The following is a 72089-nucleotide window of genomic DNA, read 5'->3' on the forward strand; positions in this document are numbered from 1 at the left end:
AAGCGTTTCCTGAGGAGTTCGTCGAAGTTGTCGGTTTGTTTCCTGAGGAGTTCATTGAACATCTTCCTTGGAGTTGACAGTTTGCTGACTGCTTTACAGAATTTGGACTCGTGCATACCCACAGTTGTGTGAGTCACTTTTATAAATTTTATAGTCATAGACACCTCTCATTGATTCTGTTTCCCTAGAGAACCCTAACTAATACAGGGGTATAGGGCTTTTCTTTTTGGAACAATGAAAATGTTCTAAAGTTGATTGTGGTGATGAAAGCACAACTCTCTGATTATACTGAGAGCCATTGATTGTACACATTGGATGGATTGTATGGTGTGTGAATAAAACTGTATTTTTAATAATTAAAAAAGAACTAACATTAAAAATCTAACTACGCACCTGGAGAAACTAGAAAAAGAATAGCAAGCTAATCCCAAAGCAAGCAGAAGGAAAGAAATAACAAAGGTTAGAACAGACACAAATGAAATTGAGAATAAAAAAAAATAGAGAGAATCAATAAAACCAAAACTCAGTTCTTTGAAAATATCAGTAAAGTCAACAAACCTTTAGCTAGACTGATAAAGAAAAAAAAGAGACAGGATGAAAATAACTAAAATCAAGAATGAAAGGGGGACATTACCACCAACACCACAGAAATTTTTTAAAAAGTTTTAGGAGGATACTATGCCAACAAATTAGATAACCTAGATGAAATGGGCAAATTCTTAGAAACACGCAAACTACCTACACTGACTCAGGAAGGAATAAAAGATCTCAATAGAACAACAAGTAGAGAGCTCGAATCACTAATCAAAAATCTCCCAACAAAGAGAAGCATAGGACCAGATGGCTTCACAGGGGAATTTTACCCCAAACATTCCAAGAAGAATTAACACCAATCCTGCTCAAATGCTACCAAAAAATTAAACAGGAGGGAACATTCCCTAGCTAATTCTATGAGACCAACATCATCTTCTACAAAAATTAACTCAAAATGGATCAAAGACCTAAATATAAACCACAACTGTAAAGGTCCTAGAAGAAAACGTAGGGAAGCATCTTTAGGACCTTGTGTTAGGCAATAGTTCCTTAAACTTTAGACCAAAAGCACAACCCACAAAGGAAAAAATAGATAAATGGGACTTCAGCAGAATTTAAAACTTTTGTGCCTCAAAGGACTTCATCATGAAAGTCAAAAACCAACTTATAGAATGGGAGAAAATATTTTGAAACCACATATATGATAATGATTGAATATGCAGAACATTTAAAGAAATCCTACAACTCAGCAAAAAGACAAACAACCCAATTTTAAAAATGGGAAAAAGACTTGAATAGACATTTGTTGACCGTAGATATACAAGCGGCCAGAAAGCACATGAAAAGATGATCAACATTATTAGTCATGGGGAAATGCAAATCCAAACCACAAATGAGATACTATTTCACACCCACCAGAATGCTTACTATTAAAAAAACAAACAAAAAATTTCAAGTGTTGGGGAGGATGTAGAGAAATAGGAACACTCATTCTCTGCGGTGGGAATGTAAAATGGTTTGGTAGTTCCTCCGAAAGTCATGTGTATGACTCAGCAATCCCAGTTCTAGGTGTATACCCAAAAGAATTGAAAGCAAAAACTGGAACAGATATTTGCACACGAACATTCATAGTGGCATTATTCACAATTTCCAAAAGATGGAAGCAACCCAAGTGTCTATCAGCGAATGAATGGATAAACAAATGTGGCATGCACATACAATGGAATATTATTCAGCTGTAAAATGGAATGAAGTTCTGATACATGCAACAGCATGGAATAACTTTGAAGACATCATGCTAAGTGAAAAAAGCTGGACACAAAAGGACAAATATAGATTGATTTCACTGATATGAAATAATTGGAATAAACAAATTCGGAGTCAGAAACTAGAATACAGGTTACCAGGGGCTGGGGTGGGGGTAGGGAATGGGGAGCTAATGGTACAGAATTTCTGTTTGGGATGATGGAAAAGATTTGTTAATGGATGTTGGTGATGGTATCACAACTTTGTGAATGTAATTAACACCATTGTAATATATATGGGAATGTTATTAAAAGGGAAAATTTTAAGTTGTATATGCATTACTAGATTAAAAAATAAAAAAAAATAGCAGGACTGTAAAAGCACAAACATAATGTAAACTACAGACTAGAATTAATAGTTTTATCAATTGTCATAAAGCTACCACCCTAATGCAAAGTGTTAATAATAAAGTAAACAGTGGGTGTTGAGGAGGTGTGATATGGGAACTCAGTACTTCTTTCATGATTTTTCTTTAATCCTACAATTTCTCTCATTAAAAAAAAATGTCCAAAAAAATGTCAAGTTCAGAAAAAGACAAAGACAGAGCGAGAAAGTGTTTGATTAAAGCTGACAAACAAAATCACATCAAAATGCATTTCATGATACTGGATGGATACTGGACTATGGGGAAAAAAGGCTTTAAAGGACATTACTGAGACAATTGAAGAAACTTGAATACTGATTGTGAATTAGATAACAGATTGCATCAATGTTAAATTTCCTGGCTTTTGATCATTGTGCTCTGGTTTTATAAGAGAATGCCCTTGTTCATAGGAATTAAACTGAAGTATTTAAGGTTTAAGTAGAACAATGTCTTCTTATTACTTTCAAGTGGTTCAGAGCATGATTGGGAAAGAAAAAAAATCACATAATAATACATGCTCAAGTCAAACAACAGAGAGTATTAAAAAAAGGGGGGGCATAAAAACTTTGGGGTATACATCTAGGAGTGGAATTGCTGCCCAGTAGAGTTTTTATTTCTAGTCCTCGTAACTATTTCTAGTCCTCATAACTTTAGGTTTTACAGTTTTATTTCTTGTTCTGTTGACGTTCCATAGTACCTGACACCCAGTTTTGTAAGATAAGGTTTATTTGTTATTTGTTATTCTTTCTTTCACCTCCTTCCCCCGTCTTTCTACTTCTGTTGTCTGCGATTTTACGTTTACATTGTCAAGCTTGATAATCCTTGCATTTTGTTCTGTATCCATAATTGTCTTTCTTGCTGAGCATAGGTGGATTCCAAAATTGAAAAACCAATAAATATTGCTTATATGATTAGGACCATGTAAATATCATTCCTTGCACAGTATACTGCGATCACATTTCCTTTCTCCGGCAGCCTTTAATTTTCATTGCATTCAACTTAACATCCTTAACTTAATAGTATGTCAGGGTCTGCCCACTTTTTCAAATGATCATTTGGTGATCCTCGCATGTGGACTTTGTAACTTGTAAATTAGAGGGATCTTTGAAAAAATGTAAATCTGGTCATGTCACTCCGCTGCTCAGAGTTTGCAGGGGTTTTTGTCCGTCTGACTCAAATCAAAAAATCACCATCGTTATTCTGGCCTACGAGGCTGTACATGGTCTGGTTCCCTGATTTCCATACATGGTCTGGTTTCTCTGATTTCACCTCATTCTAGGCACATTGGCCACACCATGCTTTCCTCAAACATGCCAAGCACCTTCCCACCCCGGGACATTTGCACTTGATGTTCCTTCTGCCTGGCGCATTCTTACGTATCTATTTAACTTTCTCCCTTATGTCATTCAGGCCCTGATTATGTGTCACCTTCTCAGTGAGGTAGTTCCTAATCACCCTCATCTTTGTCCCCTTATCCTGTTTTGGTTTATTCTTAGTACTTAGTACATCCTGATATATTAATCATTTGTTCATTTTGTCACCCCAGGAGAAGGTAAACTCTAGGAGGGCAAAGGCCTTGACTTCTCTCTAATTGTATCAGTGCCCTTGAGTTTTATCTGAACATATGGACGCTCAAAATGAAGGCCTAAGTGCTTTCAAATGATGAACGACTTCTAGGTGGTGCCCAATATGAGGGTATGCCACTCTTCATTTCTTCTCCTTTCCTGCTGGCTGCAATTGGATGAGGTAGTAACCCGTTGCAGACTACTTAGATGATGGCGACTCTGTAGAGATGACAAAATGTGCCATTCTGCCAGGGCTGCTATGACAAATACTGCACAGTGGGTTGGCTTAAGCAACAAGAATTTGTTGTTTCATGGTTTTAGAGGCTAGAAGTCCAACAGCAAGCTACTGGAAGGGTTAGCTTTCTCATAAGTCTGCAGCCTTCCAGCAATCTCTTGCTCCCTGTGTCTGCTCTTCTGGTTTCTGCTGACTTCTGTCTTCTTCTTACTGATTGTGTCCAAATTTCCTCTCTTTATAAGGCTTCCAGTCGCACTAAGGGCCACACTGATTCAATTTAGCTTCATCTAAATAAGATCTTTGATGATTCTGTTCACTAATGAGTTCACTCCTTACTTAATAATAACATCTTCACAAATGGATTCACACCCACAGAAATGCAAATTAAGACATTGGCCTATGGGGGCCATGATTCAATCCCCAACACAAAGCAACAAGAGAGAAGGAGTTTGGGTGTCTGATGATTTCTTGAAATAGAATTTTCAGGCCAGCTGGGACTTTGATGTGTGAGACAGATAAACTTTCATTTTGATAAAGCCCTGTTATTTTGCATTTCTGTCGGAACAACTGTATCTATTTCCTAACTGAGCTTTCTCACCAGTGTGCCTCAGCCAACAAGGAGTGCATGGGTGGTGGGGATGAATGTCCACCAACAGAGCCTGCAAGAATGACCAAAGATTTCTCCTTGTATTAACCTTAGTGTATTCCTGGTCCCAGAAAGGGGGATGGCAAGAGACAAACATTGTTCTTGCTACTGCATGTATGTATAAACTCTCAACTGTTAAAAAAGGAAAAACAAAATCCATGCGTTGGGAAAGGACTAGAAGTAAATATTTCAAATGTTAAGAGTTGAGGATTCTGTTGTGAGAGAAAGAAGCCTAATTTGCAGTGAAAGAGAAAATAAAATAAAAGCTGAAAATGGCCAGAAGCTTTCTAGATTGGGATATTAAAAGGACAATGATGCTGTCATCATGAAAATCATTACTGCTGTTTTTCTTATGACACAGTACACGAAGAAACCCACCTTGATTTCAGATAAAACCTTTCTTTGCAAAATTAAAGACAGAGCTTAGGACTCACTGTGTGTTTTCTGAAACGTGGCCGGAAACGCTACTCCTAAGATATGACCTTTGCAAAAGAGTTCTGGGAATGCATACTGTATTTCTCTCTTGGAGATTCCCATCAAACATTGGAGTTTTAAAGGCGCTGAGGAATCCTGCAGTAAGGAAACTTGGTTCCTGTTGCTTAATGAAGCTTTACTGTGACAGTCATCCCTGCTCACACATCGACTCTCCCCTTCATGCTTCTAAGATGACCCTGATTTTTCCCGGGCAGCAATGTGCCCAGCTGAAGAACTACATTTCCCAGCATCCCTTGCAGCTAGAGGTGGCCAGGTGTGTTTCTAGGCAAGGAGGTTTAAGTGGATGCTGTGAGATGGGACTTCCTGAAAAGCTCGTTAAAAAGAGGGCTGGCCGAGCTGGCGTGTGTGCAGTCTGCCCTTTTCCCTTCTCCTTCTTCCTGTCTGAAACATGGATGTGACAGAGGAGGGGAGCACTCATCTTGTGACCCTGAGGTGACAAGCATGAGGATGAAAGGCCAAGGATGGCTGAGCGATGGTATAAAAGTAGCTTTGGCTCCTGATGTCCTCATGAAGCCACGGTACAGTCCTCTGGACTTCTTGTTCCCTGGGAAAAGCGACATCTATGTTTGGCTAAACCAGTAGGGATTGAGTTTCTTATGAAAAGGTAGTGGGGGTCTGGTTCATTGATGGCACTATGGGGCCAAACTTCTTTTATGAAAGAGAAAATATAAAGCCCTAATTTCTTTGATACTTTTATTACAGACAAATAACAAGATCTACTATACAGGGGTTTCAAATCAGGAAGAAGAAGAGAAAGGTCTTGCTTTGAAAATGTTGAGTCTGAGGTGCCTGTGGGACAACCAAATGCAGAGGACCAGGAGGGAGCAGGATGTCCAGGTCTGGAGCTTAAGAAAGGGATCCAGGCCAGAAAAGAACAGACCATAAGGGTTCATGATGGACACTTTAAAAGCCTTTCAATTCCTATCTTGGTCTGGGTGCAGACATACTCTATACATCCCTAAGGAACAGAACAAAGGAATGTGATTTGGAATTCAAATGAGGAAGGACCCTCCCATACCCAGCATTGTCCAATAATGTCCCAGGCCTTCTGTGAGGTAGTGAGTGTTCTGTTCCTTTAGTGATGCAAGCTTAGAGGAGACTCAGTGGGTGGGGAAGATGTCTGGAATACTGGGAAGTTGCATTTGATGATTGTTAAAGATGTTTAAGGTATGGCAGTTACTCAAAAAGTTAAATATAGAATTACCATATGACCCTGCATTCCTCTCCTAGGTTATAGAACCAAAGAACAAGGTCTCAAACAGATACTTAAGCACCAGCATTCATGGCTGCACTATTCACAGTAGCCAAAAGGTAGAAACAACTCATGTCCATTAACTGATGAATGGACAAACAAAATGTGGTGGATCTGTACAATGAAATATTATTCCGCTATAAAAAGGAATGACATTCTGAGAAATGCTGCCACATGGATGAACCTTGAAAACATCATGCTGAGTGAAATAAGCAAGCCACATAAGGGCAAATATTGTATGACATCACATATACAATATCTAGAAATAGCAAACACACAGATACAAAAAGTGGATTAGAGGTTACCAGGGGATAGGGAGACGGGAGAAGGGGGAGTTTGTAAATAAAAATTAATAAAAAAAAACACCCTACTTTCTATAATCCTATTAGATAATTCTTCACATTGCAATCTGTATGCAATGGGTACTTTATTTTAAATATTAAAGTACGACGAATAAGCCTCAGAAACAGCTCTAAACCAGGTGCTGTGAGCTGAAACAGTTCCAGTTGCTATTGGCAAGTAGGTATCTCTGCAGAAAGCCTGCAGACTATTTCTGCCTGCAGTGGAGGCCTCACCATTTTCCCAGTGGAGTCAGGAAGCCTCAGGCCCTGCAACTAGTGGGCCTGACATTCCCCTAACTTCTCCTTGTAGGCTTCCTGTGTTAACTGTCACCTGGTGGCCTCCTTACCATTGGCCAGAGAAGCTTTCTTGTTTCTGAGTACAATGTTACTTCCTTGACTCTGAGGTCAAAATATTACAGAATTAGAGACCATTTATTGATTGCCTACTGTGTGCCCTGCACAAAGTGCATTATAATATTTTGTATTCTCACTGTAACCCTAGGAAAGGGTTTTTGTGATTCTCCCCTAACTCCTGAGGAGACTGAAACTCAGAAAGGCTAAAGAACAAGGATACACAGTAAGGAACTAAAGTCTTATATCTCGTTATACCAGGTGACCTCCAAGATGATACAAATAATAAGATTCCTACAGAAACTGGCATATTTTTAAAGCCCCCTTAAGGTTTCAGAGGCAAAAAATGTACCATATGCAACAACTCAGGATTGCCCCCAAACCATAATAGCTAGTATTTTTTAAAATACATTTTTTTATTGTGAAATTTAACATATGTACAGAACAGTGGTAAGTTTCAAAGTATGGTATAACAAGATGTTAGGGAGCAAATTTCAAAGAATGTTATGGATTACAGTTCCACATTTTCAATTATTTTTTTATTGTGATATGTAACATATATGCAGAAAGGTGATAACTTTCAAAGTACAATTTAAGAAGTAGTTATATAGGAAATTTAAAGAAATGTTATGGGTTACAGTTCCACAGTTTCAGTTATTTCTTTATTGTGAAATATAAGACATATACTGAAAGATGACAACTTTCAAAGTACAATTTAATGAGTAGAATAGCTAATAATTATTGAGCATTCAATAGTGATTAGGAATTTGGCTAAACTCTAATTACATTACCATATTTTATAGGTCCAACAACTCAAAATGGAATGTGTAATTATGCCCATGTAAAAGTGTACATATGTCCAGTCCCTGGCACACTAGCAAAGACTCAGTAATGGTCAGCCATTTCAGGATGCGGCACTGACATTTTTTTCACATTGAAATATACAATTCCCAAGAAATGTGCCAATTCTGAAACTGCTACTACTTTATTTATAAGCATTAGAAACACCTCTCTGGATGATTCTAGATTCTAAGGCGGAATTTGGCTCTTTCTAACTTAATGTTGCCACTGTTTTCCAGGTTACTAACACTAAAACATAAGATATACCAGCAAAAAAGCTGCCACTGAGAATATGTGTGCTTGTAGTAAAAAAGATCTTTATTGATATATTCATTCATTGAACAAAAAGGTGTTGAGTGCCTTCTTTTTGCTAGGTCAAGCCCTTTTTCCTTCCAAAACAAAGTACATCTAGCTTTCAAGAGGGCTCAGGTTTTCACGTGGATTTGGGTCCTTTGCAGCAAATACTATATACAGTGTTGACCTTGAAATCTGTATTCTCGCAAATTGAGTATTATGAATCTTTATCAAATGTTCTGGTTCCAGCTGAAAAAGCCCACATTTTTCTATGTGCTATTCTCCTGTTATGATATGATAACCTCACAGAAGAATTTTGTCCTTAAGTCACTGATTTAAATATTAACAAAATTTAATTTTTAAAATAGATAATACCTGTCTATGTGATACTGATCAAAACAGTGGGTTCTCTGTTTAACATGCTCAAAGGACCAATTACTGAGACACTGGGTTTCAAAGACAGGAAGAGTTTATTGCTTAGTGCGAAGCAGAAAATCATCAGCCTAAAAAATGTCTCCCGGAACTGCAGTAACTCTGATCAGAGGTTTCAGGTATTTCCCTCTGGCTATTTTAATATACTAGAAAGTAAAACTACTTGGTTACATACGGAACAAAATTCAGAAGACACAAAAAGTCTTAATACAAAAATTGAGTTTTCTTCCCATTCCTGCTCCAATACAAAAATTGAGTTCTCCTCCCATTCCTGTTCCCCAACTCTTCATTCCTTTCGTTAGGCTGGGAAATAACTGCTATCAGCTGCTTCTTAGTCCTTCTGGAGATATTTTATGCCTATACAAACGTATAGGTATCTTTATGTATGCAGGCATTAAAAAAAACAACCAATGTATCTATACATATTTCTGCACTTCGCTTTCTTTCACATAATATATCTTGCAGTTGGTTCCACATCAGCATATAAACTACTGCTTTGACTTTTCTAACCATGGCAGATTAAGGGTGGACTCTAATGTATTTGATCAGTCCCTAGTTTTGTGGCTGATAGGAAAAGCCTCTTTGTCTGCGTTCCCTTGTCTGATCAGTGAGGTTATTAGGAATCTCCGTTCTGCCCACTTCTCTAAATTGTTGGGAGGGAAAACCGTTTTAATGCGCCACAATCAGGAATCATTAACTCCCAAAGGAAGCCCCAGGAGCCGACTGCGTCGACAACCCCCAGGAAAAGACACCTCCTCTTCCACCAATACACAAAAGCCGAGCCTCAATGCCAAGTCCTACCCTTACGAGTGAGGGCGGGGTCGACCAGGAAGTGACGTTGAGCCAAGGTGCGGCGCAATCGTTGGAGTGCGCATGCTTACACTGGTATCCCACAGTCAACGCACACTGTGTGGGCCACCATCTTGTACCTTTGGCCGCCTACCTCTCCAAGGAATGAAACTTGGAAATTCAGCAGGCAGCCATCTTTAATGAGAAACCTGAGCTGAAATCAGTGCGCTGAGATTACCGCGATTAGAATAGGGAAAACTTCTCAACGTTTCATACACTGTAAAGGAAGCAGCCGTCTTGTACGGCATCTCTCTCTATTTCTGCGACCGGCTTGTGACGTCACAGGGGAGGTGCGCGCCAACAGAGGCTACTTCTGCTCCCTCTGGCGGCGGTGGGGGAGCAGCGACGCCAGCTTCAACCTGTTTGGAATTCTGCTTCCGGGTCTTCTCGGATGGGGCCTTTTACGTCACTGCAGCGCCAGTCGAATCTGCGCCTGCGTGTGGAGCGATAAGGGCGGGGCGCCGGGAAGGCTGCGCTTCATTTAGAGTCGCGTGGTTGGGGGTGGGGGGAGCTGCAGAAGTAAATGGGAAATTATTAAAGCACCTTGAGGGATTTCGTTTAATCTTTTCCGCATCCCAATGAGGCAGGTCTTATTGTTATCCTTTTTCAGATTGGGAAACTGAGGCTTCACCTTCTTTTCCACACAGCTCTAGTTTTCATTGTGATTGCGAATCTACTGGGTTTCAAGGCTACTGCATGGATGGGTAGAGGGGAATGAATGGGACTAAGGCAAGTTAAAAACGCCACAAAGCTCAATGTTCTTAACGAGATTCAGCTGTATTTCTTGAATAGATAACCCGAACTGTTAATTATTTGGTTAATTTCCAGATTTCTAAAAAATTGACGCCGACGTTTTTTGACCATGTTCTTGTTGTTAGAAGTCCTTACTCTGGCATTCCTGCTAATGTGATCTTGTCCGTATAATATTTACAGAAGTCTTCACCTTTTATTTCTTTCATCACAACATAGTATGTTTGCATTTTTTTTTTTTTTTTTTTTTTTGGCCATTAGAAAACTTATATGAACATTTTTGGGTATGTAACCAGGGGCACATGTGCTTGCATTCCTCTAAGGTATGTATCAGGGAGTAGAACTGTTGAGTCACAGGGTAAGCCTATCTTCACCTTTGGTAGACCATTGCATATTGTTTAGGTGGTTATACCAGTTTATAGCAGAGGAGAGTTCTTGATCTATGTCCTCACCAACAGTTGGTATTGTCAGAATAAAAAGTAAACTTGGTGAATGTATTGGAATCTTACTGTGGTTTTAATATGCATTTCTCTGATTATTACTGTCACTGCGTGCCTTCTCATTCTTATTGGCTAGGTTACGGTCAAGATTAGGCATGCCGTCCTCTTTATTTTCTCTTCCTGTTAGCTTGAATGTAGACATAATGGCAGAAACAGGAGCAAGCATCTTGGATCAAGCCACTGGTTGAGAATGAGAGTAATCATATTGAAGGAACCTGGGCTCCTCTGTATTGTACACGATGAAGAAATAAACATCCGTCTTGTTTAACCCATTGATGTTTTGGGGATTTGTAACAGCAGCTTATGCTGCATACCACTATGCCTAATTTGAGTTCGTTTTCAGTCACTTGCCACCAAAATATTTGTGGCCAATATAGATAATAGGAATTCGGGGTGTAAAGTAAAGAAAGTTAGGAACATTCTTCCATGAGTGATTGATGGGCTCAGTGTGGGACTTTGTTTTCTGTGATATCTGTACAGCTCTGTCTTTCTGTTAGAAGAGGTTCTCACTGATCTGCTCTGATTCACTTGACTAGGTGGAAATACTTTTGTACACACTTTTACTATGCATCTGCAATACCCCTGGCACTTGGAGTCATTCTGGGGAAGTAATGAATCAGAGCTGGGTGTTCCCTTTTCCCATAATGAAAAACAAGTACACATATATACAACTTACAAGGGGGCACAGAGGCAAGAGGGATTAATTGTGTGTACATGTGTGTGTTTGTATGTTTGTAAGATCCATGAACTGTTCTCAGATTTTTTTTTTAAGAAATTTTATTTTGAAATAAATTCAAACTTACAGGAACAGTTGCAAAAACAGTACAAACTCCATACATAGAACTCCAGCATACCCCATCCCCCCTCCCCTGATGCCCTTATCCACCACCTTTAACGTCCTGTCACACCATTTCTTTCTTTCCCTCCCTCCCTCCGTATCTATCATACATCATCTATTGCTCTGTCCTCTGAACATATGAGAGCAAGCTGCACACATCCTTGAACAAACACTATAATTCACATATACAATTCCCATGGACAAGAACATTCTTTTATGCAGCCCCATTAAGCACAGCTAAGAAGTTCAAGAAATTCAACATTGATACAAAGCTTACATTCTATATTTCCTTTTTTTTTTCCTTATGTCCCATCTGTGTCCTCTCCTCCATCCTCAGATCCCATCCAGGATCATCCTTGGCATTTAATTGTCATCTATTTAGACTTTTTTTTTTTCTTTTTCAATTGTGGAAACATATACACAGCCTAAATCTTCCCATTCCACCCCCTCCCTAGCATTCCATTAGTGGGATTAATCACATTTAGAATGTTGCAATGCTATCACATTCCCACCATCCATTTCTAGAAGTTTCCCTTCACCCCAAACAGAAACCCTACACTCATTTCTTAACTCCCCATTGCTCCTTCCCCCACTTATCGGAACCCCTACTCTACTTTTCATCTCTATGGTCATATTTTCTGACACTTTCTTTGTGTTTACCGTGGGGCTTAAATTTAACATCTGAAATCTATAACAATCTTGTTTTTCTTTGATACCAACTTAACTTCAATATGACACATAAACTATGTTCCTTCACTCCCTCATTCCCCCACCTTTTTGTAGTTCTTGTCAAAAATTACATATTTTACACTGAGTCCAAAAGCACTGATTAATCATTACAGTTTATGTATTTTAGATTCTGTAGGAAGTAAATAGTGGAGTTACAAATCAAAAATATAGTAGTATTGGTATTTATATTTACCATGTGATCTTTACTGGTAATCTTTATTTCTTCATGTAGTTTCAGTCAATTGTTTAGTGTCCCTTCCTTTCAGCCTGCTCACCTCCCTTTAGCTTTCCTTATAGGACTGATCTACTGGTGGTGAAGTCCCTCAGCTTTTGATTATCCGGGAATGTTTTCATTTCCCCCTCATTTTTACCCTCCAGGTGTTTGTGATTTCTCCAAGTCTCTGATGGTTATTGACTTCTATTTGTATTCCATTGTGGTTACAGAATGTGCTTTGAACAAATTCATTTTTTTTTTAAATTTATTGAGGCTTGTTTTTATGTCCCAGCATATGGTCCATTTTGGAGAAAGATCCGTGATCACTAGAGAACAATGTGTGTCCCAGTGACCTGGGATGTAATGTTCTAAATATGTCTGTTAAAATTCTCTCTTTCTCTCTATCCTTTCTTTGTTTCTCTGTTGGCAGGGCTCCCTTTAGTAGCTGAAGTAGGGCAGGTCTTTTATTAGCAAAATCTCTCAACGTTTGTTTGTCTGTGAAAAATTTAAGCTCTCCCTCAAATTTGAAGGAGGGTTTTGCTGGATAAAGTATTCTTGGTTGGAAATTTTTCTCTCTCAGAATTTTAAATATGTCATGCCACTGCCTTCTTGCCTCCGCGGTGGCCGCTGAGTAGTCACTACTTAGTCTTCTGTTGTTTCCTTTGTATGTGGTGAATTGCTTTTCTCTTGCTGTTTTCAGAACTTGCTCCTTTTCTTCAGTATTTGACAGTCTGATCAGAATATGTCTTGGAGTGGGTTTATTTGGATTTATTCTATTTGGAGTTCGCTGGGCATTTATGCTTTATGTATTTATATTGTGTAGAAGGTTTGGGAAGTTTTCCCCAACAATTTCTTTGAATACTCTTTCTAGACCTTTACCCTTCTCTTCCCCTTCTGGGACACCAATGAGTCTTAAATTTGGATGTTTTATTTTATCTATCATATCCCTGAGATCCATTTCGATTTTTTCAATTTTTTCTCCATTCTTTCTTTTGTTCTTTCATTTTCTGTTCTGTGGTCCTCGAGGAGGCTGAGTTGTTGTTCAGCTTCCTCTAATCTTGTATTATGAGTATCCAGAGTCTTTTTAATTTGGCCTACAGTTCTTTTATTTCCAGAAGATCTTCTATTTTTTTATTTACTCTTGCAATTTCTTCTTTGTGCTCTTCTACGGTCTTCTTTATGTCCTTTATATCCTGTGCCATGCTCTTCTTCATGTCCTTTATATCCTCAGCCATGCTCTTGTTGCCTGTCTGTAGTTCTTTGATTAATTGTGCCAAATACTGTGTGTCTTCTGATCTTTTGATCTGTGTGTTTGGGTTTGGGTTCTCCAGATCGTCTGGTTTTATCATATGCTTTAAGATTTTCTGTTGTTTTTGGCCTCTTGGCATTTGCTTTACTTGATCCCTAATTTGTCAGAACTGCAGCTTGGTGGCGTACGCTTTCTCTAACTAACCAATAGATGGCATCTGTGAGTCACCTATTCCCCTCAAGTCAGTTCTCCCCAGCTTTGTCTTTGTGGTGTGTGGGGGTCTGATTCTTGTGGGGTCCAATTGGTGCACCAAGTTTCAGTGTGTTGTTGGTGCTGTCCGCCCTGAATGTGGGGCGTGTGTCTGGGTGGTTAGGGAGACAGGGCAGCTTTAATAATCAAACCTACCAGGTGTTCCTGGAGATTTAAGGCTGCTGCAGGAGCCTAAGCCTTCATTTTAGTCTTTCCACAGATTGTCTCTGCCACTGGTATTCGCATAGGGTCTCTGGGATTTCCGAGCGGTTCCCCCTTCCCAGCTGTGCTCTTCCAGCACCTCTGCTGAAGAAGGGCTGCGCCATGTCACATGTGCGCGCCGGCCTGCCAGGGAAGCCCTGGGTTGCTGGGCCGTGCAGGGGCGCTCCCAGCCCGCTTCAAAGATGGTTGAATGGGACCCGTTAACTTCCCCCTTTTTGCATAGCTCCGCCCTCCCAGCTCCGGGACAATCAGCTGTGGGTGCATTACAGGCCACTGTCCACAGCCGATACTGTGGCGTGTGTGCAGTGCTGTGGGAAAGACTCCCCGTCACACTGGGTTTCTTGGTGTGGCTCTGGGCTGTGGGTCCAGCCCCAGGCAGGAGTGTCCCCCACCAGCTGGGGAGATGGCTGCAGGGAATGCAGTTTTTTTCTCCTTTTGGCTCCCCTTTGCTCCCCCAGTCTCGAGACAATCAGCAGCAGGTGTGGGAAGGTGTATCCTCCACACCAGACACCAAGGCGTTAGCCCAGCCCGCTCCTGCCGTGCTTCACTGCGCGGCTCTCCCTGTCTTACCTGTAGCTGCTCCCAGGCTTTTTTTTTAAAGAACTAGTCCATCTCCAAATGCCAGCCCACTGTTTTCCCACACCACAGAGCAGCCGCCGGACTTTCAGCCGACTGACTCACTCGTTTCAGAATGCAGGCTCCTGGTTTCACCAAATGCATGTTCCCTGTGGATTTAGCAGACCTTGTCTGGCTGGTGCTATGCTGGAAGTGGTGTTCTGGGTCACTTTCTGTTTTTTTTCTAGTAATTTTCACGGAGGTGTTTTTTTGCCCTGTCTCACCTAGCCACCATCTTAGGTTCTCAGAAGATTTTAAGTTTACTGGGAAGAAGTAAGGGAAGGGAGGAGTCAAATGGATTGTGGATTTTATTTAGAAGGAATAGTATGGGCAGAAACATAATTTAACTTTTTTTAACTTTTGATTTTGAAATAATTTCAAACTTCTCTCTTTGCAGAGAGCTCCAACATGCCCCACACCCCTAGATAATGAGATCCACCAATATTTTGTCCCCTTTGCCATATCATTCTATGTATCTATGTATCTATCCATGTATCTATCTATCTGTTATCTATTTTCTGAATATTTGAGAGCAGGTTGCACACACTATACGAACTCCTTGAACATATAATTCTTCCATGTTAATTTACAGTGAACAAGTATATACTCATGTAATTACCTTAAGTGCAGTTATCAAGTTCAAGAAATTTTTATTGATACAAAGCTTACCTACATTCCATATTTCCAGTTTTTTCCTAGATCCCAATAAAGTCCTTTTGAGCCTTTTCTCCTCCATTCTTACATCCCATTCAGTATCATATAATGCATTTAATTGTAATTTCATTAGTTTTTCTTTTTTATTCTCTTTTTTTAAGTTGTGGAGACAAATACAACATAAATCTTCAAATCGCAACCCCTCCCAAGATAATTCAATGGGATTAATCACATTCACAATGTTGGGCTGCCCTCACCACCATCCATTACCAGAACTTTCCCCCAGCCCCCACTCCTGGTAATCTGTAAACCTGTACTCTACTTTCTGTCTTTATGAGCTTGCATAGCTCTGATATTTTCTTTGTGGTTACCATGGGGCTTAAATTTAACATTCTAAATCCATATCAATCTCTTTTGCTTTGATACCAACTTTACTTCAATAGCACACATAAACTGTTCCTATACCCTCCATCCCCTCACCTATATGTAGTTCTTGTCACAAATTACATATTTATACATTGAGTCCAAAACCACTGATTTATCATTACTTTTTATGCACTTGTTTTATGCATTTATGTTTTAGATACTGTCAGAAGTAAAAAGTACAGTTACAAACCAAAAATAAAGTCGTAATAGTATTGATATTTACCCATATCATTATCCTCACTGGAAGTCTTTATTTCTTCAGTCAATTGTCTGGTATCTTTTCATTTTAACCTGAAGAACTTCCTTTAGCATTTCTTGTAGGGCTGATCTAGTGGTGATGTAGTCCCTTTGTTTTTTTTTGTTGTTGTTTGTTTGTTTTGTTTTGTTTGTTTTGTTTTTTCCATCTGGGAATGTCTTAATTCCTCCCTCAGTTTTGTAGGACAGTTTGCCAGATACAGAATTCTTGCTTGGCAATTTTTCGCTTTCAGACTCTTCAAATGTCTTCCCCTGCCTTCCTCCTCCATGGTTTCTGATGAGAAATTGGCACTTAATCTGATTGAGGCTCCCTTGTATGTACATGTTGCTGCTTTCTTCTTGTGGCTTTCAGAATTCTCTGTCTGGCATTTGACAGTTTGATACCACATGGCCTGGTGTGGGCCTATTTGGGGTTTCTCTTGTTTGTAATTCATTGAGCATCTTGGATGTGTATATTTGTGTCTTTAGTTAAAGTTCGGAAGTTTTTAGCCATTATTTCTTTGAATATTTCTTCTTTGGGGACTCCCAATATGTGTATTGGTACGCTTGCTTGTGTCCCATAGGTTCCTAGGGCTCTGTTCACTTTTCTTCATTCTTTCCTCTTTCTGCTCCTCAGACTGGAAGATTTTGATCATCTTATCTTCAAGTTCACTGAGTCTTTCTTCTGCCAGCTACAATTTGCTTTTAAATCACTCTAGAGATTTAAAAATTTTTATTACTGTGGTCTTCAGCTCTGGTTTCTTTTCAAAATTTCCGTATCTCTATTGCTATTCTCTTTGTATTCGTCTGTGATTTTCCTGATTTCCTTTAGTTCTTTGTTCATATTTTCCTTTAGCTCTTTGAGCATATTTCAGACCATTATTTTAAAGTTTTTGTCTGGAATGTCCCAGGTCTGATCCTCCTTTTTGATGGTTTCTAATGCTTTAATCTTCTCTTTTACATTGGCCATCGCTTTTTTCCTTTGTATGTTTTATAATCTTTTGTTGAAACCTGGACATTTTCGATCTTTTAGCGTGTTACCACTGCAATTTAGATTCTGAGGTGTCTGTTCCTTAAGCTTGTATCTTGCTAGTTGTAGGACAGAGCTTTCCTTGAATGCCGGGAGCTATGAGCAACAACAAAAAAGAGAAAGAAAGAAAGAAAACACCTTCTCCAATCTTTGAAGATTGTCTTGCATGAGTGCACTCCTTCAGATTTTATTGATACAATGACTTTGGAGAATTGCTCCAGGCCAAACCGTAGGGGCCTCCCTGATCCTTTCTGTGCAGGCCTCTTGTCTTGGGCATGCATGTGCAGCCCTAGAAATTCCCCTGTTTACATGGATACAAAGGTCCTCTCTTCCCTAGAAAGCAGTTTCCCCACAGTACCATGCACTGCACTGTATGTCCTACAGCCAGCAATCCCTAGACCCAGCAGCATGACTTGACTGCTTTCCTACAGCATTCTCTGGAAGGACTTGGTGAGCTGCCTTCTAAATGCAGGACAATTTCTGGGACAGCGAGTCCCTCAGGCTACCAACAGACAGATTGGACCAGACACACATGCTCCCAGCATGTGCATGAGGGTTACTCTGCTCCTTCTGGAACTGGGACTCTGGATCTGTGTTGGGTGTGTGGCCGGCTCTGCATGGAGCCAGCAAGGGGATGTGGTGAGGTCAGGCAGGGTGCTATGAGATCTTCCTGCCACGAGGTCCTCCTGCTTTTAAGTAACCTTTTTGTCTTGATTGGTGCTCACCATATTACTGTAAACCTTAGTTTTCCAAAGCTTTTGGAAAAATGTTTCTGCCTGTTCTTGCTGGTTGTGAAAACTTCTGGGGGTAGACAGACCCCTGTAGTGTCTCACTCTGCCATCTTGTTAGGGGCAGGCAATACTTTTAAAAGAAATAATATACCCATTCACTCAGCATTAATGCTTCTAAGAGACAAATGCAGCTTGTACTTGCTCTTGGAGAATATATTATTTGCAAGGAGACGGAATAAATGGGTAGCAGCAGTAGTACCCTGGGAGCATAACTGGATGGCTGGAGAATGGAAGACAAAAGATTGTATACTCTTTATGGTAGGTCGCCCTCAAGGTGGCTTCCAAAGGTTCTGCCTCCTTACGCTCTTGCACAGTCCCCTCCTACGTCTTGCCAGGGTTGGTCCCTTTCACCAACAGAATATGATTTAATTGTTCATAGGTTGTTTCAGATACTAAGTTATGAAAGGTGCTACGGTTTCAGTCTTGGTCACACTCTGTTTCTCTGATGCTTCCTGCAATAGTCAAATGAGCGAGCTGTCAGATGGTACTACAGTTTCTGAAGACTTGACTGGGACAATAGGATCTGCTTCCGAGCTCACTTATGTGGCTACTGGCAGGAGGCATCAATTCCTTTTTACAGGGCTAATCATGACACGGATTCCCCCAGAGGAAGTTATCTGAGAATGAGAAAGAAAGATACAGTGGCCAAGACAGAAGTCATCCCCTGGAAATTGAAGGTCAGAAACTCCAGGATAATCCAGGGGTATCTTTCTGTATACTTGTCACTTGGTTGACCAAAACAAATTGGGCCACCCCTCTTAGGGCTAATGGATCTCCCTTGCAGGTGGGGACTGTTGTGAAAGCTGCTTCCTTATTCTGTATGTTAATAATGACTGTGTGCAAGTGTTTAACAGGAGTCATGCTGGCATTTTTTTTTTTTAATCATCATTTTATTGAGATATATTCACATACCACGCAGTCATACAAAACAAATTGTACTTTTGATTGTTTACAGTACCATTACATAGTTGTACATTCATCACCTAAATCAATCCCTGACACCTTCATTAGCACACACACAAAAATAACAAGAATAATAATTAGAGTGAAAAAGAGCAATTGAAGTAAAAAAGAACACTAGGTACCTTTGTCTGTTTGTTTGCTTCCCCTACTTTTCTACACATCGATCCATAAACTAGACAAAGTGGAGTTTGGTCCTTATGGCATTCCCAATCCCACTGTCACCCCTCATAAGCTACATTTTTATACAACTGTCTTCGAGATTCATGGGTTCTGGGTTGTAGTTTAATAGTTTCAGGTATCCACCACCAGCTACCCCAATTCTTTAGAACCTAAAAAAGGTTGTCTAAAGTGTGCGTAAGAGTGCCCACCAGAGTGATCTCTCGGCTCGTTTTGGAATCTCTCTGCCACTGAAGCTTATTTCATTTCCTTTCACATCCCCCTTTTGGTCAAGAAGATGTTCTCCATCCCACGATCATGCTGGCATTTTTGATGGGGAGTTAGGAGATCAGGTTTTTAGGGCCAGCGCTGCTCTGAGATTGCTGTGTGACTTTGGGCAAGTTATCCTTTCTGAAATCCCTGATTCTTCTTGACATTTTGGAAAATTTGGGATTCAACGGTCTGGAGTAGTAGGAAGTTTGGAGTCAGTCTAGGTTTCCACAGCAACCTGATATTTGCTGGTTTTAATACTTGAGTTTACTCATCTATAAAATAGAGGTAATGATATTTATAATGAAATCTCATTCATTTAGTCAAGAAGAGTTTATTAACTGCACATGTGCCAGACATTGTACTACAAGCTGGGATTCTGGGATGAACTATCTAGACAATGTCCCAGGCCTCATGGACCTTACCTTCTGTATTAGTTTCCTATTGCTACTATAACAAATTCCCCACAATTCAGTGGTTTAAAAAAACACAATTTTATTATCTTTTAGTTCTTGAAGTCAGAAGTCTGAAACATGTCTCATTCGGATAAAATCAAGGCAGCAACAGGGCTCTAGGAGAGAATCCATTTTCTCACCTTTTCCAGATTTTAGAGGCAGCGGCATTCCTTGCTTGGCTCATAGGCCCCTTCCATTTTCAAAGCCAGCCATGGCTGTGAACATGAGACCCTCCAAATCCGGATTTGTCACTCAGCCCAGCTTAATGCACAGATACACCAAATGGGCCATGGAAGAAAAGGTTTATGTTGGCAGGAGGGCAGGGGAAAAGTCCCAAATCTGCCTAGCCATAGTAATTTTTCACATGGCTTTTATACATGTTGGAGACAAAGAAAGTTATTCTTGTTGGGTAACATATGACATGGGTCTGGAGAACTTCATTAGTTCCTCATCTCAGTTATTTATTACATCTTTTAGGATTTACATCCTCTAAGATACACAGTGCCTCCAAGTCTGGGACCATAGATGAAAGAACACAAACAATAGTGATTCATGTATAGCTTAATTGGTGTCTAGTTGTGCTCGGTGCATGTTTTACATATTGCTCCGTGTAACTCAAACTTAAACACAACAGCTTGCTTACAGTTTCAAAGTTACATTGGAAGTCTTCTTTATGTACCCAGCTCTCTGGTTTTGGCTTTCTGCCTTCCTCTTCCACATTTTAAGGACCCCGGTGATTACTCTGGGCTCACTCAGATAATCAGGGATAATCTTTTTTTTCTCAAGGTCAGCTAATTAGCAAACTTAATTTCATCTGCAACCTTAATTCCCCTCATGCAACCTAACATATTCACAAATTCTGGGTATTAGGATGTGAACATCTTTGGGAGCCCTTTATCCTGCCTACCTTACCTTCTTTTGGAAAGATACAAAAAGTACATCAACTAATAATTAAACCATTTCAGTTCTAAATGCTACGAAGACAATAAAACTGAGGGATGTATTAGAGATCGATACTATGCCTTTTCAGCAGTTCTGTGTCAATACCACGGAAGTGTGCACCTTCTCGGGGTAACGTTATCAGGGGGGCTGCATGATGTCACTGTCTTATAACTGGTAATAACCTTCATCATTGGTTAATGAGGGGACTGCCGGATTCTCCACTTTTTCCCCTTTGTAACTACTAAATATTTCCGGGGACATAGTTTGAGTCTATGCAGATATCCTGTTTTTGCTTAAACTTCTGCCTACTACGTTTAGCACAGTGGATCTTGGACAGAGCACACCTCTACTTTCTCAGTCTGAGCGAAATTTTACTATCTCAAGGAGCAGAAAGGTCAGAATTATTGCAGGGGGTGAGTGGAAGTAGAGAGCAGAGAGGCAAGCAAAGACCCATTCCCTTACAAATTACACAATTGAACGCTGGTAATAACTACACCACCGCGGCAAATAGACGAGTTGCCGCGGGGAGCTGTGGGATGCCCTTTTCTGCCAGGCGCCCGGCGGGCAACCCGGTTGCCGTGGAGACGGGGTCCTTGCTCCCTGGGCGCCGCCATCTTGTGGCGGCAGCTTGGGCCCAATGAGCGGTTTCACGGTGGCGGGAGGCGGGACGGCGACGGCGCTGGGTCCGGCCTGTGGCTCTGCTCGGTCCGGGTCATGGAGGCGCCCCTCGCCCGCCTGCTCCTGCTCCTGCTGCTCGGGGCCTGGACCCCCGCGCCGGGCAGCGCCTCCTCGGAGGCAGCGCCGCTGGTCAACGAGGACGTGAAGCGCACGGTGGATCTGAGCAGCCACCTGGCCAAGGTGACGGCCGAGGTGGTCCTGGTACACCCGGGCGGCGGCTCCACGTCCCGTGCCAGCTCCTTCCTCCTGGCGGTGGAGCCCGAGCTCGAAGCCCGGCTTGCGCACGTCGGCGTGCAGGTGAGTGCGGGCGGGCCTCCACCGCGGGGCCTCCCCGCTGCTCCGTGCGCTTCTCAGACCCCCATGCCGCGCCCTCTCGGCCCCTCAGGAAATGGGGAGCGGCGGGGCGGGGAGGCCACGCCGCAGGTCTTCCGCAGCCCTCTCTCCGCCTGGGACACGTCAGCATAAGCCTGCACCGTTGGGCCACCGCCCACGTGGGCAGCTTCCCCGGGACCCGCTGCCCACCCCAGCCGCGGACTCTTAACTGTGAGCTCGCCCCGTTCCTGGATCACTTTCTAGGCCCCCGCTCGAGTGACCTCGGGCCAAGCGAATGCATCTCTCGGAAACTGCAGATAAAAGTCCTCTCAGCGAAGCCTAAACTTTCCCAGCATTTCTCACGATCAGAAACAGTAGCCTAACTGGAGGGCGAATAAATGAATGAGAATGCTTTCCATTCTCTAATTCCAGTATCTGGCGCGTTGTAGGTACTTCTTTCTAGACATCATCCAATACAGTCTGAAATGTAGCAAGGTTAGTTAGTGTTTTCAAGTTTGTAGTCATTTGAAACCCTTGTGAATAGCACACATCTCTTAAGGTGGCTAATGGATGCTTTTTAAAAAATGTTTATCCCTCTTTTAAAAATCACACAATTAAACACGCTCTTCTGTATAGAAAGGTAAAGTCCAATTCTCTTCCTTCTTCCTACGCTCTGCATTCTTACACCTCAGCAATGAGTGGCTGATAAGTTTGGCTTAAATACTTCCAGGCATTTCAGTGAACACTTTTACAATGCTCAAGGAAAGAAAATGTTAGCTTTGGGAATAGAGGGAATATACATATATAGAGGTTTGCTTTTTTACTAATATTTTCTTTAAATAATCTTCATTAAGTGATTACCCAATTATTTGTTGACAGTGGGATAGTCATTATAATGTTGTATTTCTTTTAAGCGTGCCTTGCTCTCTGACTGAATCTAGAGCTATAAAGCTGGGTTTATAGAGATTATATTTCTCAAATGATTCCTCTATTTCCTTTCATGCCTTGCCCATCCTGAAACACTCAGTTTTACTGAAAGTTTTGCAGAAAGAGGGATCAAAACTTCATTTAAATTTGTTGCCGCCTTTGAATGTTTGGATTATTAAATCTTGTTCTTTTATAGAAGCCAGTCATGGTTTAACGAGGTTGTCACTGTATAGCTAGCTATCCTACCATCTTGCTAGATCATTAGCTAGATTACAATCCGGGTTCCTATGCTTATTTTTTTTGTTGAGAATGGACTTCATGACTGTATTGTGCTAGGTATTTTATGTGCATTCTTGTTTAACTCTCAACAACCCTTGGAGGTATAGATGTTATTTTCATACTACAGGTGAGGAGGTAAAGTGACAGCCTCCTTCATGAGGTCTTCCAGCCGAGAGGGAGGAAGTAAGGTTTAAATTTAGGTTGGTTTCAGAACTTTTTCTTCAATGTATCACATTTCCCCTTTTGACCTAGATGGCAGTGGGAGTATAAACCAGATCCTTAGTTGCATCATCAGATTTATTCAAAATCATTAGTGTGTTAATTCTGTTGTTCAGGAGAGATGAGTTACTGGATATACACGCTACTTTGTACCTTTAACCAAATGGGAAACATAACTAGACCATGAACTTAACAAAGAGGGTTCAGGGTTTGTATTTTCCAGTATTGACTTGGAAACTTTGATACGATTGCTAAAACATTTTTTCAGTGGACCTTCAACTTTATATGTAGAATTCTAGGAGCCAGTGGAAGGGACCATTGTGATTTTTGACTGGGAACCTACCCTTTTTCCTATGAAGATCTCATCATACTTTTGGATCCTGTATTTGCAATATTTTGATTTTCTAAGCTTCTATTAAATAATAATGTTTTCATTAAAACAACATATAGCTGGACAGCAAGAGTTTCTGATAAGCATGAGTATACTAGAATGTTCCTGTGCTGGTAAGATTCTAGCTAAAGTAATGAAATTTCGTATTTTTATTAGCCTATATGATTTCAGTGAGGACAGTGGTATGATTAATTACTTTAGGCTTTTTGAAATGTTAAAAATAACTTCTTCCTTATAGTTTTGTGTACCCTACTGGGTATCACTGCATTGATCCTAAAAGATAGTCCTAAAATTTTTTTTGGTATAGAATTGGGTTGGGAAAAGGATAGGTGGTGTGTAGTTAAGTTTTACTTACAGTCCTTTTCAAAAGTTCATGTCTCAAGATGCCGACTCTCAGAAAGATCCTGTTGTCTGCTGGAGGTCACATCCTTTTTCTGGTTACACCCTCTGTTGCCAGGAAAGAAAAGAATAAGGAGTGTGCTAGACAGTGGGACCATTGCCTCCTTTTCCCCCAACGACTTAATCTCTTGCTACTTCTTTTCTGCCAGTAAAAACAGTTTTGGTCACGCACGAGACTTCTCTGCTATATCTATAAACAGTATTTTCAGTGCATATGTATATTTGAATGTAAATTAGAAAAAGGCCAGAAAGTATAGCCACCATGTTGATAACAAGGTTATTTGAGGAAGAGGCATTCAAGATGCTCTTTAAATCTGTTGGTAATATTCAGTGTTCTTAACAGGATAAATTCACAAACTACTTGTGTAATTAAAGATAAATAAAACATAAAGACAAACAACCAATCCTAAAAAAGAAACTGTGTGACTAGAAACCGAAAGTTTATACAGGTGAAATAACATCGGACTTATGAATTAGGAAACATGAGACCTCCGAGAAAGTTTATTTGGAAGTATAATCTTTATTTGTGTGTGTGTGTGTGTGTGTATGTGTGAATTTGATTGTTCAGAAAAATGTTAAATGTTTGTAGAGCTTGTTATACAGCTTATTTGGTGCAAAAGTAAGTCATTGACAATGTTCTTATATTTCAGACAGATGAAAAAAGTTGTTACTGAAACCCAGATTCAATCTTTAAAAGGTTCTGGTAGTTTGAATACTTTAATGTTGACATTCTGAGGCAGTTGGTTGCTTGTTGACTTAAGCTTTAGATGCCAAAAGACATTAAAAAAAAGAATAACCTGCTTTGTCCTGTTATTATAGCTGAAAAGTGAAGATGAAGAAGAGAACAATCTGGAAGTACGAGAAACCAAAATTAAGGGTAAAAGGTAAGCTAACAAATTAAATAAATGAGAATGTAAATACAATCTAAACTTCCCCTAATCTTCTGTTAGGAACCTCTAATCATCTGTTAGGAGAATTGCTTGGAAATTCCTCGTGTATTAGAGGCTGTTTTAATTAGTCTACTGGGTAGTAGAAAGCAATAGGCTGTAACATTCTGGACGTATTTGTGTCTTTTCTGATTCCTAATAGCAGAAAATGGATTCCCCTAAGCCATGGCGGTTTGCTTTACAGTAAGAAAGTAGTTGCTTTCCATAACAGGTCAAGTCTAACCAATCAGTGGGAAACTCCTGGTTGCTAAAACCTTTTGTGAGAACTCCAAGTTGTTTGCCTCAGCAAATATCCCCTATCTTTGCTTGTCTACCACTCTATTTCCAAAGGGCAGACACAGCCCTCCTACCCACTCCCCAGCCCCTCGTCTCTGACCTACCCCTTCTGGAGCCTTCAGGGCATTGAAAGAGATGCTTCTTCACAGGAGGTAGACCAGGAGCTCTTTGAAAGCAGGGGTTGTACAAAGAATTATCCACCTCAGATTGTCAATAGCGCCAAGATTAAGAAACCCTGCTTTAGCTTACTCTGTAAGTTTATTGTAGGAAAAATCTTTAAATTTGGTTTTTGACCAGCAGACCATCAGTCCCCATGTGTTTCAGAAAATATTAAATTGGGTTTCCCTGCTGGCAGAGTTTTTTTTTAAAACTTATTTCTCATTAGTTTTGATATTTTTTGTAAAAAAAAAATGAGAAAATGATATAATGACAACATGTTTTTTTACCCATATGGCCATACCTACATAATTTTTCATTAGGAAATAGGATCATGTGTAAATTTTGTCAGTCTATCTTTTTTTTTCTTCCATTTTTTTTTATTAAATTCAGTTTTATTGAAATACATTCACACACCATACAATCATCCATGATATACAATCCACTGTCCACAGTATGATAACATAGTTATGCGTTCATCACCACAATCTATCTATGAACATTTTCCTTACATCAGAAAGAACCAGAACAAGAATAAAAAATAAAAGTGAAAAAAGAACACCCAAATCATCCCCCCATCCCACCCCATTTGTCCTTTAGTTTTTATCTCCATTCCTCCACTCATTCATACACTAGATAAAGGGGGTGTGATCCACAAGGTCTTCACAATCACACTGTCACCCCTTGTAATCTACATTATATAATTGTCTTCAGGAGTCCAGACTGCTGGGTTGGAGTTTGGTAGTTTCAGGTATTTACTTCTAGCTATTCCAATACATTAAAACCTAAGAGGTGTTATCTATATAGTGCATAAGAATGTCCACCTGAGTGACCTCTTGACTCCATTTGGAATCTCTCAGCCACTGAAACTATTTCGTCTCATTTTGCATCCCCCTTCTGGTCAAGAAGATACTCTCAGTCCCACGATGCCGGGTCCACATTCATCCCCGGGAGTCATACTCTGCGTTGCCAGGGAGATTTACACCCCTGGGAGTCGGGTCCCACGTAGGGGGGAGGGCAGCGAGTTCACTATGTGACAACATCAACACCAGTCCAGGTGAGGATGTCCAACACATCCGCACCTTCCCCCAGATCCTCGGGGCTGGGGAGGGGGAGGCTGTAAATATATTTTTTATTATCTGCCCAAATTACTCTAGGATGTGTCACTATTTCACTCCAGCCTGTACTAATCTACCGGATCTCACTTCCTATTCAAAGTTCCATGCAGTTGTGGTGTTTGAACAAATTGACTGTAGAGTTGTACTGTTTAGAAAATTTAGATCCTGTACCAAATAGTTATCTATTCCCTTGGTCTCATATGAAAGTTGAAGTTTTAAAACTGTCAGTCTATCTTAAAACTTACCAAAACATTAGACAAAAAAAGGTCATTTATCCACAACCCTAACATGGCAATTGGTATGTTTTTGTTCTGAACTATGTTCACTTGAAGATACGTTTTACTTAGTTTCATTTACCATGTGAGCCTATTTTTTTGATCTTTTCTTTTTTTCCAAAAATAGCATAAATATTCCCTGTGTTTCTATGTGGTCTTCATACTTCTTTTATTTTTTTTAATTCCCCTAAAGGTGCTCCGATTTCACTTATAAAAAAGTATTCTTTGTTCAGCCAGATTGTAATGTATGGTGATTACCTTGACTTTTCTTTTGTAGCCTGAGAGTGCATGAAGTAGTTATCTTACTGGCCCTGAGATGTCAGATCTGAGAGTTAGCCTTAAATAAGTTGCTGTTAAAATCCCTCCTTGTTGTAAACATTTAAGAACTCCTGTCCCTCTCTGAGGCTGCCTGGGGCCCCTGCCTGGGCTTATTGGCTCTGACTGATGGCCTGCCGCCCAGCTCCTGGAGAGGCAGGATGGCATAGCTGTTGAGATGGTGGCCTTCACAGCTTGATTGCCTGGATTAAAATCTTGTGTCTGTTAATACTAGCTATGCATCCTTGGGAAATTATTTATCACCTCTGTTCCTTAGTGTCCTCTTCAATAAAATGACAGTATCTACCTCATATTATGCTTACGATTCATTAAATTATACCTAATAATGAGCCGAGAAGAGGACCTGCTACATAGAAAGTGCTCATTCAATTTCAACTTAATCATAAAGAGCACTCATCAATGAGAAGGAGCATTCCAGGCAAAGGGAATGGTGGGTGAAGATAAGGAGGTCTGACATCTCACGGAGTGTTTAGTTAACTGGGCCTTCAGAGTGGCTGGGCTCAGAGGAAGTTGGAGATGGTGTAAGGAAAGTTGGGCTCAACTCAAGGAGGGCTTTGTATGCCATTTCTTAGGGGTGTGGACTTAAAAAATTTTTTAAATTAAGGTGAGCATGAACCATCAGATTGTGTTGATGGATGATTTGACAACGGTATGGCGGCTGTGTTGGGGGGGAGAGAGATTAGGAGATTAATTGATTAGGAAGATGTGCTATAATCTAGGCCAAAGATAATGGTTTGAACTAAGGAGGATATGAATTTAAGAAACCTTTCTAAAGTAGGATTGACAAGATGTTGGGAATTGGAGGGGGTGGGGTGAGGCCTAAGAAAAGGCCCGATGTTTCTGGCTTGGAGTTGGTTAGGTGATTAGATGGTAGCAGAGATAGAGACAGAGATAGAGAAAGGGGATTCTGAATATATTCGATACCGTGTATGTTGCTTTGCCTGTGGGCTGATCAGTGGAGCTGTCTGGTAAGTATTTGAAAATTTGAAGTTAGAGCTCTGGACAGAGATTGGGGTAGAAATAGATTTAGGATTCAAAGCCATTAGAATTGGACAAGACTGTCCTGGGAGAAGGCATAAGACTTATTAGTTTCATATATATATATATATATTTTTTTTTCAATAATTCAGTTTTATTGAGATATATTCACATACCGTACAGTCATAACAAAGCATACAGTTGTCCATAGTACCACCATGTAGTTGTGCGTCCATCACCAAAATTAATTTTTGAACATTTTCATTACCACACACACAAAAGTAATAAGAATAAAAATTAAAGTGAAAAAGACGAAAGTAAAAAAGATCACTGGTTGCTTTTTTTTTTTTTTTTTTGCCCCCATTTTTTTACTCATCCATCCATACACTGGACAAATTATTATATTTTGAGCAGTGTATTTCACAGTAGTGATAAGTATAATAGCCTGACAGATGAAGAAATTTAAGTTGAGAGTTCTGTAAGGTTATAGCAGGAAAAGTGACCCTTGTTCTAACCTTTGAGGACAGATTGTGTGGAAGCTTGTTAAAATGCCTTCAGTCTTTTGCAAGTGGTTTCTAGTTCTACCAGAAATTGGTCCCTTAGTTTAATACCCTGTGAATTTTAGCAGTTTCTGTGCCATCTCTTTCTCTTTAAAATGGCAGTCACTATTTTTTTCTGGTGATAGAAGTGATTGATAGATGCACACAATAATACAAATTAGAACAAAACAATAAAAGTGTATTCTCCTTCCCTGAGACAATTACCGTCAACATTTTTGTTGAACATTCATTGAAATACTTTTCTTAACATATATTTGTATATATATGTATTTTAAAATGGAATCATGCAGTCTCATTTCTAAAGTGATCCTTCAATTGTTTGTATTGTGTATGGACATCTTTTTTGCATTAACATATATAGATCCAAGCTTCTTTTTAGAGGTTGCCAGTATTCCATGGTGTGGCTTTACTAGATGTTTTGAACTGGACATTTAGGTTGTTTTACGCTCTTACTATTATAAACAACCCTGAGATGAACAGCCAGGCATTTGTGTTAAAAGACTTACATTAATAGACTGATGGTGATCTCTTGAAAGTACCTGCTTTCTTCTTTGGTACAGAATTTTGCCATGACTTTGAACTGCTGGTTGTTTTGGATTTCTGTAACCTCTCTTAATTCTCTTGCCCTATTCTTCCCCTAGTGGGAAATTCTTCACAGTCAAGCTCCTCTCTGCTCTGGATCCTGGAGCCAAGATCACAGTCATTGTGGAAACAGTCTATACCCACGTGCTGCAGCCATACCCAACCCAGATCACCCAATCAGAGAAACAGTTTGTGGTGTTCGAGGGGAACCATTACTTCTACTCTCCGTATCCAACGAAGACACAAACCATGCGCGTGAAGCTTGCCTCCCGAAATGTGGAGAGCTACACCAAGCTAGGAAACCCCACGCGCTCTGAGGACCTCCTGGATTATGGGCCATTCAAAGACATCCCTGCCTATAGTCAGGTATGCTGGTGTGCCATCCAGTCCAGGCCTGTCTGCTTTCAGAGAGGGTCTTGTCGAGTGACTGCCATTTGATGGGGTTGGGTGGTAGAAATCTGAAGTCATTTTTAAGATCATCCTTAAAGTTTTTAACCTGCTTAGAATGACTCCACAGTGATCACGTATGTCTCCTTCTCTCCTTCCTCTTATTTCCTAAAACACTGGGAGCAAAGGTAGAAGCTGGGGGGTTTAGGAAGACTTTTTGAAGGAGGTAGCATTTCAAGTTGAGGTGGGGGAGGAGGAAGCTAGGCATTCTGGGCAGAGGCAATAAGAGGGACACAGGCCTAGAGACAGGAGGATGTGTGGTTTGCTGTCTGGTGTGGCTGGGGTAGGTGCTGGGGTGGAAGCGTTGGCTGAGTGCCCAAGGCCTTGAATGCTGCACCTGGGAGTTGGGACTTTATAAGTAGAAGGAGCATTTGTGGCTTAAAAAGATTGTTTGATTATGGAAATCTTCAAGCATAGGCAAAAGTAGAGAAACTGATATAAAAAGCTCCCATGGGCCCATCACGTAGATTCAGAGGTTATCGAGGTGGTACCACACCTGATTCAGCTATCCCTTTTTTCTTTTTCTTTGCTGGAGTATTTTAAATCACATCTCAGAGATCATGTCATTTCTCCCAACATATGTCAGTATCATTTTTAAAAAATAAGAGCATTTGGGATCTTTAATATATCTTTGCATCACTGTTTTTAGACTTACGTCACTAAGAATGTGCAGGCAAAATTATTTTGAATGTTCCGTTGTCACTCAAAATAATTATTTCTCTGGGTTTTTTCTGTCTCTCAAGTGTCAGTTGGGTATCTAGTTAAGGTTATTCATTTTGGGTTGTTTTAAATTTTTAAGAAATTTTAAAAGTGATTTAACTTTTTGAAAAGGGAGACCTGAACGTGACTACATAGTGAGAACTATCTGACAAGTAGTATTCGTGGAATTCTTTCCACTTCTCCCCTCTATCTGTTCCTCACAAAAGCCACTTATAGTAGCTTTTGGTTTATCTGTCTAGTGTTTCTTTTTATAAATATTTGCAGATTTGTAGTAAAGTAACGTCCTGGGGGAACTGAAAGAAGTCTCCGGTTGGAGTTGCCCTGTGAGCACAAAGAACCCTGGTCCATGTGCTCTCTGGAGATGATGGGTGTGCTGCTCTCTGTGTTTGGTTTTCTCTAACTGCATATTTCTTTCTTTTCCTTGTTTAAATGTTACTTCCTGTTGGGACAGTGGCTTAGTTATCTCTGATACACACTTTTTTTTATTTGAATGTTTTGGATTTTGGATTTTCCTTCTTCATTTTAAATTAATTATATTCTCATGGGAGGATATTTGACAAATGGGGAGAAAAATTTGATACCTGTTCACCACCATTTTTGACATCTTAATACCTGAGTCATTTCTGTTTAAGCATGGGTTTTTTAAAATATAGAGATCATATTATATATATTCCATAATACTTTCTCCACTTAGAATGTTCTCTAAACCTTTTACCTTGTTATTTACTACCTTACTTTTGTAAACCATTTTTTTTTTTTTAATTCAGTTTTATTGAAATATATTCACAAACCATACAGTCATCCATGGTATACAATCAACTGTTCACAGTATGATCATATAGTTATGCGTTCATCACCACAATCTATTTCTGAACATTTTCCTTACATCAGAAAGAATCAGAATAAGAATAAAAAATAAAAGTGAAAAGAGAATACCCAAACCATTCCCCCATCCCACCCTATTTGTCATTTAGTTTTTACTCCCATTTTTCTACTGATTTTTTTTCAATTTTTTAACTTTGTGTAAACCATTTTTAATAACCATGTAAAGTTCCACTGATTTTATGTCCTATAGCTTACTGGCCAAGTTTTCTGTAGTCAAACAATTAGGTTTTTTCCCAGTTTAGCACTACAATATACATCTTTTTTGCATACAACTTTTTATTTATTCTCAGGATAGGTTTTCTGAAGTAAAAATTTTAAAATCAAAGCATATCATCATTTAAAAATCCCTTGATGTGTCTTGCCAGTTTTTCAAAAGGCTTAGCCAATTTATTATGATGCTAGCAGTATGAAACTTCAGTTTCCCCATACCCTTGTTTGTTTAGCATCAAATGCCATCAAATATAATTATGAATGAAGTTGAACTTTTAAAAATTCAGTCATTGAGTAAGTGAATAAAATAGCAAGAGCCATAAGAATTAACAAAACATACTTTATCTCGAGTCTTGTTCATTGTTTTTAGAGAAGAAAGGTCTTTTTCTGGTCCTTTTGTTTTAGCTTGCATTTCATAGATTTCTAGATGTGTATTCATAGAAGGGCACTTGGATTACTTAATAACTAGAAAGATTGTTTTAATACTAATCTCTGGAAAAAATGGCAAAGAAGTCAAGGAATTTCTGAAGGTATCTACTGTAATTGTCTTGGACCTCATTGGGAGGCAGTATTTACGATGTAGCACTTTGGAGTCAGAACTTCCCCATAGTAGAATACCTGAAGACCTAGTATTGCCACTTATTGGTTTTGTGGCCTTGAACAAGTGAATGAAAACTGCTAGGCATTAGGGATTTTTTATTTGTAAAATGGGAATAAACAGTATTTATTTCATCGTGTTGCTTTGAGGATTAAATGAGATAAATACACACATTTAGAGCTCATTGAAGGGTGCCTGACACCTGCATACATGTTAGCTCAATACATGTTAGCTTTTTAAAAAAGCCTCTCTTCTCTGAAGTTTTTCTAGAAGCTTTTTAATGAAACTTCAGGTTAGAAAAACCCAGTAATGAAATGTATCATTCTCAGTTTTGAGTATATTTTCCAGCTTATGGGGTAGAGATTTTGTCTTTGTTAGATCTTCTATTTCCTAATCTGCATTTTTCTTTATTTACAATTTAAGATTTTCTTTTAAAACTAAAAATTATTTAAAAAGCAATGGAAGGCTCATTGTAGAAATTTGGAAAATGAAAACTACAAGGGGGAAATAATCTTTCATTGAAGACCTATGTTGAGATTCTCATGCATTTCATTACAGGTTCTTTTTTTTCTTTTTCTCTTTCTCGCGTAGTTGCTATACGCATCAGTGGAGCATAGAAGTTTTTGTTTTTGAAGTTCCAAAGAAGTGTTTTACATTGGAACCTAAAACAATTGTGCATGTGCTCTTTTTGGCATGTCCTATTTTTTCTAATTAATATTATATCATGAACTTTTATTTCCATGTCATTAAAAATTCTCAGAAAACATCATTTTAAAATGTGACATACGTTAGATAACATCATAATTTAACCATTCTCCTTTACCGATGGCTCCTGTCAATTTGATTTAAACCAGTTAGCCTTGATTCCCTTGTGGCTAAAACTTTGAACTCCTTGTTTCCTTCCTCTTCAGGATATTTTTAAAGTGCATTATGAGAACAACAGCCCTTTCCTGACCATCACCAGCATGAGTCGAGTCATTGAAGTCTCTCACTGGGGTAATATAGCTGTGGAAGAGAATGTGGACTTGAAGCACACAGGGGCTGTGCTTAAGGGACCTTTTTCGCGCTATGATTACCAGAGACAGCCAGATAGTGGAATATCCTCCATCCGGTCTTTTAAGGTACAGATCGTTCAACTTGGACATTGTGAGAAACTAGTACTTTACCATACCTGCCCTTTTCTCACTTTTAGAAACCAGCTATATTTGGACAGTTGTTTGGGATGGATTGATGTTCAGGTAGTTGAGTGGCAGTGCTAGAAACCAGCGGCATCGATCTTGAGTGTTTATCTAAACATTTATCTGAACACTGGCAATATTTTTCAAGGAACATTTGAATAATAGTGAAAGGAAAAACTTACTCATAGTACCACCAACCATGTACTCATTGTGCTGACACTTTTGTCTCTTTCCTTTATTTTTTCTAATGCTTGTTTTTTTTTTTTTAATTTGCTCATACTGCATATACAGTTTTGTATCCTTTTTTTGTTTGTTTTATAAATAATATCCTATTACATTTTCTATGCGCTTACATGTTACAGAAGGAATCACTGTGTGAGCAAAGGAATTACATCCCTATGCTCCCACCCCTTGATTATCAAAATCTGCTTACAGGTTGGGAAGATACAATAAAGAGTATTAGGTAGGAAACTCTTCCACAACCCTGCCACCTTGTGATTTGTTGTAATTTCTTCCGTCTTTGGTTTACCTCCTTGCAAAATAACTTACAGATTATTTTTCCCTTCTCACTAAATCTTCAGTATTCACAAAGGTGTTTGAGATTTTCTCTATTATTTACCGTTCAGGAAAATTTGGCTAATTACCAATCTTGGTTGGCTGAGGAGGAGATGCGATTTCTAGATGAGATCTTGGGGGGAAAGTTAGATTTTGTTTAGGTTGTTTACATTCGGGGTGGGGTGTGTTATTTTTTTTTTTAATTCATTTTATTGAGATGTATTCACATACCATGCAGTCATACAAAATAAAGTGTACATTCGATTGTTCACAGCACCATTACTTAGTTGTGCATTCATCACCAAAATCAATCCCTGACACCTTCATTACCACACACACAAAAATAACAAGAATAATAATTAAAGTGAAAAAGAGCAATTAAAATAAGAAAGAACACTGGATGCCTTTGTTTGTTTGTTTGTTTGTTTTTTTCCTTCCCCCATTTTTCTACTCATCCATCCATAAACTAGACAAAGGGGAGTGGGGTCCATATGGCTTTCCCAATCACATTGTCAGGGGGTGTGCTATTTTAATTACATAATACCTTGATGAAGATGGTGCAGAAAGTCTTTTCTGTGTTTGGGATCATTTTTTCTGAGTAGGTTCCCAGAGCCTTTAGAAGTACATGTTACCTCTTTTGCAGACCATCCTTCCTGCTGCTGCCCAGGATGTTTACTATCGAGATGAGATTGGCAATGTTTCCACCAGCCACCTCCTCATTTTGGACGACTCTGTGGAGATGGAAGTCCGTCCTCGCTTCCCACTGTTTGGTGGCTGGAAGACCCATTACATTGTTGGCTACAACCTCCCAAGCTATGAGTACCTCTATAATTTGGGTCAGTTTTCAGTAGTAAGGAAGTAGAGGAGGGAGAGAATAGCTTATCTTTAATTTCCTGATTTTTTTTGTTGACACCTGCCAGGCCTTCTAGATGGGAAGATGATCTCTTTATTATTCTTAGTAAGGCTGGGTTATCAGCAACAAATTCTCATGGTGGGTACAAATTATTATTGCAGAAGTAACACATGCATATGGTAATAAATTCATATTCAAAGTAAAAATCCTTTTCTTACCCCTAGTTCTAGCATCATCGGGAATTGCTTAAATTCTTCTGAGTAGTTTGTAATTTGAGAAATTTAAAAATTAAAGAAAAATTCAGAGAATAAGAAACATTTTACACAAGTAACCACAACAAATAATTAATATTTCATCATATTTTCAAGCCTTTCTTTTTTAAACTTTTTTATTATAAAGTAAAATATACAGACCCATTCAAAACAAATGTATAGCTCAGTGAATTATTATAGGAAACACTCATAACTGCTAGCCAGCTGGAGAAGTAGCAATTTGCCAGCCACTCACAAGGCCCTCCACATGTACCTTCTGCCCTTCAAAGGTATTCATCACCCTGACTTTTAGTAATCATTTTCTTGAATTTCTTTATAGTTTTATCACCCAAGTGTTTTGCCCTTTTCAAAAAATTTCATTTATCTTTGCAGTCTCTGTTAATCTATACATTCTACCTCTGTCTTTTCTCCTTACGATTTATCTGTCGAAGAGTATAAGCCGCTTGTAAAATAACCCCCAGCCTGGATTTTGCTGATTGCTTACTCAAGGTGCAATTCTATGTGCTCCTCTGTCCTCTGTATTTCTTGCAAGTTGGCAGCTGTCTCTGGAAGATTTGTCTGACTTGAGCGGTATGTTCCTTCATTGGAAGGCATGCAGGGCCTGGTTGTCTCTCCTTTTGTAGCACTGTTTACACTCAGTACCCAGATCTTGCCAAAGGCTGATTTTTTAAATTCTGCATTTCTTTGTCATTTATTGGGTGGAATTTATAAGGAGACATTTAACCTCTATTGTTTTGTTTCCCAGTGTTGCAGTTCATATAGGAAAGGCAGGATAAATGCGTGATGCTTTCCCTTTTATTAACTCAGCAACCAATGAGGTTTTTTCCCTTTTTATCATTATATATTCTGTATTTCTACATTCTCTCACTTTCTTTGCTCTGCAGTTGTTATCCTAATTGATGTTCAGATTCTCCCGCCTTTAGCCAGTGGGTGTCTCTTCAAGTGAGTTCTTGAATCTTTTTGACATGACCCTAGTCATCTTTGTTGGTTTCTTTGCTATCTTATGAAAAGATATCCCTGGTTCAACTTGTGTGTTTTCTTCCCCATACCTGGAATCAACCATTTCTCCAAGAAGCTGTAGTTTCTTTTAGCGGAAAATGGTATTTTAGGACTATTACCTGAGAACTAGGGATGTTCCTTTCTCTTGGGTTGGTAAATTTCTAGGCCTTTTCAGTGGACAGAGCTATTATATATGTCTCTATATCTAGATGACTATATATAAAAAGTATATGGATTCATACTCTTAATAGAACTATAGGAATTTTGCTTAACTTCTCTACTACATGTATATCTAATTCCTTGAGAATCCTGGTTCTGAAGGACACGGGCTGATAGAATTAGAATATTCCAGGCTTAATCATTTGTTTTATCCCCACACCTCACTCACAACAGTCTCACAATAACAGTGCTCATACCAACACTTCCAAAATGATTACTGAAAATAGTTGAAAAAAAATTTTTTTTGCATATCTTCTCCCCATCTACCTGTTTTTGGGGTATACTATATGTATATTGACAGAGCGAATAGCCAGTACATAGTATACTCTTTCCCTTTTAACCTGCGTTTAGTCTTAGTTTTACAAGTAACTGTATATTTACTATTTACCATAAGTCCTTGCATTGATGTCTCTAATCATTTTGGTTGTCTGAATCTCATTTTCTAGTAGATTTTTTAGGAAGATCTTGTGGGAATGAATTCTTGCATATTAACAGATTGTGCCTTTTGTACTTAAAAGTCACTTTTGCCAAAATGTAAAATCCTTGGCTTACATTTCTTTGAGTATTTTAAATATGTGGCTACTTCATTTTCCTTTGGCAGAATGTGTTCTGTCAGTCTGATAATATAATTACCCTCTTCTGTATGTCTCTAGATGCCAGAAGGGATTTTTTCTTTGAAGTCTGTTTAAAGACTATAATTTGGGAATGGTTGATCTGGGTCGCTATTCTTGGGTATTCAGTATGTTCTTGCAGTGCAGAGTTTCAAATCTTTTGGCAAGTTGTCTCCATGGGGACTCCTATTATTTCTGTGTTGTCTTCAATATTCCACTTTCTCTTGAATCTTTTCTTCATTTAAAATTTTTCTTTTCACTTTTTTTTAATCTGTTGTGTATTCACTCTTACATTCCTTCTAGTTTAGCCTTCATTTCTAAAATGATTTTTTCTTTTATTTCTGAGATTTTCCTGAATCACTTTTCCTAATTTTTCTAAATCTGCCTTCTGTTGTTCTTTTATGACCAGTGTGATATTCTTAATACCTTTTAGCTTGTTTTGAAACAGTGGGTAACAGTTTTGATTGGTTTTGTGGGCATGTCTTTCTGGCATATGTTCATTTTATCTAGAGGTGTTTTCTCTTTTTTAAATAATTATTTTCCTATAAACTTGGGAGAGGGAGGGGGATACTCATTTTCTGTTGCTCCTTTTTAATGTGAGCTTTTAGAAGGAGTTAGCTTTGCAACTTCCCAGAGCCTTTTGGCGGCTTGTTTTCTGAGCTATCTCTGACTCCTGTTCCTGTCGTGCTCAATTTTGATTCTCCTCCAGCAGTTTCTCCTCAGTGTTGGGCGCAGTCCTGGAAGAGGCCCTCTGGTAGGCTTTTCACAGTTCTTAGGGACTAGACTGCTGTAGCTTCATAGACCTGCAGGCCCATTTTACTTGACTGCCCTGGGAGAGGGCAGAATCCCTCTGAGTTTGAGCTGCCGTTCTTATACTGGCTGGCCACGCAGGCTGTTTGGGGGTTCTCCTTTCCTCAGCTGCCCTGTTGCTTCCCTCTGCTTTCTTCTCACAGGCGCTGATAATGTGTGTTGTCAGTTACTGTGGCTATAGCTGTTTTGGTTCCCTAACTCCCCACCACCTTTGTATTTTGGGGTTTGTGGAGATACCTTGTTACCTACTTTTGTTGTAAATATGGTCCGTGGGTTTTCAGTTTTACTCTCTAGTTGCTTTGTCTTTTTATTGTGGGGATCGGGGATGATTCAGAAATTTTCAGAGCCTCTGAGTCTGTTAACTTTAGGTAGCTGCTTTTTACTCTTCACTGTTTAAGATAAGAAAATTCTTCTCTCCTGTCTCCTGTGCCATTTTTTTCTGTGTTTTTCACATGACTGCATGTGATTGCTTATCCTCCAGGTGACCAGTACGCCCTGAAGATGAGGTTTGTGGACCACGTGTTTGATGAGCAAGTGATAGATTCTCTGACAGTGAAGATCATCTTGCCTGAAGGGGCCAAGTGAGTGTGACTGTCCCTGCCCCTCACACTCCATCTCTCAGGTGCTGCCCTCTTGGCACTGCGAGGGGAAGCTGTCTGTGGTCTAGGGGCACAGAGCAGGTGCCCAGTGCATAGTTTTGACTGAGAAGTCTGTATGGACCCCTCCTAACTGGATTTTTTTTTTTTTTTTTTTACATTCATTTTTATTGAGATATATTCACATACTATGCAGTCATACAAAGTGTACATTCAGTTGTTCACAGTACCATTATATAGTTGTGTGTTCATCCCCCAAATTAATTTTTGAACATTTTCATTACCACACACACAAAAATCTTAAGAATAAAAATTAAAGTGAAAAAGAACAATTAAAGTAAAAAAGAACACTGGGTGCCTTTTTTTTTTTTTCTGCCCCCAGTTTTCTACTTATCCATCCATATACTGGACAAAGGGGAGTGTGGTCCATATGGCTTTCCCAATCACACTGTCACCCCTCATAAGCTACATTTTTCTACAATTGTCTTCAAGATTCATGGGTTCTGGGTTGTAGTTTGATAGTTTCAGGTATTTACTGCTAGCTATTCCAATTCATTAGAACCTAAAAAGGGTTGTCTATATTGTATATAAGAGTGCCCACCAGAGTGACCTCTCTGCTCCTTTTGGAATCTCTCTGCCACTGAAGCTTATTTCATTTCCTTTCACATCCCCCTTTTGGTCAAGAAGATGTTCTCCATCCCACGATGCCGGGTCTACATTCCTCTCCGGGAGTCATATTCCACGTTGCCAGGGAGATTCACTCCCCTGGGTGTCAGATCCCACGTAGGGGGGAGGGCAGTGATTTCACCTTTCAAGTTGGCTTAGCCAGAGAGAGAGGGCCACATCTGAGCAACAAAGAGGTATTCAGGAGGAGGGTCTTAGGCACAATTATAGGGAGGCCTAGCCTCTTCTTTGCAGCAACAGTCTTGCCAAGGGCAATCCTAACTGGATTTTTAACAACAACAACAGCCAAAAAGTCAGACTCAAATGAGAGCACACATTTCTTTATGATCCCGTCTGAAAACATGGCGCTGTTGTGTGATAAGTGCAGCATCCAAAGTTATCTCAGCAGGCTGGAATCATGGCCTGACTTGATGGGGTAAGAGGTAACAGGAAAGAATGCAAGGTCCCATCTCCAGCCAGGTAGACCTCATGCTGTGGTAATGGGACTATGGCTCTGTTTTATCTTGGGCTTTGCAGACCATTCTTGATGTGCTGCATTTAAGAAGGATGCCAAGAAGGCAGTGCTTGGCTGGTGTGTCAGTTTCCATTGCTACAGACAGTAGGATCTGCCTCTGGCCAATTTAAGCAAACAGGCATGTATTGGAAGAATAGGGCATGACTTATAAAATCACAGCTGAAGTTAAAAAAGCAGGCTTGGAAAGGCCAGAGCCTAGAATATCCGAATATCCCCAGGAGTCCAGTTGGCAGAATGGCTGGGCATGTGCCCTCATGGTGGAGTGAACAGCAGCTGTCTACAGGCTTTGTGTCACCTTGCTCTAGAGTCACTTTAAAGGAGCAGCATCTACTTGGCCTCTTTTGGGGCACATGTCTACTCTGGTCACCAGGAGAGGCACTTTGATTTTTCTTCCTGGGGAGGACAGTTTAAAGGGGTAAAAGTATTTCCTCCAAGAAACCCAGGGGGTGCTGTTGACCAGGAGAAGGGAGAACAGGCTGGGCAGGCCACACAGTCCTTGTTCATGACAGTTTGTAAGAAGTTTATAGTCATGTGATGAGAAGGAACATTTGGAACAACTCACAAGGGCCCTCATCAGGTCCTTGAGAGGCGCTCATTCTGGAGAATGCTCCTGACAGCCATGGAGCCGTGGGATTGCAAGGGACAGAACTAATGTTTGGAAGCACTTGTGAGTGGAGGATGCAGGGAAGCAGGTGTGGTCTTAGCAGAAGGAAGTCCAAATACTTGGGGCTTTGTGGTAGTGAGCTGGCTGTCTCAGGAGGTAGGGTGTTCTCTGCTGCTAGAAAGGGAGCAGGGTGGAGGAATGTCAACTTAGTGATCTTGAAAGGCCACTGCAACCTTGGGATTCTTGTTTGTCAATGCAGTTTATCCAAGGCCATTTTTGGTTCCCATCTGCCCCCAGGAACATACAAGTTGACAGTCCCTATGAGATCGGCCGTGCCCCAAACGAGCTGCACTATACCTACCTGGATACATTTGGCCGGCCGGTGATTGTTGCCTACAAGAAAAACATGGTGGAACAGCACATTCAGGACATCGTGGTGAGTGGCTCCACCATTATGCCTTTTGTACCTCCCTCCCCAGAGAATGGGTGTGGGGGGCCAGGGAGTCAAGGAGTTGCCCATCACTCCCTCCTTGGAGAAGGCGCAATTTGGGTAGAAAGGGGTTTTTTGCAGTTGGGTCAGCCTCGGTATTCTAGGCCTGGTGAGGCGCCTTCTGTTGTCCCAGGTGTCTTTGTGCACACAGCCCTGTAGAATCCTGTCCCCCTTGTCTCTCTTGTTCCCTCCCAGGTCCACTACACGTTCAACAAGGTCCTCATGCTGCAGGAGCCCCTGTTGGTGGTGGCTGCTTTCTATATCCTGTTCTTCACCGTCATCATCTACGTCAGGCTGGACTTTTCCATCACAAAGGTACCCTCTTGGCTTTCTCATTTTGTGCCCCTGGATAACGTGTCTCCTCAGCTTTCCTGAGCACCAATCCTCACACGAGGCAGAACATGTTCACCCAGAAGCCTCTCCCCTGCCTGTGGCCTCTGCTAATCCTGCTGTGAAGTAACCTTATTTTGTGGCTGTGATCATGGAGCATGTGATCTTGAGTCCCTCCTTCTCGTCTCATCTTGGTGGTAGAGGCACAGTGACCTGGATGCTCAATTGAGATAGGATAAACATAAAAATATTGGTGGACGTTTGCTCCCTATTATTCAGCTGAACTTGAAGGTAGAAAACCCTCTTCAGTCCTTTTTGCCAGTGGCCTTTCTGCCTTCTCCCTGTGTGGCTCCTTGTGAGAGACTACTTTGGAGTTTAGCAGAAACCTCCACCTTGGTCCTGGTGGCAGCCTTTTCTCCCTCCTCCAAGCCCTCTCCCCGACTGACAGGCTCCATGGTTCCTTTTGACTTTCCTAGGGCTGCACTACACAGCTTTCTTCGGGTCAGTCTCTTTGTCTCTTCTCATCCCTCCAGTTCTCACTTCTTTTGTAATTATTACCAACCTCAGTTTTCTATAAGCATTTTCCTCGCCCCACCTCATCGTAGGCACTGGTGCCAGGCCTTCACGGTCTGGAGGGTGAGGCCGGAGGGAGGAGACAGGCAGCCTTCACACGTCATGGCAAGTAGTCCCTGGTGGGCACGTACCTTGGCAGCGTGAGGCAGTGGCACAATGTGTGCTTTTGGGGGGTGCCAAAGAGGATACCCATAAGAGGTGATGGGAAGGGCATTCAGCCCAAGGGGACAGTTTGTGGCAAAGCATAGAGAGGTCTCAGTGGGACCCTGGGGTGGTTTGGTGTGGCTGAGCTTCTGAGCAAGGCTTTTGATCAGGCTGGTACTGCAAACAGGTGAGGTTGATGCAGGATGGGCAGCTGTGAGCTCACCTCGTCAGGCAGGAGGGCTGGCCAGGAGTCTAGATTTTAATGTGAAATTGCCTCATTTTTTAAATCACAAAAATTGCTTCTATTTTATTGATTTTTTAAAAAAGACTTATTTTAAAATAATTCCACCTGCACAGAAAATTTGCAAGAATACTAAAAATAACTCTTGTGTATACTCTTCACCTAGATTTACCAGGTGCTAACATTTGGATGTGTTTGTTTTATTTTCCTATGTTGCTGTCTTTGCTGAACCATGTAAGAGCAAGTTGCAGATGACCTGCCCCTTTACCCTTAGATACTTAAAGCATGTGTATAGCTTGAGAACAAGGGTTTTCTCTTACATTCCACAGTACGGTGATCCAGTTCTGGAACTGTAATGTTGCTGTAATGCTTTTAACTGACATGTACTCCATATTCAAGCTTTGCAGATTGTCCCAACAATGACTTTTGTAGCAACTGCTTTTCATACCCCAGCATCCATGCGAGGATCAGGTATTGCTTTTCATCGTCCTGTCTGTTTACTCTCCTGAAATCTTCAGTCGCATCCTTTCTTTGTCTTTAATGACCTTGACATATTTGAAGTGGAGAGACGAGTTTTGTAGACTGTCTTAATTTAGGCATGCCTTATGTTTCCTCCTGATTACATTCAGGAGGTGTGTGCGGTTTTGGTGAGAGTCCCACATATACCCAGGGATGGGGTGACTGCAGTGCAGTCAGGAGGCACCTGATGTCAGTTAGCCTCGATGGTGGTGGTGCTCACTTTGATTACTGAGCTAGGTTGGTGTCTGCCTGGTTTCTTCACTGTAAAGTTCCTATTTCTCCCTTTGTGGTCAATCTTTTTGAGGCTATGCAACTTTCCTGTTCCTCATCATATGTCCATCTACTGGTTTTAACATTTATTATTGATTCTTGCCTTAGTGAATTATTAGTATGATGGCTGCAAAACTATGATTCTTTTTACAGTCTTCTGCTTTTCTTATTGGCTAGTTGGTTGGTTGACTGATTATTTGTTTGGATATGGGTTCTTACGTTCCTCACTGGGTTACTTGTCCACTGGTGCTATTTATTTTGATGCTCAGATTGTTCCAGATTTGTCCGTGTCTTTTTCACATCCCCCTAATTTTTGAATGCTCCTTTATTTTCTGGCACAACAGCACATTTCAGGCACATCTTTTACTTTATCCAAGGATTCCTGGTTCCTTTTAATGGGGAATGGTACTTAAGACCCTGGCCTCTGAGCTGGGGTTGATCTTTGCTTCTAGAGTATTGTGGCTGCTGGTAGACAGGCAGAGCTGGGAAATAAATGTGTATTGTTTTAAAACAGGAGTTAACACGGATGCCTTGAATTCCAGTCCAGCAACACAGCACCCTTCCCTTGTCTTCCCTCACTCCATACGAGAGCCCTGGATCTTACACCAGCACATCTATTCAATTGCTCAATTCTATAAACACACACAAAATAACTTCAGAATTGCTTCACTCCTACCACTACAAACACCAGACCTACCAAGTGGAAGCCCGAGATTTGTTTGTAATTCTTTTTGTTTTTAGACTGAGAATATATTGTCAAAATACTGTGTCTCTGAAGTACTCGGATTAGTTCTTATATTTTTCTTGGGTTATTCTTTGGAAGTATAGTCAGGTTCAATTATTTCTGTTTGAATTGTATTCTACTTTATACCCCCTCCATCACAGCTAATGTTTAATTTTGGTTTAGAATATGTAAAACGTTAACAAGCTTCTAAATTCACAACTATGAATTGGGGCAGCTTCCTCTGCCCTTTCCCACTCTACCCCCTGTCCCCACTGTAATTAACTGATTGCATCAGTCCCTGATATCCTTCATTTTTTTTTTCTTTTTTGGCAAAAATAAGCAGATACCTAGAATTTTTATTCCCTCTTCTTTCGTACACAAAAGGTAGCAACTCTCTATTTTTTTTTGTACTTTGCTTTTTTCAAGTAACAGAATCTTAGAAGACATCAGTATCAGTTTATAGAGATTGTCCTCATTGTTTTTTTTGTTTTGTTTTGTTTTGTTTTTGCTGTTTTTAATGAGGAAATTTACTCAAGATGGGCTAGTGTGGGATTTTCTGGCATCATGGAATTGTTCTATACCTTATTTGGGATGTGGGTTTCTTGGATAAAGGCATTTGTCAAACTCATGAAATTGTATAGTTAAGAATGCACAAATATTCAAAGACCTGAATATACCTTATTGTTTTTTATAGCTGCAGACTACTACATTTTTATGGATGTGCCTTTGTTTATTCAACCAGTCTTCTTTGTATAAATTTCCCTATTTTAAAGCTTTAGCAGTTTATTGAGGAAAAAAACATTGTGGGCAAAATCAGCTGTCTGCTAGCCAGAGTCAGCCATTGAGCTGCCTGGTTAGGACTTCCCAAGTGGACATGTGGCAGGAGATGATTCTGGAAAGTCTGTAGGGCATCATCCAAAGGGCTCTGAATGGCAGGATTAGGGGCTTGGGCTTTATTTTAGCTCCTGGGAAATGCTTGAAGTTTTTAAGAAGGAAAGAGTCATCCTTAGCCTTGAAGTCTGCTCAGACCTGAGCTAGAGTTTCTTTTCCCTTGGCACCTTTCCTGTTCCTTTCGTGGTGTACTCTGGCTTTATTGTCATGTTTTTACTTACATTTGTTTGCCCCACTGAATTGTCTCCCATATTGGGGCCTCAGTTTTGCCCATTGTTGAATCTCAGGAAGGGTTTGATTCTCTTACTCTCTAAGAAGGTGGCCTTTCTTGTGTGGACAGTTGAAGGCAGTGGTTGCTTTTTAGGAGGTGAAGATTGGGGTGGGCTCAGGTCTGGATGTTGTCACACACGGTGTCTCTCCCTCCTCCAGGATCCGGCCGCTGAAGCCAGGATGAAGGTGGCCTGCATCACAGAGCAGGTCTTGACCCTGGTCAACAAGAGAATAGGTCTCTACCGTCACTTTGACGAGACCGTCAATAGGTACAAGCAGTCCCGGGACATCTCCACCCTCAACGGTGGGAAGAAGAGCCTGGAGTCTGAACACAAGGCCTTGACCAGTGAGATCGCACTGCTGCAGTCCAGGCTGAAGACAGAGGGCTCGGATCTCTGTGACAAAGTGAGTAGCTGGCATCCCCGAGTCACTGGGCCTGCTGACCTCCGTTCCCCACTTTTGGGGATTTTACCTGGTTGTCTAGGGCAACATACCACTGCTGTCATACAGCAGATGCCAGGCACGTCTTGTGGGGTGAGGTACAGCCCCATCGTAGACTTGTGTGGGGCTAACCCTGTGGTGGAACAAGAAAGTTTGAAGTTTCAGTTGCAACCTAAGTTTGAAGAAAGCTCCACTAGGCTCTATAGCATTGTCTGTTCACACTGCCGATATTTAGAGTAGCTGCTTCCTCTCTTGGAGACCAGATTGGATAAGGCCCCAGGTTGCTCATGGCATGGTAAGAAGAATCTAGATTTTTGGAGTCATGGGTTTGGGCAAGTTACCTAACTTCTGTGCCTCAGTTTCCTCATCTGTAAAATGGGGATGCTATTAGTATACCTCACAGAGTGGTTGTGAGTATGAAATGAGTATATGTGAAGGGCTTAGAACCCTGCCTGCTACCTGCTAGGTGAGCTATTGTTACCTGTAAATGAAGAGGAGAACCCCCTCTCAGAACTCCTGACCACTTTATCCTCTGAGCTGCTCCCCGGTACTCCCCTTCCTTAACCTTGCATTATTTTCTTCCTTTCTGAAACTGTGTTTAGTTGTCTGCCTATGTACTTGTTATCTGACATATCTCCACTGGAATATCAGTGTCAGGAGGGCAAGGTTACTTATCTCTGTTCACTGCTGTGTCCCAGAGCCTAGAATGGTATCTAGCACTGGTAGTATGGCTCTCTGAATATTGTTGACTCCTGAGTGAATGTGACCGTATGTACAGGTCCTCAGCCTGGCACACAGCAGGTGATAACACGGGAGTTGTTCAGTCCCGCTGCCACACCGCCCTCTATTGGTCTTGTACCTAACTGAATTTCTGGATCTCATTTGGCAAGCCGAAGGGAAGGAATGAATAGTTATCGACTACCTACTGTGTGCCAAGACACCATACAGGTGATTTCACCAATTTTCGCACTTAATCCTCACAATCTTACTTTACAGATGAAGCCCAGGGATGTTGAAGGGGCTGGGTATGTAAGTGGGAAAGATGGCATTGAAAGCCAGGCCTGTCTTCCCCCATAGTCCACCCCTCTGTTGTATTCCACTGCTGCTCTCCTGGGGCACCCAGCTTTTTACAGCATTTGTGGCTGTCCCTGGAGAGCTGCCAGGCCTGTAGGCATGGGTGATGGTGGGCCCTGCTAGGTGGGGGTGGGAAAACCACTCTCAAGTCCTGCCCTGCTCTTGCCCTGGCCAGGTTAGCGAAATGCAGAAGCTGGATTCCCAGGTCAAGGAGCTGGTGCTGAAGTCGGCGGTGGAAGCTGAGCGGCTGGTGGCAGGCAAGCTCAAGAAAGATACGTACATCGAGAATGAGAAGCTAATCTCGGGAAAGCGACAGGAGCTGGTCACCAAGATCGACCACATCCTGGATGCCCTGTAGTCTCAGAATGTCCGTTGTCCTCAGGGTGGGCCCCGAGGTGAAGCAGGATGGGGTGGGGGAGGAGTTGAGCATGGAGGCCAGGGAAAGCTGGTACCTGCAGCTTGCAAAAAGGCCCTTCCGGAGGCAAAGCTAGGCCCTGCCTCAGACAGCATAAGACACTTAGCTCTTGTTCCTAAACCTTTCCTTCCCCCCCTTTTTTTTTGTAACTTAAAAAAATAAACAAAAAACAAATCCCTTTAAAAACAGAATACCTTTGGTTTTGAACAAAGGAATTTTCAATAGTTGATTGGTATTGTTTTTTTCTGGAGCCTAGGATATTCTTTCAGCCTATTGAGCCCCTTGTTTTATAGCCTTCCAACTCCTGATGTTTGGGTATTTTGTTAGTGTGTGTGATTTTTTTTAAAAGCATGTGAGATAAAATGAAAATAAAGTGGGGACTGTGAACATTTGCTGAATGTTTTTGTTCTGTTGAAAATCTCTCATAACTTTAATTCCTAACCTGGGGGAGAGTACTTTTATCACGTGCTTTTTATCCATTAAACAAGGGATTTGATCCTCAGAGCATGTTTGCAAGGCAAACTATTATTTGCATTTTACTTATGAGACAACTGAGGCCAAAAGATGTAAAGCAGCTTTACTTAAGGTCAAAAAACAGAGTGGTCAAGTGAGAACTCAATTCTTGTATTAATTCAGCCAGTACTTTTTGAATACCCTTTCTGTGTCAAAAACTCCACTAGGCACTAAGGAAACAGTCATGAGCCAAGCAGAGGTGGTCCTTATGGAGGACAGACAGTCAGATGATCAAACAAATTCATATTCACAAACTGACAAAAACTCTCTTAGGAAAAGATACAGGATCTTCTGATGGTGTATATTGGAGAGTACCAGATTTAAGTAGGGTGCAGGTGGGAAATAGGGAAAGTTTCCGTAAGAAAGTGACCTTTGAATTGAGCTCTACAGGAATTATATAGGTGGCAGGGGATGGTGGATTGGAGAGTGTTCCAGTCAGAAACATGGCATGTGCAAAGGCCCCGGGGCAGGGCCTGGACTAGCCTGGTGGAAAACCTGTAGGAAACCTGGAGAGTTAGGTGAAGTAGTTTGTGACATAAGGCTGCAGAGGTGGGAAGATTCTAAAACAAGGTGGGGCTTTGTAGGTCTTGCCAAGGCTTTCGGCTTTATCCTAAAATCAAGGGAAGACTGACCAATGTGTGGGAGACATGCATCGAATTGTATTTTGGCTGAGAATGAGCTGAAGGGCCATAGTGGATGCGGGGGATGAGCTAAGAACCTAATGTGATTCCAGCAAAAGATGATGATGGCTTAGACAGTGGTGGTGATGTCTGGAAGTGGATTTGAGAGATTTAGGTGGAGAAATTGACAGTGCTAAATGAGTGCCATGCTTGCTCACTATGCAGCACATCCTCTTTCTTCCGTGCATGGAGTCAACCTGGTTAATTTCTGCTCGTCCTTCAGGTAACAGCTTAAGGTTTCTGTCTCCGAGAAGCCTTCCCTGACCTCCCAGATCCTGTCAGATCCTAGCATATTTGTACACAAATAACACAAATTATTACTGGATTAGCTCCAACAGGGCAGGGTTTTTTCCTGTTATGCTCACCCTTACATTAACAACTAGATGCTCAGTTCAGTATGACACATAGGTGGGTTACTGAATATTTGGATGAGTGGCTTAAGCATAGCTTCAATATTGGTGGGCTGGGTGGAGGAATGGTGGTTCCATTTGTTTACTATGGGGAAGTCTGTTCAAGACTGGTTTTGAGGAAGAAAATAAGTAGTTCTGTTTCAGACACAATAAGGTGAAGGTGCCTTAGATGTCTCTGGACATTGAGAGATTCAGAACAGGAGCATGGAGATGGTAAATGTGACGGTCATCAGCATAAAGACAGCTGTGGAAAGGGGAGATGGGGGTTGTGGATGAGGGTGCCTAGGAAGGGTGTACAATAAGAAGAGAACCAGAACTGAATATCAGGAGTCCAAAATACAGGGGCCACTGCAGTCAGTTAAGAGGCATGGCCATTGAGGGAAGAGAAAGACCGTGACCACGTGGTGTCAGGGGAGCTAAGTAAAAAGATGTTTCAAGGAGTGGGCAATTAGCAAATGCTGCTGAGGTGTCAAAATTAAGATGAAGATTGGGAGATGTCTGTTGGATTTAGGAGTGGGTTATTGCAGTCATAAATTGGTGACTTTAGAGCTATGTTGGTGGAATGGTGGGGAAGGGAATTGGACTGAAATGAGGCTTTGAATATTGACTTTTCAGAAAGTTAGGCTGTGAAAGGGATGCATGAGAAGAGTGGCTGCAGGAAGCTGTGCAGCAGAAATTTTTTTTAAGATGAGATTCGTGTTACATGTCATTGGGAAGGATCCAGTTGAAACTGAGAAAGTTGAACACACAGGAGAAAAAGAGATAGTGAACAGTGTGGGGTTTTTAAGGCAGTGGGAAGATAGGGAATCTAAAGGACCGGTGGAAGGATGGGATTTGGATAAGAAGGAGGACACTCTGTTCAGGAATTTGGGCTCTGTGGTCAGATGGCCTGCATGAAATCTCAATTCTGCCATTTACTGTGACCTTAAGTATTTCCAGGCATCGGTTTCCTCATTTGTAAATTGGAGCAGTGTTTCCTAGGATGACCGTGAGGATTACACGAGCAGTCACGTTAAAGTTACATATGGTAACTTCTCATTAAACATTAGCGATGGCTTCCATTTCATCTCACCGTATCTCTTTCAATTCCTCCCACTCTATACAGCTGGCCTGAGTTGGATCCTTGGGGTGCCTTGTTCTCAAGGGTGGGAAATTGTGGAGTCTGCATTTAAGCAGTGCTCACAGTGGCATGCTTGCAGGACCTGGCCCTGCACAGGGCCTCTGGGCCCCCTGGGTGGCACTGAGCAGGCCTTCCCCTGGAATTGCACGGTGACTCGCCAGGGGGTGGTGGTGATGGTTGGTGGGGGTGCATATCAGGGTTAGCCAATTCAAATGAGGGCTCCCCAACTTGCCCAGGAGCCCCCTTGCAAGCACTGCGGGAGCAATAGTAACACCCTTCGCCTCCCGCCCTCTCCCTGTGCCTACCCAGGACAGCCTTGCCTCTGATAGCCCCAGATGAAGCTGTGTGCTCCATAGAGGGAGCCCTGATCTCCGCTGGGCATATATCACCTCGGCCATTTGGTCAGCTTCTGCACCAACCCTCCCCATCCTTTCACACTGTTAAACTTTTCCTTACTTTGGAGCAAAAAAAAGAAGAGAACTTGGCAGAAACCAAAGGTTTAGTCGTAAAAAGATGTCAGCTCGGCCCGCGCGCAGGTTAACGGGCGCTCTCTGCTGGACCGGCGGGCCGGCTCCCCACTCCGTGCGCTCTTCGCGTCGCTCAGTCGCCTGGGAGGGAGCTGCGCTTGCGCCTTACTGTCATTTCGAAGACGTCACTAGAGGGCGCCTTAAGAGGCACCAGGAAGTGAGACTGAATACGCAGGCGCAGAGGGCTAGGTTGGGCTAGAACAGCCGCGCATGCGTAGGCTGCACATACCTTAAAGGCAGGGCTGGTCTTGACATCGCTCGATGCCAATGCTCCGGCTGTGGCGCCATCTAGGGGCGCGGGGCCGGGAGGACAGCCGTCATGGCTTGGACTGGAACTGGGTCTGGGGTCTGACGTGGGAGCTGGACTGCGGGGCTGCGAACAGGCGATGGGAACTTGGCCTTACATATTCCCTTGTGCGGCCTGGGGAGCTAGCTGTTCCCGCTATAGCCCGTGGCTCACCCAGAATTCCTGGGCTGGGCGCTTCTGGGTGAGCGCTTCCCGCAGCCCCAAGCCTCCTTACATCCCTAACCTGCCAGGGTGTAGCATCTTGGGCCATAGACAACCCTGCGGCTCCCTGGGCCTCAGTTTCCCTACTAGTAAACGGGGCCTCAGTTTCCCCCTTGTGAATTGCAGGGAGGGGGTAAAGTGGGGCCCTGGAAGCGAGCCTTGGCTCAGGCCTGGGCACCTTTTGGTCCAGGGTGAATAGCCCTAGAGACCCCAACACCTCTTGCTGATCTGGAACTCAGTCTACCTCCATCTTGGGCGGAGAGTGGCCTCTCCTACCCGCCCCCCCCCCAAGGTGGGAGGGGCTTTCCCACCACTGTTCAGCCTCTAGCCGTTCCCATCCTTCTGCTGGCCAAGATGCCCGACCCCAGCAGTCTAGTCTTGGCCTCTCCATGGTGGCATCGTTGGACCTCCCCAACAGCCATCGGTGACTAATGCGGCCGGCCCCCCAGCCCTGGGCAGCTGGCCACAGCCCGGCCCCTGACTCAGAGTGGGGAAAACATGGCTGAAGAAGTGCTGGGCGTCACTTTCTCTCCTCCTCCATTTGTCTTGGAGGCTGACACGGGAGAAAACCCCAAAGGACCGAGTGTGCCCTCACAGTTTCACCACAAGTATCCTGACCGGGCATCTGGTGCCGAGCTGATAGTGCAGGCCCCGGCCGCAGCCCCGCCGGAAACCCGCGCTGCCAGCGGTTGGGGGCCGCAGGCTCAGACAGGAAACGCCCCCGGGCAGTACCCCAGGGCCCATGGCCTGGGTACAGGTCTGCTGCCTTGGACGAGGCCCGGCGCCATTTTGGAGCTGGGCCTGACCCTGTGACCCTGGCCCGGACCTAGGGCTGGAGGGGCACCCAGGCTCAGGAGAAGACAACCTGAACTGCAGTGGGGCCCAGCCTCTCCCCTACCATGACCAGGCATGGTGCCCTCAACCCAGCTTTTCGTCGGGCAGTTAGTTCCATAACTACTTATCTACTGTGACAGGCCTAGAGCTAAATGCAGGGAACACAGAAGTGGGTGGAACAGTGGCAGTACTGAGTGTTAAGAAAAATAGAATGGGGCCTAGTTAAGGCGAGTGACCACAGGGTCTCGGGGATTTGCAAGGAAGGGAATGACAGGGAGAAAGAAGCCCAGATTCTAGTCTTCTTTCTTGACTTCTAGTCGTGAAATAGACTCTAGAGTGATTCGCTTGAAGATGGGAAAGACAAAAGCTGATTTAAAGGCTGATGGGAAGGAGGTAAGGGAGGGAAAGGTGATAGATACAGTATCTAATCAACAGGAGTCCCAGAAGTGCAGAAACGGGTGGGAGTAAGGGCTCAAGGAGGGAGATTGACTCTTGCTCCCATTAGCACCAAGGAGGAAACCATTGAAGACCTGTTCAATCAAGCTTTGCCTCTGGGGCAGCCTTCTCTGCCACCCAGGTTGCCTGAGAGGCCCCCATTTACCCCATTGGTATAATCTCTGAAAAGTGATGGACCATTTTCCTCCCTCTAACCATGCTGAGAAACAAGGCTGCACATGAGCACCTGTAATTCGTTTAACAAACATCTTTACTGTGTATCAGGCACTGTTTTAGGCACCAGGGATAAGACAGAGTCTTGTGTGATTTGTGAAAAAGACAAGCTAATAGCATAATTGCAGGTATTGACAAATGCTGTGGAGGAAATAAAATGGGGTGATGTGAAGGATGGATTTGGTCTGAAGGTCCAAGGAAGGCGTCCCTGGGGGAGTCAGCCAAGCCAGGGCCCTAGGATGCTCGGAGCTGGGGAAGAGCTGCATAGCTGAGTACTGGCTGTAAGGCTGGGCAGACCATTTACATCCTGCTGCCTTTTGCCTCCTGGTCTCTTCCCCCACCCCCGGCTCTCTGGTTCCTCCAGTGTTGGCTTTCATATTACGCCTTCCTCGCCAGTGGAGCTCGATGTCCCCAAGCCTGGGTCCTGGTACCCACGTGGGCCTGGGGCTCACTGGCTCTACCCCCCTCAGCCTTTGCATCAGGGAGGGGTTCCTGATGTCCCTGTCTGTTTTCCCTGTATGTCTTTCTGCCTGCCCAGCTTAGAGCAAAAAGTTTGGTGACATGGAGCCACGCATACCCATGCCAGGCTCCTGCCAGGGTGTCTGACCAACTCCAGGCAAGTCTCAGAGCTTGCACTTCTCTTCTTTGAGTCGCCCATTGTGCATCTGTCAAATGGGAGCATCGTGACAGGGGGCCTGGATGTACTCGGTGACGTGAGGCAGGTCAAAGCCCCTTGCACAGAGCCAGGCTCCAGAAACGAGAGTCTTTTCTCAACAGGTAACAGAATGATCAGCATAACCCTTTTGTTTGAACTGAGCTTGGCTGTGCACAAGGTGCTTGTGTAAATGTCTGTCTACTCTTTGTTTTTGATGGCACATCAAGGTCTCGGAGCATGGACCGAGGTCCTGGCCCCTTAGCAAGTCCTTGGGTGACCTTGGGCAAGTCCCTTCTGTCCTTCTGGAGAGTACCTGCGTGTTTTCTTTTCTTTCTTTCTTTTTTTTTTTTTAAATTAGAGAAGTTGTAGGTTTACAGAAAAATCATGCCTAAGATATAGAATTCCCATTATATCCCAAGAATATCCTATTGTTAACCCTGTGTATTTTCTAAGTCTCTAGCTTTAGCTCCTGGCACTCCAGCCTTGACCCCTTTAGGCCTCTCTTCCTGCGCCTGGATACGTTAGGGTGTCTGCTGGCTGGGAGCCCTGGATTTGGGGCCTGGTGGTGTTTCCCTGGTGCCCAACACATGGCCTGGTATAAAGGAGGGCAATGCCTGTGCAAGTGTTTGCTGTATGAACACTCAATGAAGTCATGACCTCTCACCCACCAGCATGCTGAGCTCTTCCAGAGAGCCTGAGTTTCCAGTCGAGACATATATTCTAGGGCCAGATTACTTGGGTGGGGTTCTCGGAGCCAGGAAGGAGCAGGTCAGAGGACCAGGTGGGCTCCGTGGCAGCTGGACCCAGGATGGGGCATGCCAGCACCTTGGGGGTCGGGGAGGTGGAGTGGGGATTTGTCAGAGATGGTGGCTGAGACCTGGGAGCCCTGAGGAGGAGATGCCTTTGAACTTGACAGGGCTCCAGAGGGATGATTTGGGGGTTGGCGCTTGGGCTGGGTTATCTGCACTTCTGGGACACATCTGGGAGAGGAAGAGACAGCTGCAGGAAGATATGTCAGGCCGTGAAATGTGTGTCTGTGTGTGTGTTTGTCTGTGAGTGGTGCAAAGCGGCCAGGGGACAATTGGAAGACGGTGAAATCAGACCTACGTAAGTTCAAACCTTGGTTCTGAAGGTCCCCAAGCCTCAGTTTCCCCATTCTAAATTGGGACCAAATGATACCTGTTACCAGGAAGAAAGACAATGCATATAAGCATCCTACACCCCCCAAAAAAGACTTAATCCCTAAAAGTTATGATTTATTTCACATGTGCTTGGAGCGGGGAGGCTTTTAGGGCCCTTTTAGGGCTTGGGAAACGTGGGTTTTAGTGAAGCTGGTCCCAAAGGCCCACCTGGCATGGATGTTCTGGGATTCTAGGGTGCCCTGCCCCACCTGTTTACTCAGAAGCCCCGTTCTGCGTGCGTCTGTGTGCCAAACCCAAAGGGGCAGCAAACAAAGTCTTGTCCATATGGGGCCCCCAATCTGAGGGGAGGTGCAGATGGAGATACGGTAACATGGCCAACTGCCGTGACAGGGACAAGTAAGGGACTCCCCGAGGCCACACAGCCTGGCTTCTTCAGGCTTCCTAAGTCCCTCCTGCGCTGGGTATTTTTTTATGACTTTTTCCTTCTTTCATCTTTTCCTTCAGTTTGGGGTACACCACCTCCCTGTGTCTTCCTTCATCTGACCCCCACTCCCATCCTCTCACCCCCTCACCCCAGGCAGAATCTTCTCACATGTTGGATGATGACGTCCAACGTGAACGCATCCTTGTAAACCACGTAGTGGTGTTTTTTTTTTTTAATAATTGTGGTACCACATATATAACTTAAAAGTTTGTAGTGGTGTTTTGCAGTACGCATGTCCATTTTTCATCTCCATAGACAGCATTTTGCTCCACAGCCCAATCTGTTTCTATTTGGTCTCTCCCTGCTCCGTGTTCAGAGCCATCCACCGCTGCCATGTGCACGCACATGTTGTCTTTCATTGACCCTACAGGTCTCCAGAACGTGTCCTCAGCTCACCATCTGCTTTCCCAGGGATGGACGCCGAGACTGCCTCTGTTTTCCCACTGTCCCAAAGGAGGTTGCAATGAGGAACTTTGCCAACGGTTGGGGACAGTTCTCTGGAGGAGTGGCTGTTCCCCATCAGCTCTCCTTCTGGCAGTGCCCTCCCCCTGAGCTAAGGGACTCCCCCCGGCCATATCCCTCCAGCATGCCTGGGAAGAAGGTGTCACTGGTTTCCAGTTTACAGGTGACAACATGAAAGCCAGAGAAGAGCGGTGACTGGTCTGAGGCCAGGCGGCTGTTTGGGCAAGTCTGGGCAAGAATTCTGGGATGGGGGCGCCCAAAACAATTGTCCACACAGCTCGTGGAACCGGCCTCAGTCCTGCTGCTGCTGCACTGGGGTCTGATTGAAGACAGAAGCCCTGCTCCAAAGCTCCCAGCGTTGCTCTGAAGCGCCGGAGCTGTCCCCTGGCTCATTGTCCCCAGAGAGGGGAATACAGAGCCTGTGCAGGGGTGGGAGGAGGGACCTGGTTTTCCATTTGTGGTAGGGATACAAAACGTCATTGAAAAATAAACCCAAAGAATAATCTGAGTGAAGTGGAGGAGTAGAGTTCAACCTCTCCAGTTCGGGCCAGGCTACCTGGGCTGGTTTCTGGCCTTTGCATCTTCCTGGCTGTGTGGCCCCAGGCAGGGTACTCAACTGCTCTGGGCCCCGATGTCCCCCCTCCATAAAATGGGAGTGATATTAACACCTGACTCCTAGGGTCATCGCAGGTGTGAGTGGAAATGAGTTCACAAATGTCAGGCACTGGCACATGGTGAACCTCCATAGAGACCTGCTGTTCTTGTATAAATATTGAGAATGAGCAATAGGAGCATATGGCAAAGAGTGTAAGGGTGGAAATTGAGTGGGAAACACTGACCTAATTCAGTTCTCATTTTCAGGGGGGAAACAGTCCCTCTGGCCTTATGCCACCCTCTCTACTGGACCCAAACAGAACACCGGTGCTATTTAGAGGTATCTCCCTGGGAGGCAGGGTGATGGGGTGGCTTTGGGGTCAGATGGGCTTCAGGGTCCTAGCCACAGAATGGGATGCTCCTAGGATGGCTGTGGGCATCTCTGGAGATAGTGCACAAAGATCTCACAAAGCAGGGACCGAATAAGCGTTGGAGTCCTTCCTCCCTCCCCATACACCAACAAGCCAGGCTTCTCCCTCTGGTTCTTCCGTGGCCTTGTTCTGTGGCCCTGGACAAAGCCAACACTCCACTTTTGGAGCCGTGGTTTCCCCTCTGCTAAGTGAGGCGAGTGGATCCCAGGTCCTGAGTGTGGGCCTGACTCACCTGTGCTCCAAAGACCCTCAGAAGCCTGGCGGGGATGCTGGGCCCGGCCACCAGAGGGCATCCCAGCCTAGGAAATCTGAATATCCAAGAGGGGAACACGGCAGAACAGGACGCCCAGGCGTTTCCGAGCTGGCTGTGGGCTGCGTTTGCCGATCAGAGGCATGAAGGAACTCTTTTGAGGGTGGTCAAATTCTACTTTGGAAGCGGGGTGCTACGTTGATGGTGCTGGAGGTTCAGTCCCGGCTCCACCGCTCTGGAGCTGTAACCCTGTCCTGCCTCAGTTTCCCCATCGAGAGCAGGATTGTCACCGGAACAACCTCACGGGGATCTTGCGAGGATTAAAACACGTCAATGGCAATAGAGCACTTAGAATAGTGCAAACAGTTAGCGCTCAATAAATGAATGCCAGTGGTTATTATTGGATTCCTATTCCAAGCCAGGTTCTGAAATAGGATCAATCAATCAATCAATCAATCAATCCATCAATTATTGTGGACATATCTCCATATATAAACTATATGTTATAAAATTTCCCATTCTAGCCATTTTTTAAATTTATATTTTTAGAGCAGTCAGCTTACAGAAAAATATGCAGAAAGTACAGAGTGCCCATATATACCCTCCCACCCCACAATTTTCCTTCTTAACATTTGGATTAGCGTGCTACCTTTCTTACAATCGAAGAACCAATTTTATTGTAATTATAATATAATTATATTGTTAACAGAAGTCGATCTAACCATTTTTAAGTGCCCAATTCAGCAGCAATAATTGCATTCACAATGTGGTTCTATCTTCACCGCCATCCATTACCAAGAATTTTTCATCTGTGACAGGAACTCGCCATTCCTTGTGCTATTGGCTCCTTAAAATTACCACATGGGTGGATGTTCCCATTGTCCATTCAGCAAGCTGAGCTTTAGGGAAGGCAGCAAGAGGTCCCACCGCGGGCTTCCAACCGAGGGACCTGGCTCCGAAGCAGGCACTGGTTAGGCTGTTTGGGATGGAGGTGGGGGCTGCAGACATGTGGGTGGCAGGGGGTGGTGGTGACAGGGCACCTCCAGACCTCTGAACAAAAGCTCCGGGTCTGGGGCCATGGGGGACCCACGGAGGTTTGTCAACTGTGGCCCTGCTCTGACGTCACTCGGTAGCACCAGAGCCAGGGGGGAGCAGAGAGCTGACCATACAGCTCTAAGTGGCTTCTCAGGCTCAGCCTTGCATGAGGCTTTGCTTAGGCCGGGGAGCAAGGGTGGCCCGTTTAACAGCATCACAGCTGTCCCCAGTCATTCAGGCAGCTGTGGGTGAGACCAGCCCCTCTCCAGGTCCCTGGGCCATCCCAACCCCCCTGCTGGGGGTTCACCAGGTGCTTCTCATATACTGTCTCAGGTTGAGGCAAGTGTGACAGTCCCCATTTAACAGATGAGGAAACAGAGGTATAGAGAAGTCAAGTTCAGGGCCACACACCAAGTAAATGGCCAATCTAGGACCTGAGACCAAGTCTTCCACCAGCCCTGCTGTTAAGGCTTGGCTTGGTGACTACAGCTCGGTGATGCTGAAACCCAAGCCAGGTTCCCTGGTCTCCTAAATGTGCCATGCTTAGTTGTCCCTCTGTGTCCTTGCTTTGGTGTGCCACTACCTCATGCCTTCCCCATTCAAATCCCATCCACCCTACATGGTCCAGTTGAAGTACATCCCCCTCCGTAAACCCCATGGAAACTTCCTCGGGGACCCCAACAGCCAGCTGCTTACACTGGTTTCCTTGGTTCATAAAGAAACTTCCCTCCTCATCTGCCTTGCAAAACTCCTATTCATCCTGTAAAACCCAGCTCCTAGCATTACCCGTGGGAAGTCTTAATTGCCACTCTCATCTATTCTCCTAGGTGGAGATGTTTCTTGCCTCACTGGGCTTTCCGCAAATTTGGGTTTACAATGTTGAAACAGCATCACTGCATTGGTTTAGGTTCAGATTCATTTAAACTGCGTTTTAGGAATTGCAAAAGCAATACGCAGTCATGGTGAAACATTCAAGTCTATCAAAAGGGCACAGAGAGAAAAACGGAAGCCACCACCTTCCCACCAGGCCCCATTCACCAGTCTCCATCCCCAGAGGAAAGCTTTGTTAGCAATTGCTTATGAATTCCTCCAGAAATTCTCCATGCATATATAAGGATGCTCATATTATTTTATTGCATTTTAACAACCTATGTCTGTCCTCTGCTCCATGCCTAGCTCCCTGAGGCCTAGGGTGGGGTCTGACTTCGGTGGTGGCCTTGGGCTGGACCCAGAGAAGATGCTCAGAGAGACTGCATGGCCTGGCTCTGTTTCTTCACTCCACCATTGGCCATGTAACGTGTGGGATCTGGTTACTCTCCTTGTTTGGAACTGGAGTGTCCACTAGCCCGCAAATGTATTTTCTTCCCCTTGCCGAATGCTCTTACTGTTTTTAAAATGTTGAATTCATTTTCTCCATTAAAAAAACAAGAGCTATCTCCTGAAAACTTTCAATGTCTCTTGAAAATAATCAGATGACAGGGCCCTGTGGAGGCCTGTGCCCCCCACTGCCCCTGGCAGCCTTGGGGCATGAGCTCCTGACTTGCCATAGTCCTTGTGGGCCCCCACACTGCAGGTGAAGTGCCGGGGCCGAGGTCTAGGAGAAAACGAGAAGGCCCAGACCGGGGACAGAACTTCTCAGAGCCACGCATGAGGCTGTGTTCAAGTTGGGGCAGGCTGTGGGTTGGTGTACCCCAGTCTCACCCTCTCCCACCACCCACCCAGTCCCTGGGCTGTGACATCCAGAAAGCACTGGCTGTCACACAGCAAGATGCCCACTTCTTGATGGGTTGCAAATCTCCCTTCTGCAACCCGGAAGGCGACGCCCCCCGCTGTACCTGCAGCCCACCCTGCCTGCCAACAGCTACGGAGTCAAAACACACAGGGGAAGCTGTTCCAGGTGAGAGGATGAGTCTTGGGCTAAGGAGGCCTGACTTTTGGATTCCACGGCCCAGGAAACTGCTGCCACCATCCGGGGATCCACAGAGCGTGGCCAAATCTACAGGGCACTGGGGAAGGACTACAGTTTGCCACTTTAGGGGAAGAGCAGGTGGGGGCCCGGGTGGGCGAAGGCCTGTCTAAAGGAGTGTCCCTGCCCAGCTCCTGTCAGCGGGGCCTCGAGGGGACACGTGCCCAGGGTTGCCAGAGCTTCTAAAGTGTGAAACTGGAAATACAGTTCAAAAGAAAGCATTTAAAGATTTTAAAATTGAAACTGAATGTACCACATCTCAAAAAGTCTACCTGTGGGCCACCAGTTTGTGATCTCTGATTTGCTAGTGCTGTCCTTTCTTTAAAAAAGAAAAAGATTTTATTTCCTAAGAGGCCTGCTCTTAATGCATTTTGCTTTCTAGAAAGCCCACTAGGTTGCCATGGCCTCTGCTTTCCATACCAGGAGAGGCAGACTTCATCAGACTGAACCTACTGGCCGGTTCAAGGGCAGCCCCCTGTGTGATGTCCCCCAGAGCCACCCCTGCCTTTCCCCCTCCTGCGGGCCAGCTCCACGCTGCAAATCCAGGCCAGAAGTCCTGGCCCAGCTGCAGAAAGAGATGAATGTTCCACAGCCCTGCAGGGAGGCATGTTAGCCAAGGAAGAACCCACATCCCTTCCACCACGGCCGCCAAGGGGCAGGTGGGGGCCAGAAAATGCATCACAGGGTTTGCCTGAGACCCCCAGTTGCGGGGCAAGGAGGCTCGGAGCTTGGCCTTGCAAGCACCCTCCGCTGCGGGAAGCCCCAGCTGGCTCCCCGCCATCCACCCTGCTCACAGTGGCCTGCTCGGCCCTGGAGCCCACATGGTAGTAGAACAGGCTGCCATGACACTGGCTCGGGGCCTCATGCCTCAGCGTTTTCCCGCCTGGCCCGGCAGGGACTGGGCAGATGCAGCTCGGGGACACAGAGGCCAAGAGGGGCTCGGGCAGGCTGAGCCGCCCTCTTGCATGTCTCTGGTGGAGACCTCCTCTGCCTTTCCTTTCCCTGCCATGACCTTCCCCCCACCCCTTCCCTCTGTCCCTGCTCCCCCCACAGTGGGAGGTTGTTGACGATTTGGGCATTAATCTCTCTGCCTGGGGCCTCCTGGTCAGGTGGTGCTTATCAGGGTTCCGTTCTTGTCAGATGGGCCTTCCGGAGCCCGTGGGGCGAGGAGGGGGGCAGGCAGAAGCCCCTGCTGCAGGGCCTGGAGGCTGCCTCACCACCTTTGGGCCCTCACATCCCCGGGCGCCACCCCCCCCACCGTGGGCTGCCTTCTTTACCACATCAGGATACAGAACATTGCATGAATTCCGGTCTCGATGGAATTATTTCAGAATTCTGGTCAACCGCAAGCTGCGGGGGGGTGTATTTCACAAACTATCTATCACTGCTGTGTGGTGGGGCAGGCCCTGGGCTGGGGGCAAGTAACGGATGCAGGGAGGCCTGCTGTCCACTGCCGGCAGGGGCTACATCCCCCCCACCCCTCGCCCACCCTGCCACCCGCCTTCCAGCAGCATCCGTGGCTCTGTGGGCAGGTGGGGCCTGTGTTCTGCTGAACCCCGTGTCTGGAGTGGAGGGGGGTGCTTAGGCCAGGGGTAGGGGCTTGGAAAAGGCAGTGGGAGGCTGAGGCCCTGGGAGGGCTGGGGCGGATGGCGGGAGAGGCAGCGTGGGGGGATGGAGCGTGCTGGGTTGTGGGGTTCTCTCCCAGCTCCGCTGCTGCCGAGCTGTGGGAACTTGGCAAGTCTCAGTTGCCCCGACTGTAAAATGGAGGTAGGATGCCCACCCCCACCTCTCAAGTCCAGCAAATCCTCAGCGATCAGGAAGACTCGAGCTCTTATTAATTCTTTTTGGAACTTCTGGGACCATCACGGAGATGGTGCCTGGCTAAAAGCAGCTGCTTAAGAACTGGAAGATATGATAATTGTAGTAGTCCTAATAATAATAATAATAACTGTCCTAATAAGCTCCCCCTGTCCCTCTTGACTGGGGTCCATGCTTACACTTTGGGGAAAAGAAAGACCCAGCCCAGGGATGCCCAATACGTGGCCCATACACTCCCAGCTTCCCATTTTGCACCCATGGCAGACATGGCTAATCGATGCGCTCATTCCTTCAAGCTCGGACAGGGCCTCAGAATCCTTCTTATCACACTGCCCGGGCAGCACGACCACACAATCAGAGGAGGACCATGAAAGGAACTGGCTCTGTCAGGAGTATTAATCAGCAGGGCACGGGGTCCCCACTCTGCTTCCTGCTCCCTAAAATCCTCTGGAAGGGTCCTGGCCCTCCCTCCCGATCCTGGAGCAACAGCCTTGGCCGCTGACCCGAGGAGGGCAGGGATTGGAGAGGCCAATCACATCTCCTCCCCTGCAAGCTTCCCACAGAGCAGGAGTGATTAGACCCCTCACTGTGTGGGGCAAGAGAGAAGGCCCCAGCTGCCACAGGAACCCGCTTCTCTCAGGACTCTCCAAGGCAACCTCGCCCGTCTGGGCTGAGCACGTGGGGTGGTTGTTGCAAAGCCTTCGAGCCCAAGCCCAGGGTCATTGCAGCCAGTGAACAAAACGGGCTCCCAGTCCTGATTCTACGAGACCGTCCATGTCTCTCCCGTGCGGGGCTGTTGGGTTGGACAGAGCTGGTGAGGAAGGGGTCCTCTGGCCACGTGCCCCCTGAAACATGGGACCCCCAGTCGGTCACATCTGAGGATGTTAGAAAACCCCAGACTCCTTGTCCTCATGGGAAGGGGGTGAGGGGGCTGCAGAGCTTGTGGCCATCCCTGAATTTTTCTCTGCACCAGTTGCTGTTTTCTGTTGTGCTTTGAATGAGGACGATCTTCCCACACCCGAGATTATTGAATGATTTTTGAAACAATTCACACAGGACTAAAAGGCACACTGAAGTGCTGGCACCCTCCTGCCCAGTTTCCCTGGGGCTGGTGTTGCTGCCAGTTTTGTAAGCAGACTTTTCCCCCAGGCATCCATGTGTCCGGGCCCCGAGTGTACAGCCGGTCACTCAGCATTTGGCATGGGTGCATCGTCCCTTTATCTTGGAGCTAGTGGATGTTGGGTATACTCATCTGTGCCTCATTTCTTTTATTAGTATTTTTAAATGTTTTATTTAGAAATATATTCAAACGTAAAAAAAAGTTATGAATAAGAATAGTGTGAAATAAGCTATATCCTATTTATCCACATTCATCCACTGGTAACATCTCACCCCACTTACTTTATCATTTTCTCCTTCTCTTTTTGTATAAGTAGCAGCATATCTGCATATATATGTACAGACATGGCATTCTATATTATGCATATATAGAACAATACACATGATTTTTGGGAACCGCTTGAGAATAAGTTACATGCATCCTGGGGTCTTTATCCCTAAATACTTTGGCATGTGTTTCCCAAGAATAGAGGTGTCTTTTGCACAAACACCATTCAGCTATTAACGTTAGTACAATACTTGTATCTAAGCCCCCATCTGTAATCCAATTCTGTCCACTGACCCAATAACGTCCGTTATAGCGTTCTCCCTCCTTTGGATACAGGATTTGGTCGAGGACAGCAGGTCTTGCAGGGAGTTTTTGTGTGACATCTCTAAAAGCTCCAGAGATTGCTACCATCCTGATTGATTTAACGCAGTCCCTGGTGAGGGGCACTTTGGTTGCTTCCTGTCTCTTTTCCCCACCAATATGCTGCAGGGGCTCCATCACCTCATCTTTGCACCCATGGGATAAATTCCTGTAAATTAAGTCCCAAAATAAGATTTCCTACTTTGTTGTCCATTGCCACATTTTTTTCCCACCTTGACCAATCCCTGTCCTCGATGTCGGACACAGGATTAAAGATCTAAAAGAAAGACAAAGAAAACTGTGGAAACAAATCTTAAATGTTTGCCTCTCCGTTTGCACATGGACCAAGCATTAGATGATGTTAATGAATTAACGTTTTGCTAGTGGCGATCGTGTGTTTTGACCGCATAGGTAAAGGTTCATATTTTTTTCTGAGATGTGTACCCAAGTATGTGGGGGTGGGCGTGGGATGCGATGCCTGTGACTTCCTTTTTAAATTGTTGGTTTAAAAATTAAATGAATTTAAACATTTAAAAAATGTGATTTACCTTCAGACCAGAGATGATATCAAGCCCTCGCAGGGATGATGGTCAGAAAGTTGGGCAAGATTGGGATTCTGGGGAGAGAGGGTTTGTCGCAGGCAGGGCTATGGGAAGCTGGGGAGGTGGGGGGATGGGAAGACTGGGGTGGGGGTAGAGAGTCTGGCACGGGGAGGAGGGTGGCTCTGAGCCCATCACCTCCCTTGAGCCGGCGGTGAATGCTACTGGTGTTTCCTAGGCGAGCTGAGTTTCAGATGCATTTGGGGAAGACGGGGAAGGTGATCCTGGAGGGCGATGGGGTTTGGGCATGAACTGCTGAGTCCTTTTATCCCCATCAATAGCAAACCTTTATGACGAGAAAAACACGTTTACGTGAACTTGTCTCAACAGCCTCTGTGATCCATGCCTGTTTTACAGATAAGGAAACTGAGGCCAAGAGAGGGTAAGGGCCCTGCCACAGGTCCCCAGCAGGTGAGGGGAGGGGCTGGGGCAGGAAACCAGGCAGGCTCACTCCAGAGTTTTCACTTGCGGCCACCGCTTCAGGGCTGGGGGGACTGCAGAAGGAGGTCAGTCACCTGCCAGCAGCCCAGAATCCTTAAGGCAGGCCAGGTTTTTATTTCTTATTTTTTATTCAATTTTATTGAGATGTATTCACATACCATACAGTCATCCAAAGTGTACAATCAACTGTTCACAGTACCATCACATTGTTGTGCATTCATCACCCCAATCTATTTTTTGAACATTTTCCTTGTACCAGTAAAAGTGAAAATAAGGAGTAAAAATAAAAGTAAAAAAGAACACCCAAATCATCCCCCCCATCCAGCCTATTTTTCTTTTAGTTTTTGTCCCATTTCTCTATTCATACATCCATACACTGGACAAAGGGGAGTGTGATCCACAAGGCTTTCACAATCACACTGTCACCCTTGTAAGCTATATGTTATACAATCATCTTCAAGAGTCAAGGCTACTGGGTTGGAGTTATGGTAGTTTCAGGTATTTACTTCTAGGCTATTCCAATACATTAAACTTAAAAGAGGGTTATCTATATAGTGCATAAGAATGTTCACCAGAGTGACCTCTCAACTCCATTTGGAATCTCTCAGCCACTGAAACTTTATTTCGTTTCATTTTGCATCCCCCTTTTGGTAAGAAGATGTTCTCAGTCCCATGATGCTGGGTCCAGATTCATAGCTGGGAGTCAGATCCTGCATTGCCAGTGAGATTCACACCCCTGGGAGTCATGTCCCACGTAGGGGGAGGACAGTGAGTTCACCTGCTGCATGGGCTTAGAGAGAGAGGCCACATCTGAGCAACAAAGAGGCACTCAGGGGGAGACTCTGAGGCACAATTATAAGCAGGTTTAGCCTCTCCTCTGCAGCAACAAGCTTCACAGGGGCAAGCCCCAAGACAGAGGGCCCAGCACATCAAGCTGTCAGTCCCCAGTGTTTGTGAGAACATCAGCAACAATCCAGGTGAGGAAGTCTAACAAGGCAGGCCAGGTTTTAAGTTCATGTTCATTTATTCTGAATTAGGAAGGGAATATAATGTTGCAGCGAGTTTTCAAAATAAACCAAACCAAACAAACAAACGTTTCTCCACAAAACTATATAATTTGGGTGTATTCTTGCCCAGTGGATATTTTCACCAATATAACTTTTCCTTTCCTTCCTTTCCTTTCGCCCACTCCCCCCACTCACCTTCCCCTCCCCACTCCCCTCCCTCCTTTCTCTCTTCTCTCTCTTGTCTTCTCTTCTCTTTTCTCTCCTCTTCTCTCCTCTCCTCTCCCTCCCCTCCCCTCCCTCCCCTCCCCTCCCCTTCCTTCTCTCTCTCCCTCTATCTTTCACCTTCTAGGGCTAGATTTCCAGAAATAGATGAAGAGGACAAGAGGGATACTTTTTTAAAAAATATTTCTTGGCAGCCATTGTGGGAGGCCCAGTCTCAAACAAGGGAATTCCCACTTGTGGAGGCTGAGTGTGGGGGCTGCCCAGATTGGGAGATGTATCTTTTGATCACTGCTGAGAGGCTCACGGGAAGTGCCGTTGACCCAGCCATCTCTATCGCCGGCCCTCATCTTCACTGCTTTATCTAAAGGGCTTTCAGGAAGTGCGAGGGGCTTGGTACGAGACTGGCCCATTCCCAGACTCAGTCTGCCTTGGGACTTTCTCATGAAGGCAGATGCCCCACACAGCAGGGCTAGCGGGGAGCACACAGAGGGACAACCTTGAAGCCAGGTAGACCCTTGCATGTATGAGACCTGAGGTCGCAAATGATGAACCTTCTGGGGTCACAGCTGTGTCAGGCTGTGCAGACTGTGCACTATGGGAGGTGCCATTCACATAGACTATGGTTGACAAGTGCTCCTGGGTTGAGCAGTGCACAACCTTTACAACTTCACATGGCAGCCCTGGCCAAGTGGGTAATACAAATGTGTGAACAGAACACAATTGAAATCGTAGCTTGATTGTATTAAATATTCTTCACTTCGGTCACAAAGTCAAGAACTCAACAGCTCTCTGATTCCCCCTTTATTCCAACTTTGATAGGCAGATGTCCAAACACTGTGTCTCCACCACCAGAAGAGAAACAACGGCATAGAGGCCTTTGGAAATGACAACAGTACCTTAGCTTCGAAGGCAATAGGGAGTGGTGGGACTGTGGCAAACTGGCGACCCAGGCTGCATGTAAAGGGGTGGCTGCTACTTGGCTTCAACTGATTGTGGCTCTGTGGGAGTGTGGCCTGATGCTGGTGAGGTTGTCCAGTATTTCTTACAGAAACCAGAAACTTGGATTAAAGAAAAACGAAGTGAAATTCTTTACTATTTCTAGGTTGGCTCAGATGTGTTTTAAACACCAGGTAGGCTAAACAAAGCATCCTGGTGGGGTCGGATTTGCTTTTGCCTGTGGTTGCAAATCTGAGAGCTCTGCCTAGAGAGATCCATGGCAGCTGGACTGGTCCTCGGCTGTCTGCCACTCATGGGTTGCCCAGGAAACCCTGCACCCGTCCTGGCTGCCCAGCCGACTGAGGGCAGCCCCATATCCACGGCTGACGTGTTTCAGATGTAGTGGTGGAAGAGTTTAAAAAGTCCCCTCTCTCCCTCCACCTCTGCCATCATAAATGTTATCTTCTATTCAGATCCAAACCCATTCCTACTTGGGTGTTCGTTGCCAGACGTCAGCCTTTCCGAATTTTGAAAAGGGGAAGGGGGGTGCTGCCAGGCACCTAGAAATAACTTGGACAAAAAGGAGTGTGGGTGTGGATTTCTGGGCAGAGGGCTCTCCTCAAATCAGATGGCATTCACACTGGCCTCTTCCTTCCGGGCGGTTCTGCCCAGCTCTGAGAAGCTGGAGCCTGGTGCCAGGCCAGGCTGCTACATGGTGCAACTCCGAGGACTTAGACGCCGGTGAGCCTTTGCGGAAGGCCCAGCCTGGGGTCGAGCAGAGTGCACCTGTACGGACAGATGGGTTGCCCCCAAACCAGGCCACGTGGAATTGAAGTGGCTCAACGTCTCTGTGCCTCCGTTTCGCCATCTGCAATTGGGGATGCTCCTAGAAACTTCCACTCACAGTTGTCGTGAGGGTTGATTAATGTTAAGTCCAGCCCTTGAAGCTGTAGAGATGGTCCTGCACTTATGGTGGCTTCATCCCCAATCCGTGGGGATGTCGGTCCATGTTCCTAGCAGACAGTGGAGGGGAGGTGGGAAAGGAGACCTGGCCACTCAGCACTGCTTGGGCCAAATGGATCGATAGTAGTGATAGCAGATAACTTGCAGTTTGCAGGGCCCTTTCGTCTGTATTACATATCTCATCTAATTTAATCCTCATAATCATTCTGGGTGTGCTGAGTCTTAGATTACAGATGAGGAAACTGAGGCTTTGCCCAGGGTGACACAGCTAGGGGGTGGCAGAGCCCTATGTTGTTCTGACCTTGTAAGAGTGAGCCAGATTGCACGGAACTTTGACTAGGAAGTGAGATACGGTAGGTTAGTATAGGCTGGAGTGAAATAGTGACACATCCCAGAGTAATTTGGGCAGATAATAAAAATATATTTACAGCCTCCCCCTCCCCAGCCCCAAGGATCTGCGGGAAGGTGCGGATGTGTTGGACATTCTCACCTGGACTGGTGTTGATGTTGTCACAAACATTGGGACTGGCGGTTTGATGTGCTGAGCCCTCGAGCATGGGACTTGCCCTTATGAAGCTCATTACCGCAAAGGAGAGTCTAAACTTGCATGTAATGGTGCCTAAGAGTCTCCCCCTGAGTGCCTCTTTGTTGCTCAGATGTGGCCCTCTCTCTCTCTAACTGAGCCATCTCAACAGGTGAACTCGCTGCCCTCCCCCCTACGTGGGACCCGACTCCCAGGGGTGTAAATTTCTCTGGCAACGCAGAATATGACTCCCGGGGATGAATGTGGACCCGGCATCGTGGGACTGAGAGTATCTTCTTGACCAAAAGGGGGATGCAAAATGAGACGAAATAGTTCCAGTGGCTGAGAAATTCCAAATGGAGTCGAGAGGTCACTCTGGTGGACATTCTTATGCACTATATAGATAACACCTCTTAGGCTTTAATGTACTGGAATAGCTAGAAGTAAATACCTGAAGCTACCAAACTCCAACCCAGCAGTCTGGACTCCTGAAGACAATTATATAATAATGTAGAGTACAAGGGGTGACAGTGTGATTGTGAAGACCTTGTGGATCACACCCCCTTTATCTAGTGTATGGATGAGTAGAAAAATGGTGATAAAAACTAAAGGACAAATGGGATAGGATGGGGGGGATGATTTGGGTGTTCTTTTTTCACTTTTATTTTTATTTTTGTTCTGGTTCTTTCTGATGTAAGGAAAATGTTCAGAGATAGATTGTGGTGATGAACGCATAACTATGTTATCATACTGTGGACAGTGGATTGTATACCATGGATGATTGTATGGTGTGTGAATGTTTCTCAATAAAACTGAATTTAATAACAAAAAAAAAGAGTGAGCCAGAAAGTGTTCTTTAGAAATGAAGGAATTGCATCTCCAGTGAAGCGTCTCTTGTGAAGTGATGTGATAGTGGATGTTTTTAGGTAGACGTACTTTTATCTCTTCAGGTGTGTGTCCTCCCTAAAGGTAAGGGGTTCCAGGAAAGGGTGACAGGGACAATCCTCTTTGCTTCAACCCTAGAAGATGACAGAACTTGGCTCAATTGATTTGATTCTCCCTTTTATGCCAAAGGGAAGGAAGCTGCATTTCCTAAGTGTCCACTGCATACCAGATGTGGCCAGAGTATTCCATCCCACATGCTGTTTAACCTCCCAGAGGACGGCCAGATCTGGAATGCAAGCCCATTTTACAGGGGAGGAAACTGAGGCTCAGAGAGCTGAAGCCACCGGCCCAAGGGCATGCTGGGACTTCAGCCAGGCCAGTCTTACAGCTAGATGTAAGACCCTTGAAATTCCAGCACACCCCAAAGGAGCGGGAACATCCCTCCTTAGCGGTTGTTCTCCTTCCCTCCCTTCTTCTCAGCTCTAGCTCCCAGCCACCCGCAGCCCTGGGTGCAGCTTTGCTAGTGGCCCTCTGTGGTCCCTTCAGTGGGTGCTGGGGTAAATCGCAGGGGTCCAGGAAACAGCCCCTCCTCTTTCAGGGCTTGGCTCCCCAACCCCTTCTCTGCTGCTCCTGGGAACTCTCATAAGGCACCTTATAGTCAAAGCCAAGCTAATGAGGCCGGAGGACATGTGTGCATTTTGCAAAAAATGTAAGTCTTTGTTGAGATCATTTTGGATTCGCACACACTTGGAAGAAACAAAACAGGGAGATCCCACATACCCTTTCAGGAGTCTCCCCCAGTGGCTAACATCTTGCAAAAACTATAATACAAGGTCAAAACCAGGAGACAGGACATTGTTGAGGTCCTCATTACCTTATTCAGATTCTCCCAGGTTTACTTGTGCTCATTGTGTGTGTGTGTGTGTGTGTGTGTGTGTGTATTTAGTTCTCTGCAATTTTATCACTTGCAGTTTTATCGAGGCTCCCTCGTGCTGCTGTTTCCACAAGGGCATTTTTTTAAAAAACATATATATATATTTTATTAAATTCGGTTTTATTGAGATACATTCACACACCATACAATCATCCATGGTATACAATCCACTGTCCACAGTATGATAACATAGTTATGCGTTCATCACCACAATCTATCTCTGAACATTTTCCTTACATCAGAAAGAACCAGAACAAGAATAAAAAATAAAAGTGAAAAAAGAACACCCAAATCATCCCCCATCCCATCCCACTTGTCCTTTAGTTTTTATCCCCATTTTGCTACTCATCCATACACTAGATAAAGGGGGTGTGATCCACAAGGTCTTCACAATCACACTGTCACCCCTTGTAATCTACATTATTATATAATCATCTTCAGGAGTCCAGACTGCTGGGTTGGAGTTTGGTAGTTTCAGGTATTTACTTCTAGCTATTCCAATACATTAAAACCTAAGAGGTGTTATCTATATAGTGCATAAGAATGTCCACCAGAGTGACCTCTCGACTCCATTTGGAATTTCTCAGCCACTGGAACTATTTCGTCTCATTTTGCATCCCCCTTTTGGTCAAGAAGATACTCTCAGTCCCACGATGCCGGGTCCACATTCATCCCCGGGAGTCATACTCTGCGTTGCCAGGGAGATTTACACCCCTGGGAGTCGGGTCCCACGTAGGGGGGAGGCAGTGAGTTCACCTGTCGAGATGGCTCAGTTAGAGAGAGAGAGAGCCACATCTGAGCAACAAAGAGGTACTCAGGGGGACACTCTTAGGCACCATTACATGCAAGTTTAGACTCTCCTTTGTCCACACGGGCATTTTAACAGCGAGCTCTTGATGTCAGAAAATGTCCTTGGTGCTGGAGCTTTATGGAAGTCTCCTTATTTAAGCTTTAGGACAATCCCGGCAGGTTGCCGTGCTCAGGGGTGGTTGTGCATCTGCAGGGCCGCTCCTTTTTACCTGGACACTTCCTTGATGATGATGATTAAAACACTAACAAATGCCTGTTTAACAGAAAGCAACATGCACATAAAACAAATAAAAAAGAAACCAGCACAGAAGGGTTGAAAAATAAAAGTGACGACTCTTTCTGTTTTTCCAGCCTCCCCTGACATGGTCTCTATCTTCTGGGGTTACTGCTCGAGGCATTTTCTACATATTTACAAGTATATTTATGAATATTCTTTTCTCCCCTCTCGAACATGGATTGAAGCATGCCAGACACGTTGCTGTCAACTCATTTTCATTTAATAGTGAATCTTGTGGATCTTTCCTTGTCTACTCATGGAGAGCTCTCTCGTTCCCTTCTCATGGAAATTTAAATATATGTATATATTTAAATATATTTATGTATATGCTTATGAGAGGCTTTTATTCTTTTTTTATTTTTTTTCCATTTTTTTATTGTAGAATACAACATATATATATAAAAGTGACAACTTTCCAAGTGCAATTTAACAAGTGGTTAGAGAGCAAATTTCAAAGAATATTATGGGTTACTATTCCACAGTTTCAGTTATTTCTTTATTATGAAATATAACATATATACAAAAAGGTAATATCTTTCAAAGTATGATTTAACAAGTAGCTATATAGGAAATTTCCAAAGTTATTATGAGTTATAGTACCATAGTTTCAGTTACTTCCTTATTGTGAAATACAGCATATATACAAAAAGGTGATAGTCTTCAAATTAAAATTTAACAAGTAGGTATAGAACAAATTTCAAAGAATGCTGTCGGTTACAGTTCCACCATTTCAATTCTTTCCTTCTAACTATTCTAGTACCCTAGCAACTAAGAAAAAGCAAATTATATAAATATTCAGTATTCATAATCTTTTGTTAAATTGCATCTTGTCTGTTGCTACCCCTTCCTCTAGTTCAATCACTTTCCCAATCATCAGGGATGTCTAGGCAGTGACCATCCGAACTAAATATATTTTTAAAGGTAATACATTGGTGGGATTTAAAAGTCAAAGTACACAAAAGAGCACACTGTGAAACAGCTCCTCCTCCTGCCCCCCAACCACCCATTTACACTGTGTAGACACAACCAGCATTATCAGTTCCTTAGGAATTCTTCCAGAGATAGGTTTTGCATGCTACACAAGCAGATAGTATATATTCTCTCCCTTTCTTATACCCTGTGTCCTGCACCTTGATTTGTTTTTTCACTATCTTGAGACCCCTTGATAGAAAGTTTCTTCATTTTTTTTGTTTACCCCAGTGTAGGATTCCATTGCATGTATGTACTGTAATATATTTAAGCAGTCTATTATTTAACATACGTTTGGCTGGCTCTGGTTTTTCCCTGTCGTGTTCGCTATATGAGACTGACTCTTTAGTGGCGGAATTCCAGGAGGTGACTGGCTCAGAGGAAATATTTTTGGGGCCCCTTGGTGCTCCAGAAGGGTATGGCTTGGATGGGTACTTTCACAGGCTGTGTGGGTGGCTTGTCCTTCTGAGTCCACGGATGTGTGTGTGTGTACTTCTGCCTTTCCTTTCCCTCAACTTCCACAAGCTGACACATGACATTTGCAGGTTGGTGACTCAGAATGCTGCTTACTCTGTATCTTATTTCCCCTTCACCCTACACTTTTTCCAGCCTCTCAGCCTCCTTATGTCCTCCCCACCCAGCCAGAGCCACCAAATCCCAGATCCTACAAGGGAGGGTCTCCAACTTTAACGTGCCCATTAAGAGGTCTGCCAGGGACCCAGATCTCAGTTCCAAACCAAAACTATTAACATGCAGGTTTCCTTATTTGGTTTAGTTTTCAGCTAAATGGGAAGCTGAGAAAATTTTGCTAAGATTTTTGATTTGAATCTTACTATCAGTGGCTCTGTGAAAACTTCTGTTCTTTCTGGGGCAGCAAAAGATAGAGCTGTAGTTCTGCTTTGACAGTTGAGAAATTTTTTGTGTGTATGTGTGAAACTGGCAACAACTCAGGCCAGAGGAGACCAGCTGGGCTCTTGCCTGTTTTTGTGTTTACCTCTTTGATTATTTTTGGAGGTGTGGGTTTCAAAAAGGGAAATCAAATGCAAATAATTTCACAAACGTATCCTCAGAATGGCCCATTCTGTCCAGTCAGGAAATATTTAAGTGAAGTTTCCTGCTGGAATGTGACTTTCCCCACGCAAGGCCAAGGAATGGTTTAAATTTGGAGCGTGGGTTTTGAAAGGTCTCAGTTTTCCAGGATGTGTGGCATCGGTAAACGCAGTCGAATTTGACATTTGCATCTGATGACTGGACCCTTTAGGATGTGACTCTTTTTAAAAAAAAAAAAAAATCTTCATTTTATTGAGATATATTCACA

At 43.7% G+C, this 72089-nt stretch overlaps 1 protein-coding gene across 1 annotated transcript; it reads left to right on the top strand.

Annotated features, from left to right (window-relative positions):
* The first annotated feature begins 21431 nt into the window (after positions 1-21431).
* RPN1 (ribophorin I) lies at positions 21432-46758 on the top strand. Its single transcript, XM_037803092.1, has 10 exons — positions 21432-21765; positions 24815-24879; positions 29283-29589; positions 32995-33204; positions 34460-34652; positions 38062-38161; positions 40276-40414; positions 40664-40783; positions 44590-44835; positions 46121-46758. Exons 1-10 carry the CDS (start codon positions 21505-21507, stop codon positions 46301-46303), a joined length of 1824 nt encoding a protein of 607 aa, XP_037659020.1. The 5' UTR covers positions 21432-21504; the 3' UTR covers positions 46304-46758.
* The last annotated feature ends 25331 nt before the right edge of the window (positions 46759-72089 follow it).

The sequence above is a fragment of the Choloepus didactylus genome, chromosome 1 (assembly GCF_015220235.1).
Source record: "Choloepus didactylus isolate mChoDid1 chromosome 1, mChoDid1.pri, whole genome shotgun sequence".
NCBI lineage: Eukaryota > Metazoa > Chordata > Mammalia > Pilosa > Megalonychidae > Choloepus > Choloepus didactylus.

Excerpts from the sequence above, each read along its gene's own strand:
- RPN1 (XM_037803092.1), top strand. The coding sequence starts at position 21,505 with ATGGAGGCGCCCCTCGCCCGCCTGCTCCTGCTCCTGCTGCTCGGGGCC. Across the intron at positions 34,653-38,061 it reads TGAGTACCTCTATAATTTGG|GTGACCAGTACGCCCTGAAG; the intron begins GTCAGTTTTCAG and ends CTTATCCTCCAG. Across the intron at positions 40,784-44,589 it reads TGGACTTTTCCATCACAAAG|GATCCGGCCGCTGAAGCCAG; the intron begins GTACCCTCTTGG and ends TCCCTCCTCCAG.